Source organism: Papaver somniferum, chromosome 7, assembly GCF_003573695.1.
Source record: "Papaver somniferum cultivar HN1 chromosome 7, ASM357369v1, whole genome shotgun sequence".
NCBI lineage: Eukaryota > Viridiplantae > Streptophyta > Magnoliopsida > Ranunculales > Papaveraceae > Papaver > Papaver somniferum.
Window position 1 is genome coordinate 70,407,352 of NC_039364.1, and position 72,089 is coordinate 70,479,440.

General features: G+C 35.8%; 2 long non-coding RNA genes and 2 pseudogenes across 3 annotated transcripts in view; all 4 read right to left on the minus strand.

Annotated features, from left to right (window-relative positions):
* Window positions 1-6,663: 6,663 nt before the first annotated feature.
* On the minus strand, window positions 6,664-19,519 carry LOC113294740 (annotated as a pseudogene).
* Window positions 19,520-31,267: 11,748 nt separating this feature from the next.
* On the minus strand, window positions 31,268-38,682 carry LOC113297575. Of its 2 annotated transcripts, XR_003333543.1 has the most exons (11): window positions 38,631-38,682; window positions 38,254-38,537; window positions 37,049-38,019; window positions 36,175-36,249; window positions 35,769-35,824; window positions 34,460-35,658; window positions 33,616-34,254; window positions 33,013-33,501; window positions 32,826-32,878; window positions 32,666-32,720; window positions 31,268-32,315 (listed from the first exon to the last, which is right to left on the minus strand). It is a non-coding gene; the product is annotated as an uncharacterized LOC113297575 (long non-coding RNA). The 2 variants fall into 2 exon arrangements; XR_003333542.1 differs by lacking the exon at window positions 31,268-32,315 and having other exon boundaries at window positions 32,322-32,720; window positions 32,826-33,501.
* A 5,503-nt stretch (window positions 38,683-44,185) lies between these two features.
* LOC113297576 lies at window positions 44,186-48,432 on the minus strand (annotated as a pseudogene).
* A 23,055-nt stretch (window positions 48,433-71,487) lies between these two features.
* Window positions 71,488-72,089, minus strand: part of LOC113292728 — a 3,284-nt gene continuing 2,682 nt past the window's right edge. The window contains exons 9-11 of the long non-coding RNA XR_003331841.1: window positions 72,012-72,084; window positions 71,864-71,913; window positions 71,488-71,749 (exon numbers count right to left, since the gene is read on the minus strand). This is a non-coding gene — a long non-coding RNA (uncharacterized LOC113292728). The remainder of the gene's footprint in view (window positions 71,750-71,863; window positions 71,914-72,011; window positions 72,085-72,089) is intronic.

The window sequence follows — 72,089 nt, forward strand, 5'->3', positions numbered from 1 at the left end:
CCTAAAAAATATCAATGGCTCTAATTTACCGGGTATTTCGGTCCGGTACAGATCGGGAATAGGCCAGAACCAATACCTGTACCGGTCTGTTCCGGGTATCAACATTCAGAACCGGTACCTGTACTGGCTACTCCGGGTCTGGGTCGGTACAGGTCCGGGAATTATGGGTTTGGAGCGGGTCACCGGGTCTGGACCGGGTCTTGTGCAGCTCTACCTACACCACCGCCAAGCTCTCTGCGGCATCAAGTCTCCGTCACCTGGTAATTTTCTTTGAGCCTCTGGCTCTGTTGTAAATCACCAATAGATACACTTCTCCGTTCTTGGAAACGATGGCCGAGCTATAACGATGAGAGAACAGAGAATGGTGGTCATTACCTCAATAATTTGGTGAGTTAATATGGCGGCAATAAACATGGATTTCCAAACTCTCCCAATTTGCACTATGGAGAAAAATTAAAGACAAATAACCAACCATTAAGCACCGGATTATGATAGACACAAGGAATTAAATCAGATTTACCTGTTTGAAATGAATTAAGAGTGCCCTAGAAAACTTTAATTCCCAAATTTTTCTCCATCAGCTCAAATTTCTTCTCAAAATTCAAATCCAAATATTACCCAACTCCTGATTATTCTTAAACTCTAGAATAACTCTTTTAATTCCCACAATACATCACCATTATCAAGGTAACAGTTCCACATTATTCTGCTGATTTTCCTTCTGTCAAATTTCCCAATACATCTAAGAATAACTCTAATTATATATTTGTTTTGTTCTCAAATTCATTCAAGTTCAATACTAAACTAATTGTCCTAAACTCAACAACTCTTAACTGTTCCTTAGCTTCTAAAATCAAAGCTTGCAGTGAGGCTTTTAATGGCCGAAGAGAGTTTTTGGGAAGAAGATAATCATGCATGTACTGTGAGATCTAGTTTAGTTTACGATGCCAATCCTTAGCCGTTCATCCAATTCATTATTCCTGACTGTAAGATCGAAGTGATAAGATTGCAACACGTGTTTAATTATGAACTTTACAGTACACGTGTGTTGCACGTGCTCGCTTAACTAGGTGGTTACGGCAAGGTTAGCGGAGAGGGGGTTTTGCCTACCGTAGAATTGCACAACAACAACATACGTTTATATAAAACAAGTGTAGTAGACAACACCCTTAAAAAACATATAAGAAGTTCTAAAAATTCGATGGAAATAATGCGAAGATATAGGATAAATATATAATGGTCATGTATATTAGTCCCACATTTAAAAAATATTCATATATAACATTAATATGAACAGATGCAAATGTCTAATGGATTTTCAAAGCATCATCTTATCTAATCCAAAATCTGTCGGATCTCATAAACTCCCATCAACATCAAGTCTATTCATCTATGGTTTGGACACTTGTCAGCAAAAAAATGAGTGTGCCAGATTTAACCCTCGTGTTTTGTCCCATATGCTCACCCCTAATACTTACTTTCGAAGGAATGCAATTATATAAGCATGCCGTATCCTGAAGGGAAACAATTCAACAGACATCCAGGCCCATATGGTAAGGCAGGGACAAACCTAGTAAGGGGACAAGCCTAGTAAGGGGCCATCCCTAATTCTACCCTAACAAAAATTTCCTATTGATTTTTCTTTTAGTTTTTTTGTTGTAGCTCATACCATATTAAGTTTCCATCCCCTTAATGTATTTTTTTTAATAAGCAAACATTTTATTAAAAGCTACAAAAGTTATATATAATAATATCACATCGTTTTACAAGTGCTTCCATAATAGAACGTTTTAGGTTGTTGTGAAGGGAGTTAGTAGTACAAAAAAATTCCTTTTTCCATCTTTCCCATTTAGCCAGATTATCAACTTCCCTAAGAAGACTTCTATTTACATAAGTTACCCTGCTATTCACAATCCCAAGAGAACCTTCACATTTGTTAAAATATTTTTTTATTCTCTATTCACAACTTGAAGGTATATTGTTAAAATAATTAGCCACATTCATGTTGTCACTTGATAGACGCATTTATGTGTCTAATATAGCCCAATTGTATATTGTGTTAGTACCCATTTTTTGTACTTATTATGGCTTTTTATGTCCCTGTAGGTATTTCCGGAGAAATAAGCTTTTGCGGCGAAATTGGCTAAAAAAGTGGTTTTTGCGCTCGTGGGAGAAAATTACTATACGGAATCTCACTTTGGATAAGGGGTAACCTAATTACTAAGGGGTGACCCATTTCCAGGCAGCTGCTAAAGGGACACCAGAACTGGATAGGGGGAGGTCTTCTTCAAATTTCAAATACTGGTTTTTGGCGGGAAAGGCCATGCATATCGCTGTTGAATTTTGATCCGATTGTTGGAGCTGTTTTAGGGAGATTAAACACCGGAAATTGATTGGGATGGACGTGATATGGATATAGAATTCTAGTATGGATGATTTCATGGGCTTAATTGGTCTAGAATATCCGGGAGAAGCAATCGAAGTTAAAACAGAGAGACGTGTCCTGTTGTGCACTTTCAAAGATTTTTGAGAGATTTTTGAGAGATTTCTGGAGGACTTTGACGATGGATTAACATGTACACGGTATTATTCAAGTCTAGGGAAGAGTTTGGTAGCTATTTTATAGCTAACAGCACGTGAAAAAGCTCAACAGAAGGGATTATTCTCTCAACAGCGCAGAGAAGAAAAAGAAAAGAAAAAGTCGGAATTTATACGAGATATTTGGGGTCTGTGGGATATATAAGAGTGGTTTCAAGTCATAAAAAGGGTTAGAAAAGTTTAGAGAGAAATAGGAGAGAGTTCAGAGCCGAAACAAGGAAGATACCATTGATTGTTGCTGCTGCTGCTGCGAGGAGGAAGAACGTGAAGAACAGACTCTCCAAGGCCGTCGTTTATCAACAGTGACATCGACTGTCACCTGTGGGTCGTAGTTCTTCAACGACAACAGCACTTCAGCTTTGTCGTTGATTCTGGACGCCTTCTGTGGGTCGCAAAATTCTGTTTTACATCATTTGCTTGTCTTTCTCTTCATTGTAAAACACTTTTGAGCATCAATGAAATATTTTGAGAGGTTTTCCAACATGATGAGCAGCTAAATTCTTGGTGATTGAGGCAATGGAGGATTTATTCACTCATGTTTGATTGGTAAATTCTTTTTATAATTTCTTAATTATTTATTTTATTTAATTCACTTGGATCAATAAAAAGAGATAAAAATGGTTTTCTTAATTAGTTGTGAATCAGTTTGATGTTTTATGCTTAGAATTAATTCTTTGATAAATCATGCTTAAGGATTACAATTTAATATTTGGACACCTTATAGATTAAGAAGTGATTTAATGGAAAAAGAGCTAGATAATAATTATGAAGTATTTTTGTAACCAATCAACTTGAAGTAATAGTGAATCCGGAGCCTTAGTCCATTTTAAATCTTGACATCACTCTTTGAAAATTAATTTGCTTTATTTTTACTAAATCAAAAAAAAAAAGTTACCTTCACAAGTTCGAAAAGAACCCCTTTTACCACTACTACAATCACTATTTGAAAAACAACATCACTTTGCACCTGTAATCTGTGCAGATTTAGATCTTTCGCCCACTTCAAAGATCCTTTTACTGCGAGAGCTTCTCCGCATTCTGCGCTGGTGGTACATCCTGCAAAAACTTTAATATCAGAGATATCGTCGTTTAACCATAAAAATTTCCCGGTATTCAAATCCAAAGAAACATCCACATGTATGCTTCTGCAGGGGTCTCTCATAATCTCAGTTTTTTGATTAATTTCATCTGAATAACATATGTTCTTTTGAACCTGCTTCTTCCCGGAAAAATCTGTTTTCAAACCCAAGCTCCATTCATTTATAAAAAGCTTAATCATAGTTATACATTCTATCGGGTTAGGTTTAACTCCTCGAAAAACACTAGATTTCTGTAATTCCATATCTTCCAACATATTATAGCAAACATTTCTTTCCAGTCATTCAGAGAAGATAAAAACCATGATTTTACCCAATCAAAAAAATAAATAAAAAATATTAAAACCTGCCATTTGTAATCCTAAACCAAACCATACTGCTCTTGTGAAACTACAATCAACAAATAAATGTTTTAATTGTTTCTCGGATATCAGCAGAACATAACATGCAATATGGCTCTGAATGACCCAAGACATCATGCAATTCAGTTATAAGAATCAAAACATCAGCTGTCATTTTCCAAATAAAGAGAATTGTTCTGGGTAACAAGTTTAGATGCCAAATTTTCTTCCAGATTTTATCATTAGTGTTGGGGTTCTCCTGAGACAAGATCTTATAAGAAAAATTGGTAGTAAACTAACCATTCTTATACCAATCCACATCAGCACATCTTGGGAATTTCCACTCAGATAAATGGATTTAATCCTATTAGCTATTTCAGACAGAAATATAGAGTCAATTAAATTTGTATTCCAGCAACCATCAGTTCCAATAAGATCAGAGACATATGTTATATCTTCATGTTGCCAGTTGGTTAATCGACCCATACCAGGAATCCAATTATCTAAAGAGATATGAATGTTTCTACCATCTCAAACTCTTGCCATATGATATTATCCTTTATGACTTGGTGTCCTATTCTAATACTTTGCCAAATCCAAGATATGTTAGTTTCTATTTTTATAAAAGGGATGAGTTCTTTGAAAATATTTTCCTTTTAGAATTCTCACCCATAAATCATTTGGATTTTTCAACAGTCTCCAAGCTAATTTAGCCAAAAGGGATACATTCACCTTATGGGGGTCTTTAATCCCTATACGTTCAGAAACTTTTGAAGTTCTAATATTAATCCAAGCTCTAGTGTATAAAGCCTTTTTAAGATTATCTTTATCCCACCAAAAGTTTCTCTATAACTTATCAAATTCATCAAGCACATATTTTGGAAACTCAAAACACTACATCTGATAACTCTGATAAGCCGATAGAATAGAGTTGATAAGAATTGTTCTGCCTGCTTGAGACAATAAATTTGCTTTCCACCCATTTAGGATTTGTAAGATCCATCCAAGAGAGGCTCAAAATTCAGAGCTTTCTTTGTATTGAAAAAAGTGGAGTTCCTAAGTACTTTTCATCTTTAGAAATTCTTTGAACTTTTTAACATTCTAGCCAAAACAAATTCACGTTTATTGTGTATGTTTTTGCTGAAGTAAACACCTGATTTATAAAAATTTATTGTCTGTTCAGAAGAGGAAGTAAAGATACCTAGAATATTTATTAAGCATCTTACTTCAGCAATGCCAGCTTTACAAAAAATAAAGCAATCATCAACAAATATTAAATGGGAGATTGTAGGACAGTTTCGATTAATTTTTATCCCATATGAAAATATTTAGTATAATATGTATTGAGTACATCTATCATGCCTTCTTCTATTTGATGCAACCACATGAAAATATTTAGTACATCTATCATGCTTCTTGAAAAATTTATCTCTACTATTTTCTAACCAATAAATATTTTTTTTTATCTTATTCCAGGTTTCAAGCTCATCCTCCAAATCTTTCAGCACTCTTCTAGATATTAATTGACCCGGCATAGCATTCTCTCTATCAGTTTTCTTAAAAATTTCTTCTTTGTTCCTGAAAATATTCCTGAAATTTTTTTTATTCCAATAACTAAAGTCTTTAGCTAAATTTTTAAGAGTTTGAACTAAGTTATTCTCTGAATGTGCTCTATTTTCAGTCTAGACATTCTCAATAAAAATATTATACTCATGTTCTTTCCATCCTCTGAAATATTTATATGGTTTTTTGCCATCCACTTTAACTGGATCTACATCGATAAGGAGTGGATTATGATCAGAAGCAACTCTAGATAAATGATAGACAGTAGTATCAGGAAATGTCTCAAACCATTTAACATTGACTAGAATCCTATCAATACTAACCATCTGGCGTTAGCCCAGTTGTCCAGGAGTCTGACTCTCAAGTAGGAGGTCAGCAGTTCGAGCCTCCGCTCAAACATTGGAGATCTCGTGTAATTATACTAACTTTACTATGGGGATATGGGGCCGAATTTGCTCAGGGGGAGTAAGCCGGTGACTACGCTACCAGGGGTAGGACGGGCCTATGCGTAGTTTCAAAAAAGAAAAAAAGACTCCTATCAATACAATCTTTAATGTTTTCCTCTCCTTCTCTTTGGTTAGACCAGATAAATGGATCACCTTGAAACCCAAATCCATAAAACCAATTTGTTGGATTGCCTTGTGAACTACGTTGAAAATACTAGTGGGAGCTTCATTCCCTCCTTCCCCTTAAATGTATTTTCATCCCACCTTTATGAGATCATTTTTAGTCTACTTAACACACATATTAGTTCCCCAGCTGTCTGATCATCAAAAAAAAAAAAACACATTTCAGTTTATAAGCAGAAAATAGCTTCATCACAATTCAGTTGTCCCCATTTTTCTTCCGTAAAATATATTTTTTTTCCCGGGGTCATTTCTCGTTATTGATTTTGTTCGTTTCAATTTTTAGTTGTCTATCTTTCTAGTATTCAATTTGTGGATCAAAACTAGCCACTAACTACGGGATACATTGAAGAAAAAAAAAGTCGCTGCCCTCGGCCGCCTTACAACATAATGACAATCCAACCCTATCATAAGAAGAATTATAGGTCCGTCCCTGTGTTAAGGTTCTCTTGTTGATCCTCCGTGGACCGTGGAAAATTTGGCGAGATGAACCTGCTGAGGAAGAAGCTGATACTTAATTTGTAGGGTTTCAAAGATCTTCTTCAGCTCATATATGAGCTCGGTCCTACGTAATTGCCTCTCTAAATAATTTTGATAGTTCATTGTGTGTGTCACAAGGAGACACATATCCAACTTGTCCAGAGTAGAAATTTGTTTCACGTACAATCAGGACCGTCTTACAGTTTCGGGGTATTCTAGGCGAACTTGAATTTTGAGGTTTTTTTATGGGATATGAAAACAATGGAGGCAAAGTTTTAGTTTGGGAGATAAGTTTATACTATTAAAGCGGTAATTTTCATTTAGCTTGGCGGCCGAAGGCCGTCGATTTTTTTCCCATCTTTTAAAGGTTAGATTCCCTGCTGCAAACTTTCAATTTGGCCTTAATATTCAAAAATCCACAACCAATGGATAATTAGTGATACTTATAGCTGTAACAAAATAGTTTGTAACAACTATAATTGTCACAAGCGTATGTTACATTAATAAATGTGACAAAATCATTTAGTAACACTTACGACTGTTGCAATTGACTTATAAACAAAACTTTTTTTTTGGGACCCCAATAGTTTTGGACCCTAGGCGGCCGCCTAGCTCGCCTGCACCCTAAGACGGCCCTGCGTACAACGCGTGTTTAGGGGCCCTATGCTTTGGCTTTCCATCGATATATTTGCAATCACGAACAATTTAAACAAGTAAATCATCAAAAGTCGAAACTGTTGCCAAAATGATGCACACTGATTACATGTCCGATGTTTTGCAAAAGATATGCCATGATCCAAATTTTTATCACGATGTCAAAGTATAAAGATCGGCCGGATTCCGTTTAAAGATAAAAGGTCGAGGTTTAAGAAAATACGTACTCGCAAAAATATTTTTTGAAAATATTTGTTCCAGACTTCCAGTAAAAGACTACAACTTCTAAGACTTGAAGGGATAAAATTTAAACCAGAGATGGGTTTTACTGATTGCTTAATTTTTGATATCTTCTTTAAGAAGAGTGACAGTGTCCATGGGGGCGGAGGAGTCCTTGGCGAAATCAACATAGTCCAGCATATCCGGACTTCTATAGAAATTGCCGATTGCCTTGGTGCTCAAAACAGAGTTTGGATAGTAGACCTTTTCCTTGTCATTTTTTAGGAACACCGTTGTGAAAATATTCATCTCTTCGACTGTCATCTGCAAAGAAAGAGACCATTTTGTTGAATGGGTTAACGTTAACTCCTAGCTGTCAATCATCTTATCTGGTGGCTTCTATGCTACTAGAGGGATTGATGAAGAAAGAGAGTAATTCTCATTAAAGAAAACAGAAGATTAAAGACCTCTTTAAGTACATGCTGTGTTAAGCTTTACAGACTGTCAAAGACATCACACAGTTGTACTAACAGAAAATACTAAAGGCACCCAAGATATACAATACAGGCACTCAGAACAATTATAACAGAAATAACTATCTTTCATTTCACTAGCCCCCCTCAAGCTGGAGAGGATGTAGAATCTTCAGCTTGTCTCTGAGAAATGCAAACCTGGGTGCAGAGAGTCCCTTAGTGAATATATCAGCAGCTTGATGAAGGGATGAGATATAAGTAACCTGCAATTGCTTGGACTGAACTAATTCCCTAACAAAGTGAAAATCTATAGGTAGATGTTTCATCCTGCTATGAAAGACAGGATTGGAAGATAGAGCAATCTAACTTTTTTTATCACAATTAATAATGGGAGGTACTAGTAAAAAGACATGTAAATCTCTTAGAACTTGACAGAGCCAAAGTACCTTTGCTGCAGTAGTAGCTAGAGACCTGTATTCTGCTTCTGTGGAGCTTCTAGAGATAATTGGATATTTCTTAGATGACCAGGAAACTGGATTGGAGCCAAAAAAGATGCAATGTCCACTAGTTGACCTTCTATCATCAGGATTACCAGCCCAGTCTGCATCTGTGTATCCTTGGAGAGCAGTAAAACCCTTAGAGAAGAAAAGACCATAGCCAAGTGTTCCCTTAATATATCTCAAAACTCTTTTAGCAGCTGTAAGGTGAGTAGTTGTTGGTGCTTGCATGTGCTGACATATTTGATTTACAGCATAAGAAATTTCTGGTCTTGTCCAAGTGAGATACTGAAGTGAGCCAACAATAGATCTATGTTCAGTAGGATCAGTTAGTAAGTCACCATCTGAAGCTGATAACTTTTGTGTCAGAGCATGGAGTATTGCAAGGTTTGATTCCCATAAGATTTGTCTTATTAAGAATATCCACTGCATATTTGGTTTGACAAAGAAATAAACCTTTGGAGCTTCTGTGTACCTCAAGACCAAGGAAGTAATGAAGATCACCTAAATCCTTGACTGGAAAATGAGTACCAAAATAGGATTTTAATGAGGCACAATGTGAACTGTCATTTCCTGTGATGATAATATCATCAACATAAACCAGAACATAAGTAAGTTTAGAACCAATTTTATGCACAAATAGACTGGAATCAGCTGGTGAAGGAATAAAATCAAGACCCACTAAAACATCAACTATTTTCTCATACCAAGCCCTTGGTGCTTGTTTGAGACCATAAAGGGACTTATGAAGTTTGCAAACATAATCTGGATGTTCAGCATCTTGAAAACCAGGTGGTTGTGTCATATATACATCCTCCTTTAAGTCACCATGAAGAAAAGCATTGCTGATGTCTAACTGAGTAAGTTTCCAACCAAAATGTACTGCAATAGATAAGACTAATCTGATGGTAGCAGGTTTTACTACAGGGCTAAAAGTATCTGTATAGTCAAGACCTTCAAGTTGATGAAACCCCTTTGCTACTAGCCTAGCTTTGCGCCTCTCAAGAGTACCATCTGCATTATATTTGGTTTTAAAAACGCATTTGCAACCAACCAAATTTTGTGAAGGATCAGGTGGTACCAAAGACCAAGTACCTGCATCCTGAAGAGCTGTGTGTTCAACATGCATTGGATCTAACCACTCAGGAATTTTAGCAGCTTGAGAATAGCAAGTGGGTGTGGTAGATGCAGTAGTAGCCAAATAAGTTGTAGGAATTGGAAGTTTGGTGGAAAGTAAAGATTTTGGTTTGAATATGCCATGTTTGGATCTGGTGAGCATGTTATGAGTATTTTGATCATTAGAGTGAGCAGGCACAGTAGTAGTAGTGACAGGAGTAACAGGCACAGCTGAAGGAGTATTTGTAGTAGTGGTTGTAGTGGAAGAAATATAAGTATTGATATCAGTGGCAGCAGGAGTAGAAGGTGTATTAGGTATGAGAGTATCAAGTTTAGTTGTAGACATATCAAGCTCAGAAATGGAAAAAGGAAATGTAGATGTAGTAAGTGTAGAGTATGGAAAATAACTTTCAAAGAAATTAACATGTCTAGAGACAAATATTTTTCCTGTTACAAGATTGAAACACCTATACCCCTTTTGTTGTTTTCTATAAACAATAAAGATACACTGCTCACTTCTAGGAGCAAGTTTAGAAGTTGTATATGGTTTAAGCCATGGAAAACACAGACATCCAAAACTTTTAAGGAAAGAGTATTCTGGAGGTTTATGAAAAAGAGTTTCAAATGGAGATGAATATGAAAGTGATTTTCTGGGTAGTCTGTTTATGGTGTAATTAGCAGTGGATAGAGATTCAAACCAAAATGAGAGAGGAAGAGAAGATTGAAGCAAAAAGGTCCTAGTTATGTCAAGAAGGTGTCTATGCTTAGATTCAGCAACACCATTTTGTTCTGGTGTGTTAGGACAAGTAATTTCATGATTGATACCATGAGTAGAAAGAAATTTTTTAAGTTCATGATTGACAAATTCACCTCCCCCATCAGTTCTTATGCATTTTATCAAGCAAGATAGAAGATTTTCTACTGAAGATTTGAAATGCAGAAAAACAGATTTAAAATCAGATTTGTGTGTAAGAGGAAAAACCCAACAGAACTTAGAAAAGTCATCAATTATATTAACATAATATTTGTGACCAGACAAAGAAGTGATAGGTGCAGGACACACATAGTTGACAATGGACACACATAACAGGCTTAGAAACAACTATAAAGGTGCAACTGAAAAACTAGTAGAAATGGAAAATGGTATTTTGTGGCTTCTACCTAGTTGACAATGGACATACATAACAGGCTTAGAAACAACATTGTAAAGATTTATCGTTTTACAAACTCGATTGAATGACTCAAAAGATGTATGAGCAAGTCTTCTATGCCATATTACAGATGAAGCTTTGACACAGGACATTGATGTAGGTAAAGATGATGTTGATGGTTTGTAGTTGAAGATGGGATATAAACCATTTTCATTGGGCCCCTGAAAAAGAATCTTCCCTGTGTGAAGATCCTTAATACATAAATCAGAGTAAGTGAAATTTAAGGAACAATTATTATTTTTGGCAAATTTGTTAACAGAAATAAGATTTTGTGAAGCTTGTGGAACATGAAGTATGTGATTTAGATAGAAAGTATGATTAGAAACTGAAATTTGAGATTTCCCACAATGCTTAATGGATATACCTGCACCATTTGTTGTACCAATAATATCAGCACCAGAATAAGAAGTAGATGCTTCAAGATTGCCAACATCAGAAGTTAAGTGAATATTAGCACCAGAATCCATGTACCAGGGATTTTCACCAAAAATATTAGCTGCAGCAAGCATGACACGGATGTTTCTTGGAGGTTGACGACCTTGATAACCAAAATTTATGCGGTTCCAACATTCAGTAGCATCATGACCATATTTTCTACAAATTTGACATGTAGGTTTATCTCCAGAATAAAGATCAGAAGGAGGTGGTCTTGCAGACGGATAAGTTGGTTGTTGTTGAAGAAGGAGTTGGTAAAATACCAGAACCAGATCCATAACCTCTACCAGAAGAAACATTATTATGAGTACCACGACCACCACCTCCTCTAAAGAAATGTGTACCACGACCACCACCTCTTCCAGATAGTCTGTAAGTAGCAGAAAATGCTTGATTGCTATATTCAGCAGCAAATGCTCTATTGCTTGATTCAGTAATTAAGGACTTGTTTCTTTCAGATACAATCAATTCCTCACTAATCAAAAGATTATGAAGTTCAATACTAGACACAGGAGGATTTATAATTCTAATTGAAGTAGTGAAGGCATTGTATTCTGAATTCAAGGCAGATAAGGTAACAACAACAAGTTCATCATCTGTGACTTTAGATCCAGCGGCAGCAAGTTGATCTGAAATCGATTTAATCTCATTAAGTAGAGCAGAAATAGTTTTATCACCTTGTTTGAGAGACATGAGTTTTGTGCGTAACTGAATCGAATGTGTTGAAGACGATCTAGCAAAACGTTCTTCAATATTTTTCCATAGTTCATATGAAGTTGAAGATCCTGTGAAATAAGGAATAACAGCATCAGAAATTGTGGAATTTATCCACAGAAGAATTGTCGAGTCTTCATCAATCCAGTCTAAGTACAACTGATTTTCAATTCCATTAATTTCGTTTCTTGGAGATGTATATTGAGAAGGACATGGCATTGATCCATCAAGATACTTCATAATTCTGAATTTTCTAATCACAGGAAGCATAAGCGATTTCCATGTTAAGAAGTTATCATCTTTCAATTTGAGATGAACAATACTAGTTAATTGGTGAACAAGAACCCTATAAATTGAGTTAGAAGTTAGATTTTCCATTGTAGATGTAGAAGAGGAAGGAAATTCTTGAATCATAAAAGATTGAGGTTGATTTGTAAAAAGAAAACAGTCAAAGATTGAAAGAATGAGAAGAAAAAGAATCAAGAACTCAAGAAAAAATCTTTAGAAGAAGATCCATATGGCTCTGATACCATAGAGGGATTGATGAAGAAAGGGAGTAATTCTCATTAAAGAAAACAGAAGAGTAAAGTCCTCTTTAAGTACAAGCTGTGTTAAGCTTTACAAACTGTCAAAGACATCACATAGTTGTACTAACAGAAAATACTAAAGGCACCCAAGATATACAATACAGGCACTCAGAACAGTTATAACAGAAATAACTATCTTTCATTTCACTAGCTACAACACTTAATCCTTCTACAAATGATAAAATGAACAAATTTTGGTATAGACAATAGCACTTTAGCCTCTACAAATCTATATTCTTACCATGACACCATCAATTTTACAACGGTCACCTACATCAAAAGGATGCATTACAAAGACAAAGATGATGGCTTCAAAAATTGTCTTGCAGGTGTTCTGGAACATGAAACCCACAAGTAGTAGCTGAGATGTGATCACGAGTATGACTTTGGATGTCGCAAGTCCCATCACTAGAACAAAAACCACGACAATAAGCATTGAGACAACTGCACTAGCTAACTTGTGAAGCTGCTGCACTGCTGTTTTCGTATCGTTCAAAGAATGGGCTAGAGCCTTTCTTTCGGTGTAAGCTTGTACCTGCAAAACTTGAACCTAGTTTATTAAGTTCAACTATCTCCTACAAATTTCTAGACTCGAATAACAACTATTACCCAACATCTCATCGGCAGCTCACTCGAGTAAGCATATGGCTTGAATATGACCATTCAGTAAAATCACTTATAAAGTGACACCAATTATAATTTTACATGCAATCTCGATGAGTTAAGATGGAACTTTATCTTACCACCCAGTTTCTGAAAGCAGACTTTTTGACGAGTACAGTTTCACCAGCAGTACACTCAAAGAAAGGTAATATCGTATCAATATCTTCTCTTCTTAAGAATCTAAGTAGATCCTCTTCCAGAATATACCTGCAACAGTATGCACAAGGTTACCGAAGAGAAAGAAAGACTAGCGGTTATTGAACGCTATATAATGTGAATTAGGAACAAAAATTAGTAGTATAGTACGGACTTGGCATCAGGTTGGGCAACATGCTTGAACACCCTTTGTGCAGTAATTCTTGCTTCCGCCTCGCTCGTAATTTCCGAACTCCCACAGTTATAAAGCGCCCTCGAAATTGTGGACAAACCAGAATACATCACATAGTTCACCAGTCTGGGAATGCTCCAGGCTGAAGCAGTATTTTCCCTACTTAACTTTCTTAGCCTCTCGATGTCTATTTTCTTCGGGCCACCCGTCTTGGACACCTTCTCCTCATCTTTCTTTGCACCAAACGATCTAATTGCAAGAAATTACTACTGTGAGAATCGACATTTTTTTAATTATGAGTAGTATCACTAGTCTAAGCTTCTTCAATTGAAGAAAACCATAAAATACCTTGAAGGCTTGAAGATTTTTTGCTTGTCCGGCAACGTCTGATCAATCTCAGGACCGGATAAAGAATCCAATATGTAATGGTGGAAAACACTTTCTTTCATTCTATCAAAGAAAGTTGCCACATGAAATGATGAAGCTAACACTTTGACTAAAATAATTTTAGTCAACCATATTATAGCACCAACAAGAACCCCAATCAAAGCCCTGAAAACTTTCTTAAAGGTGTCATTGTACTTCTGAACATCAGGACTAACCAATAACGACCAAGATAGTAAAATAAAACCTAACCAAATGCAATTCTGGAAACTTTTTCTAAGACCATAAACAAAATAAAGTACTTTTTCTCTCGACATGTAATTTCTGTTAATATATATCCTTATTTAAGGATAATATATATTGTTTCCTAGTATATATGATCTTTGCTTTATCGTAACATTGGGTTCTATATATTCATGAGCTGTGTAACCAGAATTGTGAAGATTATCATAATAAGAATTATCTTCTTCTCGATCCTATATTTGTGAAGATGGTATCTATGAGTTAGGGTTCTTGAATCATGGGTAGTGATTCAGAATTATACCAAAATAATTTAAAACAAAAAGGGCAGATGGAAAACAAATCTGCTCCTATTATCGTTCAATCTGAAGCTGCAGCATTCAAGGCTGGGATTGTTCTTGATGAAACAAACTATGATTTGTGGTCACAAATCATGGAGATGCATATTGCTGAAAAAGAAAAAACCTCCTTTATTATGGGAAGGACAAGAAAACCTACCGAGGAAGATCCAAGATATGAGAAGTGGCACACAGATAATCAAAAGGTTAAGAGATGGTTGTTGATGTCTATGTCACCTGAAATCATGAAGAGATATATTCGGTTACCTACTGCTAGAGAGATTTGGGATGCATTATCTAAAGCCTTTTATGATGGAGATGATGAGATGCAGGTATTTACTCTAAATCGACGAGCGTTTTCGGCAAAACAAAATGGCAGAGCACTCTCAATTTATTATGGAGAAATAACTGAAATATTTGGAGAGCTGGATCATCGTGACAAGGTGGTTATGGAGAATTCTAATGATATTGAAGCCTATCGAAAATCAATTCAGCGCCTAAGGGTGCATATATTCCTTGCTGGATTAGATGAAAGTTTTGAGCAGATTCGTGGTGAAATCTTGAGAAAGGATCCTATTCCTGAATTGGAATCATGTTATGCACTCGTTCGTCGTGAATCTGTTCGACGTACAACGATGGCAAAAGAATCGGAAGAAGTTGAACCTGCTGTTATGGCAACTCGAAACCGGTACAATTAAAAAGGGTCTTTTCAGAGATACTCAAAGACTGAGGTGGACAAGTCATCACTTAAGTGTACACACTGTAATCAATCTGTACATACAATTGACATGTATTTCGAGTTGGTTGGATATCCAGATTGGTGGGATCAACATCTGGAGAGGAAGAAGGAGACAAAGAAAAATTCTGGTACTCTAATGGCTTCAACAAAAAAGGGAAAGGATTCCATGGTAATATCTGCATCAGTAGCAAGGACAGGTAACGATGGTAAGTTTTTAAATGTTTCTTCACTTGTTTCGAATAATTCATGAATAGTTGATTCTGGTGACACAGACCATATGACATGTAATTCTAAACAAATCTCTCCCCTTAAACCATCCTTACAAAAAACAGTCTCTACTGCAAATGGCTCACAAGCTCCAGTTATTGGTGAAGGGTCAATATCTCTCACTGAAACTTTAAACTTAGATTTTGTCTTAGTAGTTCCTACATTAGACTGTAATCTCCTATCAGTTTCCCAAATAACTAATACTTTACATTGTGTAGTGATATTTTGGCCTGACTGTTGTGTTTTTAAGGACATCACAACGAAGCAAACGATTGGTTATGGTGTTAAGCGTGGGAAGCTATATTATCTGGATTTGGTGTCAAGTAGTTCGGATAAGCTGCGTCAAACTCTTCTTGCTGATGGTTCTGAGGGGGAGAAACAAAAATCTCAAATTTTGTTATGGCATCGACGATTGGGACATGCGTCGTTTGGTTATTTACAAAAATTATTTCCTAGTTTGTTTGCAAAACTTGATATTTCTAGTTATCATTGTGAAGTATGTGAACTTGCAAAAAGCCATCGTGCTTCTTTTCCATTATCATTCAATAAGAGTCCAGTTCCTTTTATGATCATACACTCTGATGTTTGGGTGCCATCTAAGACTACTACCCTGGGTGGTTCAAGATGGTTTGTTACTTTTATTGATGATTGCACTAGAATGACGTGGGTGTGTCTCATGAAAAATAAAAGTGAAGTTACCGCCTTGTTTCAAAAGTTCCATAAGATGACTAACACTCAGTACAACAAACAGATTCAAGTACTTCAGAGTGATAATGGTGGTGAATATATGGATTCTGACCTTCAACATCATTTGGAGGGACACAAAATTATTCATCAAACTACTTGCTCTAATACGCCTCAGCAGAATGGAGTAGCAGAGAGAAAGAATCGTCACTTACTGGAAGTGGTCTGTGCTTCATTGATAGAAGCACATATGCCATTGATGTATTGGGGAGAGGCACTTACTTCTGCAACATATCTTATAAATCGAGTGCCATACAGTACCATTGTGTTCCAAACACCCCATCAAGCTCTTGCTGAAGCAGTTGTGGCTCCAACTGTTCCTAATCTTCCTCCTCATGTGTTTGGTTGTGTAGCTTATGTTCATCTGCACAAGAACCAACGTGATAAGTTGTCTCCTAGAGCTCTGAAGTGTGTATTTGTGGGATATGAAACAACTAAAAAGGGATACCATTGCTATCATCCTCCAACCAAAAGAATGTTTGCTACTTTGGATGTTGTATTTCATGAAGATACTATGTATTTTTCATGTGAGTCTGAACTTCAGGGAGAGTACCATAAGGAAATTCAGACTCTTAACTATGATGAAGATATATCGGAAATTGAAGTATATGTTATTGTCAACTCTGATGATATGGTAAGAGAATCTGTTGATGAAGGTTCTTTAAGAGAAGAAATAGAAAGTACAGTATTGGATCGTGATATAGAGATTCAAGATGAGGTTATGTAGAAGAGATTCCAGAGTCTACGTTACCTCAAGAAGATGAAACACCAAACCAATCGTCTGCTACGGATGTTCTTGAAGAATCAAGGAAACAACTTCCACAACGTGTAAATAGAGGTATTCCTAAACCAAGATATGAACCTGAAATCTCTAGTAAGGTTAAGTACCCTATGAGTCATTATGTCTTTCACCATCGTTTGTCTAAATCTAATAAGGCATTCGTGAATCAACTATCTACTGTTTTTATTCCTAACAATGTGCAGGAAGCATTAGCTGATCCAAAATGAAGAGAAGATATAGAAGAAGAAATGAGGTCCCTTTTTCAGAATGATACTTGGGATTATGTTGATTTTCCAGAAGGAAGAAAGATTGTGGGGTGTCGTTCGATTTTCACCATTAAATACAAGGCAAATAGTGAGATTGAACGTTATAAAGCAAGATTAGTTGCTAAAGGGTACAACCAAACTTATGGTATCGATTATACAGAAACTTTTGCTCCAGTAGCGAAAATCAACACAGTACGAGTCTTGTTATCGCTTGCTGCAAACTTGGATTGGCTTTTGCAGCAGTTTGATGTAAAGAATGCCTTCTTGCATGGTGAATTAACTGAAGAAGTTTACGTGGAGCTCCCACATGGTATTTCAGTTCCAGGATCTCATGGTAAGAAGGTATGTAAGCTAAACAAGTCATTGTATGGACTAAAACAATCTCCAAGGGTCTGGTTTGGCAGATTCACCAAATCTATGAGGAACTTTGGATATCGTCAGAGTAATTCTGATCATACTTTGTTCATAAAGAAAAAGAAGGATAAAATTACTGCTCTTATCATATATGTAGATGATATGGTGGTGACAGGAAATGATCCAGAGGAGAGAAAATCTTTGTAAAGATACTTATCAAAGGAATTTCAAATGAAAGATCTTAGTTCATTGAAATACTTCCTTGGGATTGACGTTTCTCGATCCGGTGAAGGAATTTTCTTATCACAAAGGAAATATGTTCTTGATCTGCTAAAAGAAGTGGGCATGTCAGCATATCAGCCAGTCCATACACCTTTAGAAGAAAAGGTAAATTTGTGTATTGAACTTGATCAAGTTCCTGTTGATAAAAGGAGATATCAAAGACTTGTGGGGAGATTTATGTATCTATCTCACACAAGGCCAGATCTTGCATATGCACTCAGTGTTGTTAGTCAATTCATGCAAAATCCAGGTAAACAACACATGGATGCAGTTTTACGTATTTTGAGGTATTTGAAGTCTACTCTGGGAAAAGGAATTTTATTCTCTAAAAATGAAGATTATAGAAAGGTTGTGGCATATACAGATTCTGATAGATGGAAAACGTTCTACTGCAGGCTATTTTACCTTTGTGGGAGATAACTTAGTTACTTGGAGAAGTAAGAAACAAAATATTATTACACGATCAAGTGCAGAGGCTGAATTCAGAGGTATGGCAGATGGCATTTGTGAAACTTTGTGGTTGAGGCTTCTCCTTAAGGATTTGGGGGTTCCTCTCAAGGATCCTATTACTTTGTATTGTGATAACAAAGCTGCGCGTGATATTGCTCATAATCCTGTTCAGCATGATCGTACTAAACATGTGGAGGTTGACAGGTTCTTCATCAAAGAGAAGCTGGACAAGAACATTATTGAGCTGCCACCGGTTCGATCTGAAGAACAACTTGCAGATATTCTCACACATGGAGTGTCAAGAAAAAAATACTTGAGTTTTCTAGACAAGTTGGGCATGTGTGATATCTATGCACCAACTTGAGGGGGAGTGTTAATATATATCCTTATTTAAGGATAATATATATTGTTTCCTAGTACATAGGATCTTTACTTTATCGTAATATTGGGCTATATATATTCATGAGCTGTGTAACCAGAATTGTGAAGATTATCATAATAATAATTATCTTCTTCTCGATCCTATATTTGTGAAGAATTTCTTTCGACAAAAAATACTACAATTCTTACAACCCAGCCAGAAAACATTCTACCAGAAATAACCACCATAACCAGTAAACACCATTTCCAAATTTCCAAACCCCCATTTGGTTTGATTTTTAAATGAGTCAACTGTAAGACAACACATGAAACCAGTTGTAATAACAAAAGTCAAAACCCATTCTATAATAGTTATGCATCCAACTCTCTTCTTCTTTTTTATGCACTTCTTTCTATCTTCTTCATGTTCTATATTCCAAGCTTCTTCTTCTTCCTCATCGTCTGATGCTGAAATCTTATGGATTATTGGTGATCTTGTTAGGAGAGGATAACTCGTTTCAGCAAACCTTGATTTGGTTCTTGTGAAGTTGAATTCTCCGAGAGAAGTTCCAGGTTTATACGACTGTGATGATTGAGAATGTTTGCGACAATTAAAGTCGGTTTCAATGGTAAATTTTGAAGCTTGTTGTTGCTCCTCCATTTGAAGAACAACATGTTCTCTAAAGGGGTTTTCCTCCTCTCTATTCTGCATGTTTGTCTTTTTTCATAAAGCGTAGAAGAACAAGATTGAAGTAGCCATCTGCGAGGCTGAAGACTTCCCCACGGTGTGAACAGGTGATTGACGCTAACCAAGGACAAATGAATTCTTTCAAAGAAAAAAAAAATTCTTATAAATATTAGGCACGCACGACATCAAGAACTGCAAACTTCGTGGTTCAGCATATCTATTGTATTTTTGATTTGTTTATCCTTGAACTATTACGAATTTAATGATTAACAAATGCCAAGTGAATAGTGATATTGAAAAAACGGAAACATAACATTGTAGATTCGATTGATAAAAGAAAGACAGGCGCTGTGTTCAATGTGTTATAAATACTGGAGATCTCCTGTATATCAGCCAACATGGAACATGCATAAATCCAAACATTATACTTGATCGAGCACCCCCCAAAAATTGCATTCCTCCATGATGTCAGTAATTTTTCGATGTTAATCATCTTGTAATGTCAAAAGCACATGACAGCGCGCTGCACCACCTCTTGGCATCAGCATTTTCGGATATTAAAAAAATAAAAAAATAAAAAAGTAAAAAAAGTTTGCTAATAAAATGGTTTAGTTGGAGTCCCTCAATTTTTGATTATTACTACTCCCTGCTCCCATTTGGTAGCCAAGAGTCAATAAGACCAAGCCTACCGTGTATCAGTGTGGTTTCTGATAACATGATAATGCTAATGGTGAAAATCAGAAATCTCATTAAGAGAGGGTAAACTTCATTAACAGTAGCACTTAATCACTATTTATACAGATTATCCTATCAACTTCAGTAAGGAGAAAGTCAAGGGTTCAATCCCCACCGTAAAGATTTGTAATAGATTAGTTGTCTGGCAGTGGGGTCAGTTCAACTGGCTGAGTTCGGGTAGGGATCTGGGTCCGGCTTTCGCGTATTAAAAAAGAAAAAGAAAAACATTAACTACCAGCACACTAACACGTACAAAGCACACAAGTGCATAACTAATTAACAGAAAACGTTTATGTGAAGTTTCACATGTGAGAAATCCGAATACAGAACAAAGCACAAAACATACCTTGCACCAATGTATTGCTTAAGCAACACTGCATTACTTGACCTACGTCACAAGCTCATGGTGAGAAAAGAAAGAACCTTAAACTTGTCACACAAACTAGGTATCTCCGGGGCCTTACGGCCCCAGCTCAACCTCTCCTTTCAGTTTCGAATGTACATACTTTATTTCTTCGTAACTACAACTTAGTTAATTATACAATGGATAATTTGTATCATTTTAGGATACTCGTACTTCTATAATATCGTGAAACACCTAATAACATCAATACTAATAAAATCAAAATATATTTAGGCACACAGTTCCAGCAAAAACATATTTCGAAAACAAATATCACACTTGATTTAGTTTCAAAATAAATTATGGTTAATGAAGAGCGAAATAGAGAAATCAAAAGAATAAATTGATCTATGTCGGCAACCATAAATTAGTTTAGTTTAATTAATATGTAATGGTGATGAAAAAGCAAAAAATAAGGTGACATATTTCTCTAGTAAACATATTTCAACATAACAGAAGTGTTCAAATTGGGTTAACGCCATGAAATATCAAATCGTTTGCGCTTTAGTTCGAAACTACAGTATGGTAGTCCTTTTTAACAAAACAGATGTGATTTACTTATCATGTCTTTGTGAGCCTAATTTGGCCAAGTTAATGCGAGACTACACAAAGGAACATTTAGTATAGTCCAGGGACTATGACAACGTAACAATAACGTATCAATATATATAAACTCTGAGTTTAGTGAAAAACAATTGGTATATCATCCTGCTCAACTTGGAATTTAAACAATATTCCAATTTATGACCAACTATCATTGTTTAGAAGAGGAAAAAATTGGTTAGACCCTCAATGATCTTCGCATATTATAAGACTATCAATGATACGATGTATTTATGAAATACATATGCCTATAGGAAAAAATAATGTAAGATTGTCCCATTAAACACCTAAAATACATCTACATTAAAGGAATAAAAGTAGTTTATGCAATACATGCCAATAGGAAAAAATTACGGAATATTAATCTGCTTATCACCCAAAAATTGGTATTCATTCTTCAGGGAAGAGATTAGTATAGCCTTTCAAACATAAAGAATTATGTCAGTCTTTTAAAGGAAGGGAGCATACCACAACATAATTAAAAGTGCATATGTAGGCCTTCGTTCGGAACTGGTTTTGAACAATAAATCATATTCCTTCAACAAATTGAGACGGTTGTTAAAGGGCTTGACGAAAACGATATGACAACAAATAACCAACAAAAAAACTTTTTGAGTGATATAATTTTATATAATGCCTTGTTTGGTAAAATTTATGATTACAGATCATAAATAGATAAATGATTTTGGTATAATCATTTTAAAAATAAATTTTTCCAAACACTTTTTTTAAAGTATATAATTGATTATCTTAGAATGGTAATCTCGAAAAGGAGAAGAAAGAACAATGATCTAGGATTTTTTTTAGTCATATTTTGTTTTTTTGCCACTATCTTGATAGTTTAGAGAAAATAAGAAAAAAAAATCAATTTGAGTTTGCTAAAAAAAATAATTGATTATAATAAATATTCAAAACAGCTTTTTTCTGTTTATGGAAATAATAAATTTTTCAATTATGATTAAAATAAGCAATTATTATAATGGCTACCAAACGCATATAAAATCCATTATAATCTGCATAATAGATTATGGGCTGATAATCCATTAAAATAATGGTTACCAAACATCCCCTAAGTTTGCAGAAACTCATTAACAAAACTGCAGACGAAAGTTTAACTCTTATAAAAGAGTAAGTCAACAATCTCAAATAAAAAAAGAATTAAAATCTTTAAATATGTACATATTCATACCTAGTGTAATATGAAAAAACAACAATATATGCTAATAAAACATGACATGAAAACAACCATAAAATTTAAAGTAAAACGTAGCAGGACATTATCTTTTAATCCTATTTGACTTCTGCTAGTCATTTATCCCGAAACCAAATCTCTATGTCTTTGAATTGTACTTGAATTCCCATATTCTTTCTTCAGTTTTTTACACTATAATACCTTCTTTGCATATTTTAGTTCTTTCTCGATCCCAAATTCTATCGATGTTTACACTATATTTCTGATGTAGATGTTCTTTGAACGTCAACATCTTATATGCTTGTATTTATTTTTTATTTTGTGTTCATCTTTGTAACAATATTTCCTAAGTTTTTATATTTTCTCATCAGATCCATGATTTGAGAAATATTATCATGCTCTCTATTCTGTTACTTATTTTTCGAGGAATGAAATCACTTCTTCGTCTATTTATTTTAGTATTTTCTTCTTCAAAACAATATATGTGAAACAAAAATTGTCTATTTTTTTAACGCTGCAAAAATGTTTTTATATTTCTTTTGCATCCGTCCCCTCATTAGACTCAGAGTCTTCTCTCAAATTTTTATCTAGTAAATAAGCTTCAAGTTTTTTACTCTCACGCGATAATAGATGATTTGTAGAATTTTTTTCCTCCATTGTTATTTTGGTCAGTGTTATCCAATTCTAAAAATTGGCTAATCGTGATGCATGCCATTTTAGTATTTTGAGCAATTTTTGATGTTGTCCAAACTTTGTCAGCTCATGTTTTTGTCTTCTCATTTCGATTTACATATCTATGACCCTATTATAATGATCTTTAATCTAATCTCTTATTAGATTCATAAAACTCAATCAGATAATACTGCGAAAACGTGGCCTCGTACCTATACCGTTATCTATGTACATATTGTTCCAACTCATATTTGTCATTGGAATCCACCGATTTTATATTTAGGAAATAAGGGTGTGGTGTGTAGGTTTTCTTTTGATGTGTCTTACCTAACATTGATTGTTTAATAATGATTTGTTCTTCATCTATTGAACTATTTTGATCCAAAGTTTGATCTTTCTTGCAGCGGAGAAAACGATTTTCTCTTTCTACATCCATCAATTGTTGTAATACGAAAAATCTGTCATTTTCCGAGCTGATGTATCAATAAATATTGTTATTCTATTGGTTGATATAGCCTATTTTTTATGCTGGCCTGTGATTTATTTGCTTGATTATATACCAAAATTCTAACTGATTTTGGAATCGTTTCATTTTAGTAATTGTGTAGATTGTTTGACACATTTTTGTAATTTTCTAAGGTATTTTGGAAGTAGTGTGTCTGGTTGGTCTTTAACCTTAATATTTTAGCAACCAACTCATCAAACCCGTTAGTATATTTGTATTATGTATGTGCATTATTGTGAACTAACCCTGTAACATGATTTTAGTCATCGAGATTTAACAAATTTTATAAAGCCACATGGTGAACAGTTATTCATTGAAACCCAGATATTGTGTTTATTTTGGAATAAAAAAACTATTGATTAATCTAGTTGTGTTGGTTGTGAATTAGCTCCTTACGTTTAGCCTGTAATTCTTGTGACTCGGTATTTTAAGTGCCAAAACTTAAAATAATAATAAAAAATAGTATTACAAATATGAGATAGGTACTGACACTGCAACCATCTATTCTCTATTCCATTGTTGATTCTCCACATGTACATGTTTGAATTTAAGTTAATGCACCTATCCTCTATTGCAACGATAGATATCCAAGCATCTTGGCAAACTACACCCGTTTATTGTAAACATTGCTTTTCCACCTCAGTAAGTCCGATTTGTTGTTGGAAGTACCGACCATGTAGGAAGTACTGACCATGATACTTGTCATTCAGAGATGTATATGTTGCTACGTCCCAAACTTGACTATCCTACCTTATATTAATAAGTGATAAGTGTTGGATGGTGATCACACCCGAACCCATGTAACATAGTTGTTAAGAAAAAAAACTCTAGCATACTATGGTCAAAGGTTTCATCGAACTCTTGACACTGTGGCAAACAATATATAATGGTGCAAAATTGTCAAGGAATTAATTGGCACAACAATCTGTAAAAAGCACCACCCCAAAAACGAAAAAGGTTACTTGATTTTCCATAAGCATCGTCAATATAATACTGCACTTCGGGTTTCCAGGGAAGAACACCAATAATTTTTTAACTAACTAAGACAAACAAAAGATTCATCTGAACATCTGATCAGTATCACACTCCAGCCGGTTTCAGAATTCACCTATGATATAGAACGGTTAATGTTATCCATGTAAAATTATTAATATTTTATAATTATTAAAACAACGGTCTGTATATATACGGATTTGTTTAACCAAGGTTTAATTATTTACTTGAACTAAACAAAAGAATAATTAATCGCAGTATTTTTAATAAATTTTTTTGAAGAAATTTTTTTGTAAGAATTTGAAAGTAATAATTGTAAATTTTGAAAAAGGAATCAGAAATTTATCCCGAAGAGAAAAACAGTTCTATTTGAATAAGAATTTAATCACCAAAACAATAATAAGGTAAACAATACAAAAGCTATTAAGGAATGGTCAAGCAGTTGACGATTCCTTCTGATACATAAAAAATCTTGGCGAATGATACCATAATGTGGCAATATAAACTTGAGTTATAACACAACTTGTCAAGAATACAAATGACAAAAATTTCAAAATAACTTAGATCATTAAAATTTTCTCTGAAAAATGAATGGAAATGTCTTCGACCCTTCCATGAATTTTCCAATCTTCTCTCTTTGAACATTCAGCTATTCTTGCATAGTTGTGCTTTTTCTTGAGTCGGATTTTTTCTATACGGGTTATGTATTTCCATTTTGGTCGTTGTATTTTTATTTTAACTTATTCAGATTGTCATGCAATGATACCATGTATTTGTAAATTTCCTGTTTGGACCCACATCCTGGGGAAAAAACGATGCATGATTGTTGTTCACAGCCATTTTCTATGACCCGTTGTCCTGAAAATGCAATCGTCTTCCTTTTGATTTTCTTGAGGATTCAATCATGGTTTTCTTACTTATCTTCAATGAACTCTTCATTCTTCAGATAAGCCTCAAGCATTTTACTATCATGTAATAGTAAAATTCCAATGTTGCAATAGCATTTATCGTCATACTAAACCTAATCAAGATCATGCAACATGAAAAACTAGAATAACATAATATCATTCTCATTTTTTTCTTTATTGTATTTGTTTCAAAAAAATTTGTCCTCTATGTTATTTTCATCAGTTCCAAGTTATGACTCTTCCTTCTGTTGAGAGTCATACTTTTTCAATAAACTCTCAAATATATCCTTAAAAATCATTAAACTTATCTATCTAAGTAGGAAACAATACGATTGATATCTTTATTTGTTTTTTCTTCATATCTTTTAAGTCATTAAGATTATGATTTAAGTAGGAAACAATATGATTAATATTTTATTTTTTATCTTCGTATCTTTTAGAAAACAATTATGGTATATTTGTACAGGTAATTAAATAATCCCTTCTTTCAAAAAGATTGTCCTCTATTCCATTTACGTCAGTTTCAAAATTATGTCTAGCTTCTATTTATAGTCATATATTTCCAATGAACTCTCTAATATACCTTTAAATATTTTATGTTCATGCATTTATTTTTAAAGGAACCCAATCTAAAACATTAAAGAAATTTGTATAATTAAGGAAACAAATATATCCTTCATTCCTTTTAAGAGAGTATATATTTGGATCAAAAAATTAAATTTCTAATAATGTTGATACTCCATAAATTCGATATCTTTTAATTTTTCTTTTAATTGCTAGCATTTTTATTAAAATAAAACAGGTAAGTAACTAAGGTTAGGTAAGTAAAATACTATGGTCTCCTTAATATTTTGACAAAGTCAAAACTGACAGTCTTTTTGAAACGCATGGAATGCAATCTTCCATTAACAAAATTACCAAAAATATTAATTTCTTGTCACTTTCATCCACACCCGTCAAACAATAACATCGGGAAAATCAAGAAAAATAACAAATCTTTTCTTTTCTACTTGCAACCCACTTATTTAATGATCTCGTCAGAAATCATGTAAAGACAACTTGATCTTGATTTTTTCGTTCGCTGCTTATCTTTCCAAAGCATTCACAAACAGATTTCCAAGAGAATATATGCGTGTTGTATTGTCACTACATGATTGAGAAAGTTTTCTGGTCTTCCAAATCCAGTTTTCTGGTCTTCCAAATCCAGTTTATATACCGATAGTTTGGCACCCCCTAACTGGGTTAGTATTTTCTTGGCCTCCTTTAACTTTTCTAGTCTTTTTTTGGCCTTATTTAATTCGACTCTCTTTGTTTTCCTATTAAGTCCGTATTCCTAATTTTCTATATTTCTCTTCCCTTTTTCATTATCCGTTGCAAACTTAGAATGTTAGTCAGTTTTCCATGTTGTATATTATGGTATTTAAACCTAAACCACCTGGTTCAATATATAAAGTTTTAAAGAGATGATAATAAAACGTATGATTTCCCAAATTTTCTTTATGTTTCCCACGTCAAGAAATTTGTTATTTATTAGTAGGCTCAAGTAGAAATGCAAAACTAAACCCTAGTATTACGTTTCTCTTTCATTACCATTGTCTCCTAAATTTTAATACATTATCCGAAGTATCACCTTATTTTCTTAGAACTTCATATATGTTAAGTATTACTTACTTACTCATGGACAGACTACTTAAATTTATACATTACGTCTTGTTTGTTTTTTACCCGACTAATTAAATTTACAAACCCTGACCTAAATTTATATTGATCGGGTTAGCCTTCTTTCAAAGGTTTATACTTTGATGTTTATATACTATTGTTTTTACTTAACCTTAAATCATAGTGTTATTTACATATAAAATGTCAAACTGTAAACCAAACCTTAACTTTCGTTTTTTGAGTTCTTTATAAAAAGCATTAATTCTTAATATGATTTCATATAAATTTAGTTTATAGAAACTTAATTTATTATATACCATTTATCTAAATTTAGCATTAAATACATGAGTTTTACATGTAATTAGTCACACTTAATATTTAACGCACTGTATAAAATTTACAGGACCGCCTAAGAACAAAAAGGTGAGCATTTAAGGTGAACCACGTTTCTGAAATTCAATCATGAACGTGTCTGCAACCACTTTACCAAGCACATTCCCTTTGTTGAGTTTTTTCATCAATTTATCCCTATCCAACTCGAAGACATAGGCTATGAAAGCAAGACGATCAGAAATATATTTATGTGGTAAAAGCTCATTTTTAATTTTTTTCCAACTCAGAGTCGCAACCATTTACAGGACGATATCTGGGTGATGATTTGAACATGTAACTGAAATTAAATCTTGATAGATCTTGAACATATACCTATGACCACAAATGACAGTAGACAAAAAATTACAGGCCCCACCTCTATCGTTATGATTCAACCTTGAAGCTACTAAACCCTTTGTGTGCTTGTAAGTCCAAGCATTATGGTTAGGCGTTTCGCTTGGCCATAACCTAAATATATCCAAGCGAAATGATAGACATAGCACCTCAATATGGGAAATTGACATCGGTTAGCTTATTGAGAGGGAAACTCAGTTTTTTTTCCAAACTGTAAATATGGAAACGGAGTTTCCATGTACTGTTTTTCATTTCGAATATTTCGGATATATAGGGAAATCTGGGAAACCCCTAAAATTTAGGTATGTCAAATAAAAGAACTGGATATGGAACCATATGGAAACTGAGTTTTCGTAAAGTAAAGTTCTACTCAGAAACTAACTTTCGTGGCTCATCGCTTAGCTTAAGGGTGGAACAGATCTGATTCACTCATTAGAGGAATAAAATCGCCATAATATGGACTTCTCTACAATTAAGTTATAACGAAGCGAAAACATCAACCATAGTGCTTGGCCTAACAACTTGCTCGTGGGTTATCCTGAACTTTTGAGATAATATAGGATTTGTTCATTTGATACCAAGCATCCACCAAGTACCCTTAAAAGGGTCTTTTTTTTTATTCTCGGGGTAGTAAAACACTCGACAAACTTACATGTCCTTACGGCCCCGGCTCAACCGCTCTTTTACTCATACTTTATTCTTTTTAACAATACATTAAAAAAAAAACTGTAACCTAGTTAAATGTATCCAAATACTTTTCAAAAGTACAACTTAGTCAATTATACAATTCCTAAATAAGCTTCGGAAACCTAAAATAGAAGATCCTAATCTTACAGAAACAAAAACCTATAATCGAATCAATATTAACCAACGTCAGAAATCAAGATTAGAATGAAATGAACAAACCTGTAGCTTGAATTTCAAATTATCTTAGAGAAATAGAAGAAACGAATTGAGGAATTTTGATTCTCTCAGTGCTCCTGTAATTCAATCTATCTTCTATAACAGAAACGAAAAAAAAAATCTCAGAACTGAAGACACTATAAAAGGAAGAAGGCTAGATTAGGAAATTTAAAAAAAAAAAAGGAAACTGAATTTTGAAAAATTTGGGTGACGAAGAAAGTTATTCTCTGATTTTGAGTGCACGCGTGACATTTTCCATGCGTGAGTTTGACAGTGAAGAAAACTATAAAAACAGGTCTGGTGGTAGTTCTCACTAAGTTAATCGGACTCCAGCCGCTGAATCTTAACAGCGGACAGTGGATTTCAGAATGCTATCAGAAGGATGAGTTGCATCTAAATTTAGGTTCGTTCCTAGTTGGTCCAATTGATTTTCAAAATCCAATTTCCCATTGTATAAGATAAAACACATGTTTTTCTATGGGTTTTGTTTTTATAAATTGACTTTTGGAACTCCATCCATGTCAGTCACTTTTTTAAGTATGGGTGGAGGTGTAATGAGAAGAAAAATTTGACGACATCAAACCGTCTTTGGCATTCCAGAAATACTGGTGCTCGTGCAGGTTCAGTTACTGAACAATGCCTATATGATCTTTCACACAACGAATAAAATTTTTAGAAAACATTAGCAATTTAAATTTAAGCCCCACAATGTTCAATCAAACTCCCCAATACCTTCTTAATACCTTGAAACTTTATCTTCATTTCACATGGAAAAATCTTACTTTTGTTGAAAATTCATGGAGATGATAGCAGAAAAATCTTATTTTTGCATCGAAATCTTGTGATTTTCGTAACTAAATGAATGAAACCAACAACCTGTAAATAACCTTGCATTATGTATCCAGGGATATATAATATAACATTAATATACTATGCCATCTGTAGGAGTCGAACCCATAATACATGGCTGTCTGATAATCATGTGCTCTACCTGTTGAGATAAGACAGCAGTTTGATTTCATACTTAGTGGTACATACCACTATGCCATCATGAATATATTTCATGCCGCGACTGTTATATTTTGTATCAAAAGAGGAGTTCAGGTGCGCAGCTTGTGCAAATGCACAATAGTTTCGGCTATTTTGGTTAAAGGTGTAAACATCTGTGGTAGTTTTTTCCTGAGAGCTATCAAAGCAAGCACTATTCCAAACCCGCAAAATGACATTAGCAGGAAATACCGGGAAAATGTAATGTTACTCACCTGGAGCATGCAAGCTAGCCCAGAAGCTCACCTCGGTTAATCAACCTACATACCACCAACACTAACTGCATTAGTCAATTCGTAACCTAATCAATCCACAACTAAAATTTAAACTTTGTAGTATTACTCGGGAGATTTTTCATATTTAGTAACCTAAATATAGATTACTCAAAATCGATATTTTTTATTTTATATAAGAGATTATAAGTTCAATTGACAATTCATTATAACCAAAATTAGTAACAATCGTCTTAAAAATTGCAGGCGCATTGCGAACTCAGTTCAATGCTCCTGGAGTAAGGCTTGAGGTCAAAGTACAGGGTATATCAAAATTATCTTCTTGCAAGAGGTTAATGATTGTGAATCAGTCAAACCTTTTACAAACTTCTAAAAGCTCCAATGCAACTTGATACTACTATTATCTCTTCTTTTTTTCTGTTGCTGCAACTGGTGATCTTGGTTAATTTTCATACTTACATTAACCCCTTGGCAAACAGTCAAACTGTTACCATGCAAAGGGTAATAAACTTGGCAACCACACCTAAGAAATAAAAGACCTGGAAAACAAAGCCAATGAAAATGTCTTGCAGCTCAGAAACGGTAACAGTCTTGCAAACTACAGATGTCTTCCAAAGGGTAAGAAATAAAAGACCTGGAAAACAAAGCCAATCGCAGCTCAGAAACGGTAAGAATATCAACCTCTATCATTCCATGGAGGTACGAACACATATAACATATTGCTGCAAGAGGAATTTTTTTGTAGACCAAATAACATATAATTCTAAACGAACTTCCCATCAAAAATTATAAAGCCATCACATAGTCCATTTCTTTTGTTATGAACTTTTGGAGTTCCAAAAGATGCTAATTTAGATTGATAATCTGCATTAAGCAAGATATTTGTGGACTTAGTACCTTGAGAATCATTGTTTGATTAGTTCAACAATCCAAACAGGGGAAGCAATTTTCTTCAATTTCCACAATCTTTTCGTACTCGTTTTCTAGCAAAGGCTGTCAGTTAGACGAAATTTCTGATATGCAAATTTACATCCTTGATTTTCAGCCAACCTAAACTATTTATGCAAAAAAGTTATCATAAACATTAAAAAGTGGAATTCAAATACACTGGAAGCACGTATCAACTTCGTTACTATTTTGTGTCAAAACTAAAAAAAAAAAAAAACTTCATTACTATTTGCTATGAATGGACTGTATTGGTTTTGAAATGGAATACCTCTTGCAGCAACGCCTACCTGAACTTTTGGGCTCCTAGCAGCCATGGTAACAAAGTTGCTAAGCTTAATTTCTCATTTAAAATAACCAAGAAATTCAGGCATCATATAATGGTTTGAAGGCTTAGAAAAATCATGGCTTTGTAGGCATATTCTTAGATGTTTCTAACAGTGACACAGATATATATATAGTTAGAAAAACAATCAAATCATGAAAAAGTAAATTGATCAATTTGCAAAATATATCAATTATGAGCAGATTCTGCGGATGGTGTAAACAAAGAAAATGAGCCTCACAGCACACTTTTCACACTAAAAGAAGAAATGTAGAAGATTTGGCTGAAGTATCCCGAAGTGCTTCCTTCCAAGCATTGAGGAATACTAATTCTGCCTTTAAAGGTTCCCAAGTTATAACTAATTGGTTAAGTTGATACCAATATACCTGTAGCATGTCAATAATTTGACTCCCTGCACATCTTGGCATGAACGCAACCATATATGCTTTTCCAGAATTTGAAGCTATGAAGATGCTATGAACTTGTAGAAGACAGTGATTATTGGATCCACCAAATAGTAATGCCATCTGTAGGAGTCGAACCCACAACTACATGGTTGAGAACCATGTGCTCTTCCATTTGAACTAAGACAGCAGATACCTTTCCCCATTTAAGTGGGATTTAATATGATGAGTAATATAAAGCAGTTTGAGCATGTGGTCGTAAACATTAACTATCTTTAGATCCTATTTCACACTTGCTGATGGCCATTTGTGCACCTAATAGAGACTAAATGAATAGTCATTTTTCAGGGACAACTATACATACCCATGTGTAAGCAACAACTAAGCTAAGAATTCCGGCACTTCACTCTGATGGTTTCATTGAATACATCCAATTAAGGAAAACATTTCGTTCACAAATTTAGTTTTTGTTTTACTTAATTACTTATTAAACAGCCAAATGCAGATCGAAAGAGTGAAAGTGATAGCAGTGCAGTGAGTTTTCTGCTCTCCCTTCTTGAATTTAGCCTGTGATTTAGATTCAAACATAAAAAAGAAATTAAAACGAACCAATTTAAGACCATAATTATTATTTTTAAAGAATCCTCCAAACTAAGCAGCCTTACCTTCCCAAAAAGACTCATTAACTCAGCTAGGGATTAGAAGCAGTAGCAAAGATTATATTTTTTTGGAAATAACACACCCTGATTCGGTGATACCTTAATATAAAATTGCATGGATCCAACAACAACCAATAGTCAAAAGAATGAAACCTTGCCAACTGTTGAATTCTTATCACCAAAAAGGATGTATACAAATATGGATAATTGCTCTAGTAGAGAAAGATTTAAATTGGGAGCACTAAAGTCAGCACTTACATGATTAACTTGACAAAAGAACTATTCAACCTAACGATCTTCAGAACCAACAAATCTGAAACACCCATTACCAGTATAAGAAACACAAAAACTTAAAGTATATCGAAACATGAAAATCAACCCTGAGAGTAAAAAATCTTCCATCTGCAAGCAAACGTACCTCTTTAGTAGATCCAACTGAGAGTATAAGACTGTACATGTAGTTCCTGACACCTAGAATAACAAAAATAAATAAAATAAATCAATAAGAAACAATGACAGAAGAAATTACCAATTCAGAAAATCACGACAAGCATGGCCATTATAGAAAGTCTGTCTCACCCACAATATCAGAAGAGAGAACTTACTCGAGCATCTCTGCTAAACTCATAGCTTCATCAATTCCAGGAATGGTATTTTCAAACTCACATAAAAGCTATTTGTTCCTCCACATATATCAAATCATCATTTTCTACATTAGGATCAACTTCCTAAAATGGACACATCAGCCTTATCACCCTAATTTAGTTTCACAAAATATACTTATAATAATGCCCTAAAAATTGTCACTTCAAGCTTAACAACCCTGGCACATATATACAATGCCTCAAAACACTGAAGATTGGGTTCTTCAAGTGTCTTGTAGAAGAAAGAGACCGAAATTGGATACCTTTGCATCTCTGTTGAGTTAAAATCTTGGTATGACTGTGCTATGTATAGGAAAATCTTGGGTACAAAAATGCCGGTGACGTGAATACATGAACTGACGTGTTCATATTCAAGCAGAATAAATTTGTCAATTCGTGCACATATCTGAGTTGCATAACACCCACTTGAGCAAAGTTTGACGTTGTGACCTGCATACAGACCACACAGTTTTATGAAATAGTAAGATCCCCCCATACATGTATAGAATCTAGAGAGACAACACAAATTATCATTAGGAAAGAGAGGGGAAAAAGTATATTTACTTCATTCCGCAAGAATGATAAGGTTCTTTTTTACTGTTCAAAGAAAAAATCTCACTAGAACAGGGTCTCCACTATAGAAGCTTGTTCTGTTCGTTGTCCCATTGCTCTCTCTCCATATCTGTTGTCTACATTCTGAAAGGCATTTCTTTGTATTGTACATTGGAACTAATGGGTTCTTCTTTACCTGTCATTTGTTGAAACTTTGAGGTTTGGATTTTACCTGCAAGACATCTGAATTACATTAGCCCCGTGAAAATCAGAATCAGTAAAAATCACCCTCCACCAGTTAGCAGCGTATCTTCCATTTCTTTTATGCAATTCAGGTAAGGGAGGGAGTATTGTTTTATTATTTCATCTCACGATAAAACCAATTTAGATTAATAATAAAAAATAGAAATATCAAAATACGGATACCCTACATTCTATAAAAGTTTGCATTGCAAAACTGATTACTACAGTAAGCATATAGAAGAAGCTATTCGTAAGAATATAGTAAGACTTGCAATAGGATCATAAACATATCTACAGTAATAACAAAACACAACCCTAAATGATCATACAAAATAAGCTACAAATATCACTACAATATCTTCACAGCCTCGGTTGTTGGGCATCAAGATCTATTGATTAAATTCTTCCCTGAAACACAAAACTGCGTTGTATGAGTATTGCAGAACTTCATATATGAGAGTAAAAATGATTAAAGAAAGGTAGTATATAAACAGCTGAAAAAGCAACCCAAAATTAGATAAATCAATAGTTTAAAAAAGAATCTTAACCCAAAATATTATAGATGCGTTAGTTAATATCAATTGGAAATCAGTATGAACCCAGGCACAAATACCTCTAGCTCATAAATGTCCACACATTGTGCTTGAGTTTCTCCACACTCTCAGTTGTATCCAAATAATTTAAATTAACCACGCCATCAACTTGCTAGTGTGCACTGCAATAATCCACCACCGGTGGGCTTCGAGACATATCGACTGACTTAAGTTTAGATTAACCAATAAATTTTAATAACTGCTCGATATAAACCCGAGTGAATCTAAAGCAACCATTCAAACATTGAGTGAAAGTCTAGCCTAATCTAAACTGTGAATAAAGAGGGTAGCCTGTCTACCCTGACTCACAAACACATGAACAACAACCCAAGTGAGTGAATCAATCACATAAACAATTCATATGTATAAAATGATGCAACATTAGACAAAAAACACACATTGCCGCAACAACGTACGATGCAGAAATCAGAATGAGTCCCAATCTACGAATTGATATTGATTTTGTGAAAGAAGTGATCAGAAATATGTAAATTACTACGAGTTTGTGACTCTAATGAGATCTATATATATAGAGAGATCCTACGTACCTGCTCTAGCCATTGTGTCGTTGCTGAAAACAATAGCGGGTAGGGTGAGTAACGGCGAATACAGCTGATCTCTCAAAGTGGTCCAAGCTCATCCAAATATCCTCAAAATAATAAGCAGAAACCAATCAAAGTTAATTTACAGTTTTATGGAAAAATAAAATTGCAGAAGAAGTTGAATGAGCTTACCATAGAAGTTATATTGAACAACAAAGAACAATAAAATTTTACCTGTGGTGTCATGCAAAACATTAACTTTCTATGAATTTTCACAACTGAGTGAGCAACACAAAAACCCTTACTACTTCCAATCTGTCAGTCCATGAAAATCTCAACGAAAACAATCAAATTGGTTCATGTTGTTTAGGTTTGTATGCATATCATATTTGGCCAGGAAAGAGACGAAAAAAGAACGAAGAAGAATAATTATTAGATGGGAAATCCGAAGGAATGATAAAAGTTATTAGAAGTACAGAAAATCGCTTTTACCATAACCTTACCCTTTCTACCAGATGTTAATAAGCTTGCTCCGTCATCCACCTGTCGTCTTCTAGAAGTAGTAGGAGCTGATGGTTTTTCATTCTGAAGTGCATGCAACTGATCTATAACACCCCACTTAACGCTATTGTTCCCGTTCGTTACCCCGTTACTCGTCATTGAGTAGGAAAACTAATCTGTAATAAATAACAATGGAAAATGGGAAACAAATGAAGAAACCCAGCAATGCCGAGAAAAAAATGCAGAAAGGGTTGTGTTGGATGTGAACTGGGTTATGCTCTACTACCTTGATAGCAATTATTGCTTGCTCGTTCTGCGGATAATAATTTATGCTCCATCATCCTACATTAGGAAACATGTAATATTTTTTTTATTGGAATTCATATCATAGTAATGAAATTCTTAGTTCAGAACCTTGTAATAGCTTATATACTGATTAACTATTTTAGTTTACACAAACTGTGGTTTTGGTCAGTAGGTTCTTTAGTGTTATATGTAATTTTCTACTCCCTAAAATCTCAAAGATATGTTTTTGTGAAGCACATTAAGCTTCTAAGAGAACTACAATAATGGGGAAGCTAGAAAATCCATCAAGAGTAATGGCTTCATCAACAATAAGTCCATTGCATATGATTAAATAGGTAACATTGCCGAGCAAAAATAAATAAATAGGTAACATTTTTTAAACTCACCATCACTTGGTTCAAACTATGCCTTTTCAAGCTATCGACCACAGCAGCATCCACATCATTTTATGCCATGTATACCTAATAAATCAATGAATGATTATTCTTTAGATTACAACTTCATCAAATGTAAAGCAAGACAGGGGGTACACAGTAGCAATAGCAAACATATGAGCATTTTATACGAACCTCAAGCTTACAGTATCTATTATAATCTGATTGAAAGAATCAAGGCAGTCAATTATAATCAACTGACACATCTGCTCTTCCAAATAATTCAACTTACCGTACAAACTGTCTATTAGTTAGACTTCCAATTAACTCAGCTTACCGTACAAACTGTCTATTAGTTAGACTTCCAATTAACTCAGCTTACCTTACAAACCGTACAAACTGTCTATTAGTTAGACTGAAAGTCTTATATAATATTCGGAACATCCAAAAAAGTTGCTTCATTAAATTACGTATGCCTCTGGAACATAAGCATAACAAATTAAGATAACTATAATTTTCAAAAGAGTCAAAACTACATGTAATTAATTTCTATTATCAAATCCGCGTGTAATTGAAACCTCAATTATCAAACCACGTTTGATTGTACGAATACCCATTTTTCTGAAAATCCTATATCTCCGGTGAAAAGAAAACAAACAAAATAAACAGTATTGCTGGAGCATTGAATCTTAATCTAAAAACATGGAGGAAATTTTCTCAAAATCGGTACCTACCTCGTTTTGCATCTAAAGAAGCCAATCCTGGACATCATCTAGAGCCTAGACAAACATGAATAAGCCACATTCTACATACTTATTGTGTTGTCAAACCTGTCTAAAGTTCTCTAACTATCTCCAACATAGTAAGTATTGAAGTTTTGGTTTACCTCTTTAGTTGTTGTAAGCTCTATGTCCAAGGCGTCCAAGACTGCAATACCAGACCACCATCAAACCCTTGTCTGCAGTTTCACCATAGCTTCAACACCACCTCAGCTTCACACATCACTAATCCACTATCTTCAGCTCAATAGTTGCTTCTTGCACCACCAGGACTGCCAACACCAGAACCAGCTTTAACTCACCATCTGCAGCTGTACTGTAACCTGCAATTTCACCTCCATCTACATTCAAAAACTCCACCAGAAACAAACCCGCATGCGATCATTTCAACCTCCAGCGTAAACAACCATCAGTTGGGCTGCATCTTTCCTAGCCTGCAATAGTCACCAGCGACACACTCTTCCTCTGTCAAATCCATTAACATAGCACCATCCATGATCTGCAATGTCAGCTCAATCATCGAATTCTTCGCAGCACACTTTCTCAAGCTACTGCATCATTTCATAGCACCAACATCTGACCTGCTCATTTCAACTCCAGTCATTCCCTTCTTATCTGTATACACACTCCCATCAGCTCATTCATACCTGCTCTACAAAGCAGCTCCTGCTATTCCATTGCTTGAGCTTCAGTCACCACAGTGACTGCAACTCTTCGTCCCTGTAGCTCATTCACTATCCAACCAAACACACTCAGCAACAACACCATATTCCGCTTGCAACTGCAATTCCATTTCAGATCCACCCATTTTATCAGCTTCAATGAACCCAAATCTCAAATCCCAGTTTCTTTCGACTTTCTGTTCTTCTACTTCCATCATCTTGAGCTTCAACAGCGACTGTAGTTCATGAATTCACCAAATTCTCTATCTCCTCTCAGTGCTAAAACTCAGTCCAAGACAAACCCAAATTCACCATCTCAACCACTCATTATTTCAACCATCTCAGACTGACTTCTAGCAAAATCATTTCAATCAGTTAAGGAGAATAGGTAGACGAAGAGGCAGCTCTAATCAAACCTACAAAACCCAAAATTCAAAACTTGAGGTAATCAACACCAAATCAATAGAAGCCAAATAACTAATACAATTGGTTAATCAAAAACACCAATCAAACCCAAACTTAACCGAAAAAACAAATACATGAGGTCAGTATAAAAGCAAAAGCAACAATTTTAGGGTTAACAGAGATTGAATTTCTTGTTATAAAAGTTTCAGCTTCTCTATAGATTAATACACAGAGAATAAGGTTACCTAAAACATCAGCACTATCATCCCAGTAGCTTTGCTTCAATGGAATTCCTCGGAGAATATTAACCCATCAATACTGCAACAGGCTCGGAATTCAAACAGAAAAATCGAGAAAAGGGTTTGCATAAGGTTTCAGAAGATAAAATTCAGACACGGAAGAATTGTGAATGATGAGGAAGGGTTATTTCTTCAACAATTTCTTCAAAGATTCCCTTATTCTGAGTAAGATAGAAGATGAAAAAAGTGTTCCAGTAGATACGAATCATAAGATGAAGAAGAAGATAAACCTGCCATTAATTCATCGATTTCAGGAAAAAAACCAAACTTATACAATTAAAACGAAAGAATTCATAATTATTCTGATAAAAAAACTTCAATACCTAATTGCTTCGGCTGCTTCAATCTGTCTACAACAACATTAACAGGGGTTAGTCGTGGGAGAGTTTGAGAGATTTTAATGTATTTAGGTTTTCTCCAAATCTCCGTTAGTTGCTGGGGGAGTTTGGAGGAGTCTCCTAAACTCTCTAGAAAATACCTGTTAGTCGCTGGGGAGTTTAAAAAAAGCTCTTGAACTCCCTGTTAGTCATAAAACCCTACAATACTAGGGAGTTGGTTGATTTGGGGAGTTCGAAGGAGTTTTTAGTGTATTTTGGTCTCACAACAAATCTCTCAAAAGAGTAGAGATTTGGGAAGGAGTTTGGTGCGTAGAAAACCATAGGAGAAAGAAGAGGAAACGTTTTTTTCCAGGTATGTTTTTTTTCTTCTTTGATCTCCATGATTGTTTATAATAGTTTGATTTGTGTACTATTTTGATTGTTTTTCATATCTTTGATCTCCATGATTGTTTATTTTGATTGTGTGTATAGTTTTTTTTTGTGGGTACTCTCTCTCTGTCAAAATCCTAATTTGTGGTTCAAAAGATTTTGGTAAGAAATTGCATGATTTGATTATAATGATATCTTTAAATTCAACCGTTGGAATATGATGAAATTTGAGTATGTCGTAGTTTACCTTGTTATAGAAGTACAGTAAAATTGTCACGCGGATCAGGTCACTTTTGCTACTGCAAAGCTTGCACAATATATGACTATGGTCTGCTGAGTTTAAATCCCGAATAGGGGACTGATTCCTATTTATCTCATTCTCCGCTTATCGGACAAAGCTGAAATTTTAGTATGATGTTTGTATATATGAAGGTTACCTACTGTAGAAATTTCATGAAGTTCTGATCACTTTAGGTACACCAAAGTGTGAGAAATCCGGAACTGAATTCTGTATGCACGTATTGAAAGTAGTCGGGTTCTGAGTAATGTATCTTTTTAATGAACCGTTGGAATGCTATGATTTTTGAGTGTGTTGTGGAATATTGAGTTGTAAGTGTACCGTAAAAATTTCAAAAGGATCAGGTAAGTATTAGTACTGCAAAGATTGGACGATCTGAAACTGTGTTTTGGTGAAACAGAATTCCTTTATAGCTATCTTCATAATTTGTTATGTCATCATGCATTAATTTGGGATGATGCTAACAAGATGATTACTGGATCCGACGAGATGTGGAACAATTACTTTGAGGTATGTGTGTGTTACTTACTGAAAACTAAATTTGATATTTTTTTCTTCTATTTTGTGCAGAGTTCTAATTCATGCTTTATCCTTTATTTATTTTTTGTATGTTAACAGAGCCATCCAAACCAAACTAACTTAAGGGAAGATAATGGTAAATACTATGGTGACTTTCTTATTGTTTTTGGGAATAAATGTGCTTCTGGAAAAGTTACAGTTGATCTTACCCATGAGGGTACAAGTGCTAGAACCTGTGATAAGGAAGATGAACAAGATGATTACTTCGATGTTGATTATACTCAACGAGAGCAATATGATAATGCTTTTAACGTATCATACGTGGGATATGGCTTAAAGGAAAGTGATGAACAAGATAAAGATGAAACTCAAGATATGAACACAAAGAAAACTCCTGTCAGAAAAACGGCACCAAAGAAAAGACCAAGGTGTGACATTGGTGACTCTTCTACATCAACTAATCCTACTGGGCAGTCTGATTATCTAGAGAAATTGATTGCCAACAGTTCATCGATTGCTTCTTTTATTGATTCAATGCATGCTCTTATTGCGAAAGAGAAAGAAGACCGCAAAATTGAAAAAGAAATGCGCAGAATTGATAAGGATAAGAAAGATAACCAAGTATGGGATCTTGTTTATGGCATAAATGAAATTTCTTTGGAAGATAAGCTGAAAGTAATTGAAATGCTGGACAACAATCACAAGAAGAACTTATTCATACGTTTTACTCCTGAAGAGAGAAACTTGTGGATTGGTTCAAAGTTAAAAGCATAAACCTGTCATCTTTGCAAGTTTCTGTTAGGTTTAATGGGCTTTTAGAGTTACAACATTTGATCGTTTTTCTTCATAACTATTAGTATTTAATTTTTCTTTTCTCCTAGTTGAGAACTTATTGTTATGGATTGATTGCTACTAATTTTTATGGGTTGACATCTTTATGGTTATTATGTGAAGTCTCGTTTCTTGATCTTTAAGTCTCAACCTCCATTTCCGTATCAGGTGCAAGCAGAGATAATGACAGCTTGTGCAGGCCTGCACAACTTCTTACGAAAAGAATGACGTTCAGATGTGTTTCCGGTCGAGGAAGAGGAAGATAGCCATCCATCAACGCTTGTAAATGACGATGAAATTTTGACACAACAAACTCAAGAACAACAACGTCAAGAAGCTAATGCATGGAGAAAGAGTATAGCGGATGATATGTGGGAAAATGTTCGTGAACAAAGGGAGTTAGAATTGTATGGAGACCGTTAAATTGAAGGGAAAAAAAATTATCTCGTTGAACAAAATAACATACTATTGATACAGAGATATGATCATTTTCATTTATTTTTTTCTTTTGATTAAAGATCAATGTTATTTGCAAATAAGGGTTTATTGTTTCTTAAAAGAGAATGAGTTAGGAGTGAACTCTCTCAAACTCCCCCAAACTCTCCCAAACTCCCTCTAATAAACTTTCTCAAACTCCCTACACTCCCCCAAACTCCCTGAACTCAAAAACACAAAACTCTCTCAAACTCCCTACACTCTCTCAAACTCTCTCAAAATCCCTAAGATTTAAAATACACTCAACTCCCCCGAAATCACTCGAGGACTAACCCCCTGTAAGAATCTGCACATATAATTTTCAACGAACCCACAATTGAATTCAAGGAGCTATATCAGAGATCAAGAACACAGAGAGAGATATGATATGAGAGAAAAAGTTGAAGAGGTTTTTTTTTTATGCAAAGTCGAATAGAGTTTAAAGTTCTCTTTCGAGTGAGAACCGAGGGAAAATATTTTTCGACTATTTGCGTATCATTGACAGCGTTCCAAGTCATAGCTCGATCCCGAGGTTCCCGGCCACCGGATCAGGGTACCGTCAAATCCTCTCCATCTAATGATTCTCAAATCTCAGAGTCAAATACCACCTTCTTTTTTTATCACAGAGATAAACGAATCTTGGAGCATGGAATTGCAAACCCTTCGGTGAAAGTATCACCAACCTGTTGTACTCAAGTGAACTGTTTGCGTGTGCACATGCGTTTGTCACCTGGTTTATAAGTTTGTTATCTTTCCTGTTACATGGAGTGTAGTGAAATTCTTGTTTGTAATTCCTAAAGAGTGAAATAATATTTCTCAAATCTTACAGAAACGGAAGTATACATGTGCTGAAGACTTCCGCTTGTAAGTAAGATTGACATCTTCCACAACGGGAGTGGAGCCACTAGTGAAACAATGATGTCAGGCACATTGAAACTTCTAAATATAAAAAATGTTGACTTGGTCCCAATTTTGGCAAACATCATTGTCAGAATATATATTACTTCAAAGGAAAGTCGAAAATGCTAGTCTTCCCCCTACCCCTTCCCCATTAGGTGTCAAACAGATAGCGGTTTGACGCCATACAAAAAGGCCCCATGGGGGAAGGGGGTGGGGTGCAGCATCTTCGAAGGAAAGTAGTCGTTTTGAAGTTTGAACTCTTATATGGTTCAGCAATGGAAAGTAGTCTTCTCAATTACACGCACGATGTCACCAACTTATCCAAGTAGTTAAAGATCGATCAAGAGAGAAAGAGAAGAGCATAAACGCAGAAGCATAAAACGTCTACATTGATAATAATTCTGTATATTAATTCTCATGGCGTAACAGCCTATTTATATTGTTCACAAACTTGAAGATCACTCAAAGTACTAACCTAATAAAATCAAACTCTGAATAAAGACACTTTCCTAACATAACACAAACTCTAAAGGGAAACCGTGTGCTATGTGTCACACGGTTTGTATGCCTTAACACCCTCCCTCAATCTCATGGGTATTGGAAAAACCGCATGAGATTGGCCATGAAAGTTGTTGTTGAAGTGCGGTGCCAATAAACGCCCGAGAAGTATAAGAAGAAGTGCGTCTGTGCGTGAGTTGTAAGGCTGAGACAATGTTGGGCCGAGAAGAGAGGACTGGAAGCAGCTGGACGAGCTGGGCTTGACAGGGAGGAAAATTGCTGGGCTAAAGATGGACTGGACCGAGTAGGAGGACGTGAAAAATTGGAAGCAGCTGGACGAGAGAAGCTGGAAGCAGCTGAACGAGTTGGGCTTGGTGGTCTTGGTGGGTAATGGGCTTAGACTGATGGTGATGAAGAGAGATAAGTGGGCTTAGGAAACAAAGATGAGAAGAAGCTCGATGACGAGATGGGAAGAACAGGGACGAGTTTATGGAAAGTGGAACAAAGAGATAAGGATGACGTCCAAATTAAAGATCGATCATGTGGTAAGTTGATTATGACAGCGATGGAGGACTGTGATGGAGTTGTCGAATGAGAACAGAGAACGGAAAGCTAAGCAATGATGAGAGACGAACAAGACCGCATAGAGAATGAGTTTACTGGTAGGAGGGACGTGGCGAAGCCATTATTGATCATTGAGCCTGGCAGGGATAATGATGTTGCTGCTTTTAATTGACGGAGAATAATTCGAGAACATAACAGAGAAGTTAAGAAGAAGAGATGGGACGATGGAACTTGGAAACTAAAGAGAACGCGAGAGGCATATGTTTGCTGTGAACTGATGGAGACCAGAAGAATAATATTTGCACGATGGGACAAGCTGTTGAGGAGATGAGAAAAGAGAACCAAAAGTCAAGGAGGAGTTCGAGTAGAGTTGAGTGCATGGAGATATAGAAGATAAAGATCGATGAAGATTGGTTGTGGATTTAATGGGCTGGTGGGCTTACAATGTTGTTGTCGTCTAATGAAGAGAATGAAGGTTTGTTGCTGATCAAAATATGGTGATGGACTTGAGCTCGAGTTGGACAACAAAGGGACAATGGAGCTGACTGTTGTTCACGATGAGAAGAACACGAGCAGGCAGGAATGGGAGGAGATGGAACCTTATCGAGATGGAGGATTCTGGTGATTATTTTTTTTTTCTTTTTTTTTGAAGAACGAGAAGGAAGTGTCACTGTTGAAAAGAAAACGAGGTTGAGAAAAAATGGAGGAAAGAATAGAGGATGTAGAGATAGCGGAAGACATGAGGATCAACCGCTCTGATACCAAGTTAAAGATCGATCAAGAGAGAGAGAGAAGAGCATAAGCGCAGAAGCATAAAACGTCTACATTGATAATAATTCTGTATATTAATTCTCATGGCTTAACAGCCTATTTATATTGTTCACAAACTTGAAGATCACTCAAAGTACTAACCTAATAAAATCAAACTCTGAATAAAGAACTTTCCTAACATAACACAAACTCTAAAGGGAAACCGTGTGCTATGTGTCACACGGTTTGTATGCCTTAACACAAGTGATTGAAAAAATTTATTGAAGAATAATATGAAAATATAAAATGGTTGGATATTTGGATGAAAGTACAAGCGTTGAAGATTTGATTTTTAGCTATCTTTCTTTCTTATGATTAAGAGATTACAAATTTTCTCTTTTGCGAAGTATTTCTCTTATATTAAGTAAACGTAAAACCAAGAAGGAAAAAAAGCGGGAAAAAATACAAATCATCAATATCTCTCAAGCAGCATCTATAAAGAATAAAATTATATTTATGTTGAGAAGAACGTAGGAATCAATGAATTATGGGGATTATTTTCCTCACCATCCTAATAATAAAATCTTAAACATGTTCATCGGAGTTCTTATCTGTGTGGAACTTTACTTCTCTTCACAATTTAAGCTCTATCTTACTCTTACTTGTACTTCCGTCTATTTCTTTCTTCATCTACTTCTGAATTCAAAAAGTATCTTTTTCTTACCTCTTTAACAAGAGAAGACTCTTTTCTTCTCTTTACCGTGGTGAATACTTTCGAGTTTCCTCACTTTTATCATCTTAAACTCTTGGAGGAAGAAGAATACCAGAGTTTCTTCTGCAGATCAAGACCTTCTCATTCTCAACTGCATACTCAGTGTCTTCCTGTTTGCAGCTCCATTTCATTGCCTTCGCAATGGTTGAAATGGCATCCAAGAAATAGCTAGATTCTCGAATAATAACATATCCACCTGGACGTACAATTCGATCCATCTCCAGGAGAACATATTTCATATCGCACCTGCACATATTTTTTATACCATAAGTTCATATTTCTCGGTAAGTGAGAGTTTAGAGTTGAGTGCGAGACCTCATATCTTTTGTTACAGAAACTTATTATTATATGACCAAACGAAATTACAAAGCACAAGACTGATTGGTCGTCTGAACATGGCTTAATTAAATGCTTGGGAATCCTCCTCTCGTAACAGCTGGTTTCAAGAGTGTGTTTTTACTGTATGGGATTATTACTTGCTACATGTAACATAATGTGACGATAACACTGAAATGAAAATTTTCTCGACGTAATGTCATGGATGGAGGCCTTTCCATAATATATGTACAGGCCAATAACTCCTGAAATAGTATCCAAAGTTTTGGACGTCACCTGAAAAAGGGGAAAAAAAGAAAGACAGATAAAAAAATAAAAGATGATACCTCTGACTTTCGGCAGTGAATAGGCTATCGAGATGAAGGAGATCGTATGTTCGAGGATAAGTTGAAAACGCCTCACACCTACAGACATGAAACAAAGAAAGGTTATTCTCATTCAGACAAAGAAATATTCGGAATTCAGAATTTCATGCAATAGAGAAACATAAACTGATAAGTTGTATCTATTACCAGTCATGGTAGGTTCCGATCAAACCCCTGTCGAAGACCACAGCTAGAGTATTTTCAGAGTAAGAAGACACAACATTCATGACCCACAGAGGATCCTCTACTAATTCTGCGGCAAAACCTCCATATACTGTATTCATGTCCATGACATTTCTTATCTTATCAGTACCAAGAGCAGGAAGTAACTTTTTGTAGTGCTTCACCCTAACCTTCCATTTACTCTCATCGTGCTTGAATGCACTGGCACTTCCTCCGTGAACACCTGACAGCCGTTCAGGTGGAGCATTGAGTCTCTCAGGCCACTTTGGAAGAGAATCTAACCCTGACTTTGTATATTTAGCTTCTGGAGCTACAACACAAGGACGAAGAGGAGTGTACCAAGCTGCATCTGGTTCGGTTCCATCATCACACTTGGGGGGGTAGACATCTGGGCTAGCAAGCTTATCATAACATTTGGGATTAGTAGATTTCTGCCACACAGCAATGTCTCCCTTTTGTTTATATAGCTTGAAACACATAGAAGTAAGATAATCCTGTAACTTGTCATAATCTGATTTCTGCTCTTCCACGGTCGTGTTCCATCCCCTCCATCGGTTTTGGTAGTTCACTGGTGGGCCAGATAAGACCCAGAAACCGCCAGGTCGTAGCATACGATGTATTTCTAGAAGGTAAAGTCCACCTGAAAATGGGAAGCTATTTAGCAATTTGACATGCAGGGGAAAAGGCGAATTCTAGAATTGAGGAATTAGAAGAGTTAAACGGTAGTCATAGAAACAGAGATAGGTGGCGGAGACAAAAGGTAATTACCAAATTCTGTCCATGGGATGAGGCATCGTGAGCAGTGAGCCATATCAAACGAATTTGATGGGAAAGGAAGCCGCTGGGTAGAAATGATACCCAAGATTGCTGGAATACCACGTTCCAATGCAAACTGAACTTGAGCCTCGTGATTATCTCTTGGGGCAAGAGAAACAGTTAAAAGTCCTCGGTCTAACAAATCACCACCCCAACTTGCAACCTATGACAGTGAACAAACCAATATAATGTTAAATCGAAAGATCTACCTTAAAGAAGATGAGACTTTGGGTAATAAAATACGTGGCTAAGAAATTTTATTTACTGGAGAACCGGTAATTTGGGCTGATAGTGATAGTGTCTTATGTTAGTATTTTCAAATCCAAAACATTGTTGAACTAATTAAACTTATGGTAAGTGAATTATCTATTCTGCAAAGAAATCAGACCATTCAAGGACTCACCCCACAACCAGTATCAAGAGCAGTTCGGACGGTTCCATCTTTCATCCCAGGGATCAAATCTGTCATCAAATCAACATATGCACTAACACCCCTGGGGAACATGGTACCTCCTCCAGGGAAAAAGAACTTCTCTCCTTGTTTCCTTAGCCAGTTCTGATTAGATTTCTGCTTGTTAATCCAATTGTAAGGTACATTTCTGCAGACAAACAAAATGAGAAATCAATCACCAACTGAACGACTGGCACTACCAAAACCAAAATAATACAATATTCATGAAACTAATATAAATCAACTGAAATATTACCTATACCAACATTCATTTTTACTCTTTGGCCACTTAATCGGTGGTTTGTAACCATCTGGCGGGGGCACTAAGCATTCTTTCCTTTCGAAGATTGGTGGGCAATGACGTTCGAAAAACGAAAGGCGATGGAGACTATATTTCCGCCACCTCTGTAGTAACAAACATAGATTAGAAAACTAAATATACTACGATTGTCATTGAGCTCGGATCAGCAAAAACTTAGCTCATTGCAACAAGTTTTTACTCATTTTATCGACAAAAGAGAAAAAAGTAGTGTTTTGGTAATACCCTTGGATCAGTGCAAGGTGTATAATCTTGATAGTCGCTTCCACACTCAGGGAAGGAAACAGGCTTAATTTGAAGAGGAGAAGATATGACATCTTTGGGAGAAGTTTTAGCTGGTCTTTCGACTTCCTCGATCACCAATTTATCTTTGTTGTTACAAAAAATCCCGCCAAGATAAAATGAAAACCCACACAGCACAAGAAACATAAGTGTCATGGGTACCATTCTAGAAGTTTTGTCTGGGTGAATGAGTGGTTTCCCATCTCTATCTTTGTTCTTCATTGTTAGTTATCCCAATTAAAACCTGCAGATTGAAACAACCCAATTGATTAAAAGATTTAGATCAGATCTAATGTTGACTACATGATTTCGATCCACAAACAATTATAAAATCTTTAGATCATTACTGGTCCATGGATAAAAGCAAATATAATATTAATATCTTTAGACAGAAGAAAAGTTGAAATTCAATCACTCTACACAAGTTTTAGTAAAAACCCACCACCACTGATCTTTTATCTAATAATCTACATCACTCTCTCCTTCTACATGTGATATCTCTATAACACTACATTCCACCTACCTAAGCAAATGAAGTAAATAAACAACATCAACTAAATTAGGAAATTGGTTATAGAAGAAACCCAGAGATCTACTTCTCAAAAACAGAAAATCTAATCGTAGACGAATAGCCGAAAACACCACATTTTTTTCATTACTATCAATCTAAAAACACCATTTTTCATTAGTATCAATCTAAAAACACCATAAAATCGACCTGAAAAAAACCAATTCACAAAGACCAGGAAACACCCTGATTAACAAATGTAGTAATGCAATGAATAAGAAAACAAAGATCTGTCAAACAAATTCTGATACTAGAATTTGGTTACCTCTGTTTCACAAAAGGTCACTCCTTTTTCCAAATATGCTTTCACTCTTTCCTAATTCGTATACATATCAGAGTAAGTGTACATATGAAAGCAGAAAACGAGAGAGAAAAATTATAAGAAGTTGTTGTTTCCGACAATCACGAAATTAAATAAAGCTGAGATTTTTATGAGTTCTCCTCCCAAAATCCTTAAATAAATACACAGTGACGCTCTCTCTCTCTCTCTATCCCTTGTTTCCAGTACCTAGCTGTAAATTTATATAAGAACTTACTTTTTCTTACCCTCTCTGTGTAAATTCCGATCCTTTAAATCAGTAAAAATCATTTATCTGAATGAATTCGACCTCTGTAAAGAAAAATCCAAATGATTTATTAGCAAAAACTCAGAAGAAGAAAATAGAACACAATATGTCTTACCCAGAATAACCTTAGATGTACTTTCCAATGACCAAATATATCCTTTTTGTTTCTATTAGTAGTCTTCTTATTTACTGTTATTAAGATTCAGTGAAGTAGTCTGTCGGTGGAAATTGATGTTCACCTGACAACAGTATCAGGATAACGATACACTTTAAGGTGTATGATGTGTAAATCAACGGGTTAGATGATGAGGATGTTGGTGTTTACTAGGGAGTAGTCTAACATTAGCGGAAATTTCTCCGTAAATCAGCGCCGCGTGCTAAAAGTACAAAACGACCCTTATAACTGTTGATTAACGAAATTGGATAATATTTGGTCTTTGGGAATCCTATAGACTAGGATGAATTTTTCGGAAATCCGTTTGAATTGAAATTGGATAATCTTTGGTCTTTGGGAGTTCTACAAACCAGGATGAATTTTTCTTCACGGTTGAAATCAGTTTGAATTCTGGGTGATTGTTAATTTTAGAATCTAGTGTCTAAATTCAACGGTGGATTTCTCCACAAAAATAGAAATTAGAAAACCGTCTTGTCAAAGGGAAAGGAAACAAATTTTGGTTTTCAGAAGTAGATATTTTTGCCGTGATATTTGGATTTCATGATTGTTACAAAAGTAGGTAGGTAGGACAATGAACTTATGTTATGCAAACTGCATTCTCACTGATGTATATGATCTCCTCCCAGACCAATTTTCTTGCTTTCCATATTTGTATTCTATAGCAACACAGCTCATATATTGGTCAGCGGTTATTGACCAAAAAGTTAAGTTCAATCTATTGATGCTTCAAAACTTTTTTTTCGAGTGACCAGATGGGTTCCAAACTGGCTTCTATCAGCAGAACTGGCAGATAGTTGGCAGTGATGTCATCCAGATGGTGCAGGAATTCTTCAGAAATGGTAAACTCCTAAAAGAACTAAATCATACCTTTCAAACTCTCATACCAAAACATAACTGTGTTCAAACCCCTTCTGACTTCAGGCCTATAAGTTTATGCAATATCTCTTATAAAATCATCTCAAAAATCCTCACAAATAGATTAAAGCCAATTCTTCATAAAATCATTTCTCCTTGGCAAGCCGCATATGTCCCTGTAAGAAATATTATGGACAATACTATCATTGCCCATGAGATTATACAATACATGAAGAATACTAGAGCCTACCATGGAGTTGTTGCTGTGAAGTTGGACATGTCAAAGGCTTTTGACAGAATGGAATGAAGTTTCATCATAAAAGTAATGCGGAGGCTTGGATTCTGTGATAAATGGTGTCAACTAATCAACCAGTGCATATCAACCATCACAGTATCAATTCTTTTTAATGGCTCCCCATAGAAACAATGACTCCAACAAGAGGGCTGGGACAAGGTGATAGTCTATCTCCATATCTTTTCATAATGTGCATGGAAGGTCTGAGCAGAATGATACATACTGAAGTGGAAAGGAAGGAAATTTGTCCCATTTATTCTGCTAAAGGTGGTCCTCCAGTTTCTCATTTATTCTTTGCAGATGACTGCGTTCTTTTCCCCACAGCCAAAAGACAATCCATAGAAAAATTAAAAAATGTCATTCATAAATTTTGTGAAGCCTCAGGTCAGATGGTTAACCTCAGCAAGTCAAGTCTGCATTTCAGTGAGAGACTGAATGAAGGAATCAAGGATGACATTAGTGAAATGCTGGGAATGAAGACAATGCCTTTGGATGAGAAATATTTAGGGATTGATCTGTTCATTGGTAGGAGGAAAACTAAATGCTTCAGTAATATTCAAGACAAGATGGAAAAAAGGATACATCAGTGGCAGGCTGGAATGGTGAATCAAGCAGGTAGAAGCATTCAAATTCAATCAATCACTAACTCCAAGGCTCAATTTCAAATGGGATGCTTCATCCTTCCTCAACAAACTATAAATCAGCTAGAAGCAGTTCAAAGAAAATATTGGTAGAACAAAAGTAATGGTAAGGTTATTACTTCATTTCCTGGAGTGCTGTCTCAATTCCAAAAAGATGGGGAGGCTTGGGATTTAAGAATTTGAAAGTCTTCAATGAAGCTATTATCACAAAACTGGCTTGGAGATTAATTCAGGAGAAAGATAAAAAGTGGGCCATTATTCTTGAGTCAAAATACTTCAAGAAAGACAATATTCTTCAAGATGATATTTCAGAAAAGGGAACTGCTATATGGAAAAGTATCTGCAAAGGCATTGAATGGATCAAGAAGTTTCATATTTGGATGATTGAAGATGGGCAAACAGTTTATGCTTTTAGAGACAACTGGATTCAAGGGTACACAGCTCAGCAAATTCAAGAAAACTTCAATCAGGATGATGATATTCCTTACCATGTGAAGGTTGCTGACTTCTTTGATATGAATACCAGAACCTGGAATGTTGGCTTGCTTCAAAGATACTTTACTCAAGATCATATGGACAAAATCCTAAACATAAAACCCTCAATCCAACATGAAGACTGTATCCAGTGGACTCTTATAAGTAATGGCAGGTTTATTGTTAATTCTACATATAAAGCTATCCTATATCATTACAACCAAAGTCTCAACAGCAAAGAAGGAGAAGCCAAATTTTGGCTGGGTTTATGGCATCTTAAAATTCCTTACAAGTGTCAGCTTTTTCTTTGGAAAATTTCCCAAGACATTCTCCCTGTTAACCAAAGATTGAACAGATTTAATCAAAGTCAAGATAACAGATGCTTAAGATGCCATGAAGCTGATGAAACCACTACACATATGCTAATCCAGTGCAACTTTGCAAGAAGAGTTTGGCAAGCCATTTATACAGACATTGCTCAAGAAATCAACAACATCCAAGATATTCATCTCTGGTTAAAGTCATGGGATAACAGGAATTCAAGAATAAACTTTTGCAAACAAGAGAATGTTAATCTCATTGTGATCACAATATGGTTTATATAGAAGTCTAGATGTGAAATGGTGTTTGAAGGCAAGAGATGCTCTATCAGCAGCATTAAAGCCAGGATAAACTCCTTCTGCATTGACAATAAAATCCAAACCAACAATATTATGAATCAGATGCAGGTTTTAACAAACACCAGCAGGGTTGTGGATCATAGGAGATTAAACCCAAATAGCTGGATTCCTCCTAATATAGGAAAACTAAAAATTAATATTGATGCTTCTGTTTTACCTGGAAATCATATTGCTGGAATTGCACTAATCATTAGAGATTTTACAGGTCAACTGGTGGAGGCATGAACATTGGTAGAGAGGGTTAGAGATGTAACTCAGGCTGAGGTTGTGGCTGCTCTTAAAGCTCTTCAATGGATTGCTCAATTCCAAATTCATAATGTCATTGTGGAAGGTGATAAAAAAACAGTCATGGATAACAGCAATGGTCTGAGTTATATCTCTCCATGGGAAGACAGTAATCTCATTAAGGAATGTAGGCATCTGATGCATTGTTTAGGTAATGTTGTAGTGTGTTTTAAAAGTAGAAAGTGTAATAAAGTGGTAGATCTTCTTGTCAGGTATGCTAGGACTAATAATTGTAGTAGGAAATGGAATGTGCATCTTCCAGATTGTGTTAAAGTCAAGCTTGAAGATGAGAAACTCTTGTGTAACTGTTAATCTGGTTTTTAAGCTTTCAATGAAAATCTTTTAGTTTTTCTTTCAAAAAAAAAAGAAGGTTGTATTAAAAATAAAAGAAACCTAGCCAAAGCCAGGATTACAAAAGAAATAATATTGAAGCTACCAGATTACTGGTAACACAAGACCGCACACTTACAAGGAATGGGAAGTATTCCTCTTTACTATTGATGCTCAGAAACTATTGATGCTTGTAAAAAGTATTATTGCACATAAAATTTTAGTTGAAGAAGTTAGCAACTTCCCTAGGTTGTTTTTGTTTGACCAGATGTTCGAGTAAAAAGCTCCTGAAACACCCTCTTTACTTAATACTAGTAGAGATATGTAGCACAACCACTAAATGGGTGAGCCATATGCAATGTATAAAATAATAATAAAAAAAATCAATCGACTTTTGGGTGAGATCTTACTCCAAGCCTCTTTGCTGGATTACTGCTCCCGATATATGTTACTAGTGAAACTACCTGTGCGATGTTTTTTTTTTAATCGTAAAAGCAAATTCATTACCCAAAGAAAACAGATTACATAGTGTTGTCCTTCTGCAGCGCACAGAGGATACAGCTTGGTGGTGCATGAGACCACACTTGGTTACAATTATAATTCTTGGCATATTTGGCTAGACCATCAGCCACTTCATTACCAGACCTAGGAAAGTAAACACACTTAATACTACTAATAGATTATAAAAGCCTACTAATATCCAAAAGAAGGTTATGCTCTTGCCAATTAGACTTAGTAAAATTTGAAGTCACAGCTTCAATGACAAACTTACAATCTCCTTCAATGATAATATTTCTCCAGCCCCTACTTTTGATCCAATCCACAGCTTCTAAGAGTGCTAAACCTTCACCTTGTTCAGCATCTCTAGCTTTCGTCACTTTCACGAAGGCCTCCAAAAAACTCCCTGCACAATCTCTAATAATTAGACCAATTCCACAAATATTTGTTTCTTTGTTAAAAGCAGCATCAAAATTAAGTTTCCACCAGTTTTTCTGTGGTTTTTCCCATTTTTTCATGTTTTTACTAGATAAGGACCTGCAAGAAGTATTAGTTTCAGAGCTAGATAAATTGTATTTTATGCAAAAATTTCTAATGCACATAATGATGTTGTTAGGGTGTGCTTCTTTTCTTTCGAAAACTGTTGTGTATCTCTGTTTCCAGATTTGCCACATGATCACTGTGGCTAAAAGGATGCTTTTTTCTTGCTTGAAGGATATGATGCTTTGTTCTTGACTCCATGATTTGATACAACTCTGTAGAGATGTGAACTGTTGCTAAAAGTGTATAGCTTATGGAAGTATAGTGAACCAAATAACCTTGGCAAGATCACAGTGAAGAAGGATATGAGCATCTATTTTTGTAGCTTGCTTGCAGAAAGGACAAGAGTAGTCGTCTATCTGAATGTGTCTTCTTATTCTTGCTCTGGTCTGGAGAATATCATTCAGACATCTCCAAAGGAAAATATTGAGCTTGTACGGGAGTTCAAGGTGCCAAATCTTCAACCAGAATTTTTGTTCTTCCTTGCTGATGACATTTCCTTCTTGAATGAGAGCTTTATACGTGGACTGCACACTGAATGTTCCATTTTTCGTTAAGCTCCAGATGATCGTATCTCTAGCATTTTCAGAAAGTTGGATTTCTTGAATTTTCTGTCTTTAAGCTTGATTGAAAATTTGATTTATCAAAATCTGAACTGTATCCTCGTTTCCCTGATGTTGAGCTTCCTTTGAAAGTTGGTTGTGCTGGATATTTCCTACCCAATTGTGCCTCCATATTTTTATCTCTGACCCATCTCTTACACTCCACACATAGAACTTCTTTACAGTTTGTAGACCTCTATATATACTTTTCCAAATCCAAGAGCCTTGAGTACTTAATTCATCACAAAGTGGATCTTTGTTGTGGAAGTATTTTTCCTTTAATATTCTTGCACAGAGAGAGTTCTTGTCAATTAACATTCTCCATGCTAGTTTGGCTAGTAGGGCTTCATTGAACTTTGTAGTGTTTTTGAATCCCATTCTTCCTAGTCTTTTTGGCTTGCAAACAAAGCTCCATGCAATTGGGTTGAAACCTTTCTTTTTGTCTTTTCTCCACCAATAGTTTCTTTGTACTCTGTCAATGGATTTAGTGACATTCTTTGGCATTTTGAAACAGCCCATCTGGTAGTTTACCATTGTGTTAAGAACAGCTTGCACTTGAGTTGATCTTCCCGCTTGATCTATTATTTTTCCTTGCCATGTACTCAGTCTTTTTTGTACCTTTTCTTCTATAGGTTTAAAGCTCTCTTTCTTATCCTTTCCTAAGAACAGTGGGAGCCCAAGGTATTTCTCATTCAATCCCACAGTCTTCATTTGCAATAAATCTCTTAAATGTGAACATCTTTGTGGCTGCATGTGCTTGTTGAAGAAAACGCTTGATTTGTTGAAATGTATCACTTAGCCTGAGGCAGCACTGAATTTGCTGATGATGTCTAAGAGATTTCGAATTTCCTGGTCTTTGCCTTTGCAGAAGAGAAGGCAATCATCGGCGAAAAACAAATGATTGATGCTTGTGTTGTTTTTGCTTGGTTTAATCCCCTGAATCTTTTTTAAGCTTTCTGCCTTACAGAGCATTCTTGGGAAGCCTTCCATACAAAGTATAAAAAGGTACGGTGAGATTGGATTTCCCTGCCTTAAGCCTCTTGAGGGAATAAAAGGCTTACAAGAAGACCCATTGAGAAGTACTGAAACTGAAGTGGTTCATATGCATTGTTGTATAATATGGCACCATTTGTTGCTGAATCCAAGATGTTTCAATATTTCCAGCAGAAAGTTCCATTCTATTCTGTCGAATGATTTCAACATGTCAAGCTTGATTCCAATTTTACCATATTTACCCCTTTTTTTTTTTTCATATGGTCAACTATTTCATGTGATATTATGGTGTCGTCTGAGATATTTCTATTAGGGACATAAGCTGCTTGAAATGGAGAGATAATTTTTTGGAGAATTGATTTGAGTCTGTTGGATAGGATTTTTGATATTATTTTATAGTTTATGTTGCACAGGATAATGGGTATTTAATCTAAGGGGGTTTGCGGACATTCCGTTTTTGGAATTAGGGATTGAAAAGTATAATTGAGTTCTTTGAGGAGATAGCCATTTCTGAGGAAATTTTGTATCATGAGGGTGATTTCATTACCTACAACATTCCAACACTGTTGATAGAACCCCGCTTGAAATCCATCCGGACCCGGTGCAGCCCATGCTTTGATCTGGTTCACTGTGTTTTTGATTTCCTCCATATCTGGAATTCTTGTTAAGCTGATATTGTCCTGTGTTGTAATGCAAGGGGTGATAAGTGAAAGAATTTATTCATTTCTTTGTGGATTTGAAGATGTAGTGATGGATATGAAATGGCTATTGAGAAGCTGCTCAATGTCTTTTCTTTCAGAATACCATATTCCCATATCATCCTTTAGTGAATCTATGTGATTTCTTCTTCTCCTATAATTTGTCCTTGAATGAAAATACTTTGTGTTCCTGCTCTCCTTTTTTAACAGATTTTCTCTTGAATTTTGGTATTTCATGTTAGAGTCAATTTTATGCCAAAATTGAAGTTCTTTGTGAAGGCTTTTCCATTACAGTTCCATTTGCTAACTGTTGATTCTTTTGAGAGTCTTGTATTTTCTTCTCAACTTCCTTGATATGCTGATTGACGTTGCCAAAGACTTCAAAGTTCCACCTCTGGATCTCTTTTTTGGTGAGATTTAATCTGGAGACCATTTGGTATGCCGCCGAGCCTTGTTGTGGTTGTTTCCATGCCTTTGCAACTATCTCTTTACATGAATCTTGTTGTAGCCAATTCTCTTATACTCTGAAGGGTTTTTTAATGTGTTTCTCTGCTGGATTTGTTTAGAGGAGAATAGGTGCATGGTCCGACCCAAATGTTGTGAGGCTATGCGCTGTTGTTGAGTGAAAAATTTCATGCCAATTAGAGTTTGCAAGGGCTCTATCCAATTTGGCTTGAACAAATTTCTCATTTTGTCTGTGATTGCTCCAGGTATATGGGTAACCCGTCGATTTGACATCTAGCAGGTCAGTTTGGATAAGCCACTCTTTGATTCTGTTGTTGATGTTTGACTACGATGAGGCTGCATTTGAGCTCTTCTCTTCCATGTAGATAGTGATGTTCAGATCTCCTATGATCATCCACGGGATATGTATATTCTGGCTTCGAGCTGTAATTGTTTCCCACAGAGCTTTTTTTTCATGGTATATTGTACTTCCATACAAACAGGTTAGTAACCATTGCACATTTTTGGGGCCAATTGAAACCATTAAATCAACTTGGTTTCTTTGTTCATTAGTTATGCTCATTCCCATTCCATCCTTACAGGGAAGAGTTATGCCTCCAGAAAGTCCCAGAGAGGATTGAGACCAGTAATTAGGAAATCCAAAGTGTCTAATGAACGAATTGGTTTTACTGTCACTGGTTTTTGTTTCTGATATAAACACTATATCTGGGTCATTCCTATGAATGCACTGTTTTAATGATCTCTAGTGTCTTTTTGGCTAATGCCTTGGAAATTCCATGCTAAAATTTTCATACTTTCAAACGCTATGTTTAGATGAAAGCAAGAATGCAAATGAAGATAAAAGAAATTCAATTGTTTCAAATAACTGCGTAAATAAAAGAAATGAACTTGGCAAGTGAAAGGAGAATAAAAGCTAGAAATTACCTGGTCTTGTTGCCCTGCTTCAAGATTGTACAAAGTGTTAGCATCACAGTGTTGATCCCAATCCCCAGCTTGGTTATGGTCATGGATTTGAAGCTCAGCTGCATTATGGTAAATGTTGTTTTCACCTTGACTGTCAGCATCCATGTAAATGAGATTATCAAAATTGATATTTCTTCTACAGTTTCTCGAACTCTTTTTCCCTTTCTTTGACTTGAGCCCTCGCCTGCCTCCGGGTTACTTCCTATTTCTTCAGAGAATACTGTTGTGACATGATAACCATCAGAAGGTCTCTGAAAAACGACCTTATTTGCAGCAGCAGCCTTCTTTTTGAACACTTTCTTATTAATATTGATTGGATATCCATCCCCATACTTTGGGTTCATAGCCATGACATCTTGTAGCGACAAATTGGTTTGGCCAAACTTGAAAAGAGCTTTGTTAGCTAAAATCTCTAACATAATTAGCTTTGCTTTCACATTCATCATCATCATGGTCTAAGATGAAGCAAGCTGGGGAAAGATTACCTGGTTGCTTCTGATAATAGAAAGGAATCCACTGAGTATAACCATCGCCATTCTCAGTAAGAAGTCCCCTTATGAGAGGATTTTTCACATTAATCTTGATGTTGGCACTGACTGCATTTGAGTCAACTGGATTGTCGTCTTTAGGGTCTAGAGCTTTAACTTCTCTCAAAATCTTGGCGAACTTGAACATAGCTTCTTCATCGAAGAGCTCTGAAGGTAGGTCTTTGAAATCTACCCAGAATTCTTGAGTACTGAAATCCATTTTCTGAATCTGGATGAAAGAGTTGTAAGGCTTTACCATGAAGAGAAAGCCATTCACAGACCATGGAGCATTCTCAAGTACCCAATTAACTTGCTCCCAATCTGCAAACCTAACAATAAAGTGACTTGGTGTTGGGTTTCTTATCTGATTTTTTTTTTACTTTCTTCATCCAAAGGTTTTTGAGATAGAATTCTAAGGTGTCGGTTTTCATGGGTTCTGAAGCTAAAAGTTTACCCACAATGCTGGTAGCCCACTTGGAGGTTTCTTTGTCTAAATTGACACTAGCATAAACAAAGGTTTGGCGAATATCTTCAAACTCAGAGTTGTTGAGGTTGGTAGACATCAGTTGCTCTTCTAGATATTTCATGTCCCCCAAATTAGGATCCATAATAATGGGCACAGAGGGAAGATTTAGGATTAAACTGATTAATGCAATGATTGTGATAATGATGAACAAAAATTTCCATTTTCTCCAATTTATAGAACTAATGCATGGAAATGGATTGAAACGTGTTGGTAATGTCATATAACTTTATTGCCACTTATCTTCCAACAAAAGAAGGAAACAGAGACCTGAGCATCAGCAGAGGAGCGAGAAACTGAAAATATGATAGTTTTTTCCTCCATCGACTTTACCAGAAACGAAACCTTGATGACCACAACCTTTGGGGGGGGGAACAACCTTTGCAATGACTACTTTGTTCCAAACAAGGCAACAAAGACCAGGTACAACCTTAACACCTGTAAGCCATAAACACGAAACAAGGAGGGTAAAAGAGAAAACAGGTAAATTATGAGAGAATCAAAGACATGCAAATTTCGATCAAGGGAAAAGTTGGTTAGGACAAGAGTAAACAAAAACCGAGATTCAGACAAAAATAATAGAAATCGATGAAAATTAAACACAAGAAGACAGAGAAATGCATTAACTAACTGATTTGGTAGTTACAAAATTCATTGATTCATTAATGGCGAAGAATGGATTTGGGTTGAATAGCATTGACTAATTTGGACTTTTCGCCATTGACCCAAAGCTCTCAGTTCCCCAATACCTGTGCGATGTATATGCTTGAATTTTACTCTTTTAACAACACAAAATTTGATAACAATGATATTTTTTTCATAAAATAAAATTGAATATTCTTATTTGTACTCATTACGTAGCTATTTCAAAGAGCTTTCCAAATATGTTAATTTTACAAAAATCCGGTGTATATAAGTTTATGAAAAAGATTGAATTGTATCTAAAATAAAATTGAATATTCTCATTGACGGTTTTTTTTTTGAAGCATTGAATTGTATCTAAAATTAAGCGGAAATTACATGAGGGTGTGTTTTACCCAAAAAGTCATCTATTACAACTTGGTTAATCCAAGATGGAACTATGTGATCCCATACCAAAGTTGAAAGGTTTCTCATATGGTTGTAGTCCGCAGCAAGGTTCGCTAGCCTGTCTGCAGCATAATTACCTTCCCTGTAATTGAGCATGATAATGCAGTGAGGAATTTAGCTCATAATTAGCTTGGTTTCCAAGATCATACCCGATATGTACCAAGGAGATTCGGCATCTGAAGTAATGAATCGAAGTAGGTTTTCCGAGTCGGTTTCAAATTGAACTTTTGGGAAGCTTCGTTCTTTTGTTGTCCTAGTTGCTATGAGTATGGCCCAAGATTCGGCTGTCAAGGCAGTGGTGATTCCCAACGGTTGTGCTATCGTTATTAAGATGTTGGCAGATGAATCTCTGCATATGGAACCTGCTCCAACTATTCCAGGATGTCTTCTTGCTGCACCATCTGTGTTGATCTTGATCCAACCCAAATTAGTTTTTTCCACTCTATCATGAGCTGGCATTCCAGGTAACACGGGAGGGAGGTTTGCTTGTGCCCAAGAGCATTCTCATTGAAAATCGAGAGCCATATGTGCTATATTTCCCGGATTCTGTTGTATTTGACGATAAACGTATTCATTTGTAGCTATCCATAAGGACCAGAAGAGGAAATAAAATGCAGTGTTAGTAGAACCATGTACCTTTAACTGTAGGATTTGTGAGATTGTCGCTTGAGGGTTTGGAAGGTTTCTGACACTTGATTGATTAGGAAGTCCCGCTATGAGAGTGCTCCATGCGGCTATGGCCACTTGACAATGAAGGAGAATGTGATTAGCATTTTTTGGATGGAATTGCATAGTGGGTATATGTTGGTTTCAGTGAGGTGGATATGGTGTAGAATGTAGAGGGTTGGGAGGCCCTCGTTGATTGTTTTCTACAAGAAAAACTGTATTTTTGGAGGACATGGAAGTGTCCGGAGAAATTTTGATGTTGGTAGTGGGTGGGAATGATCGGATGTGCTTACTAAGCAATTGTATCCAGATGTTGTAGTGTACTTTCCAGATTTGGTGAAAGGCCATATGATCTTATCAGAGTGGTTGTTTTGCGGGAGGTGGATATTGACGACTCTTTGGGTTATGTGGGAGGGAAGGAGGCTTATCTTATCGTGGTTCCAAGTGTGATTGAAAGGATCAATGAGGTCAGCGACCGTCTTGACGGGGTAACAGCTCGCCGGATCCAAGGTATTAGTGAATTGCGGAATCCAATTAGCTTGGATGGGGGTTGTTGGTAGGTCCGCAAACAAGCCTACAATGATAACTGCAAGTGCACAGTGTCGATATGTAACACAGGGCAAGCACAAGTCGATCCTCAAGGACAAGGTGGGTGTAGGGCTGAAGTTATGGTCTTACCACTACTGATTTCTGATAGACGCATTTATGTGTCTATTTTGTTCTCAATGTTATGTATTGTTAGACTCGATTAAATACTTACTGTGTTATTTTATGTTTTTGTAGATGTTTTTGGAAAAATAAGCTCTTGCGGCGAAATTGGCTCGAAAAGTGGTGTTTTACACCCTAGGATAGAGTACTAAAGACACCCCAGAAATGCACCGGAGGAACCCAGAAAAATTACTAAAGGCACCCCAAGGGAATGTGTTATTCGAACTCCAGCAACGGATAAGGGGGCGACCACTGGATAAGGGGTGTCCTTCTTCACAAATTCAAAAAAATATTTTGGCGGGAAAATATTTGCTCTTCACTGGCAGATTTTATCGATTGCATTTGGACGTGATTTTGTGCGATTCAATCGCTGAAACTTTGTGGAAAGATGTGATATATCATAATAAAGATGGTATGGGTGTTTGGTTCGACCATAATTGGCTTGAATTGGCTAGGCAATCCACGAGCTGGAAAAAGGGGAATACGTGCAGGGAAGAGTTGTTCACGGGATTCAGCGTGTTTGTATGTGTTTGGATGGAGTTGGGATGCTGTGGAAACTTGTTTAGAGTGTGCTCCACATCAACAGAAGCGCAGAAGAGGAATTAAAGGAAAGAAAATCCCGTATTTCTTCGAAAAAAGGAAAGAAAATATCCCGAGTAAAAGAAGATTATTTGGGATTAATGTAGGAGATTCAACGCGTGTTTTTGGTTTAAATAGGTTCCTTGGGAGTCCTAGAGGGGTGTCGAGAGTTGGAGATCGAGAGGATAGATCAGGAGCAAGAAATCACGAGTTGATCAAAATCTGTTTCTGCTGCTGCTGATGATGAAGAACACCAAGAACACGAAGAACAGACTGGCGTAGACTGGCGTTAATCAACAGTGTCTAAGACGCACACCGGAGGGTCGCAGTGCAGTCTCAACATCAGCAACACCTGTCTCTTATCGTTCTTTTTGTGACGCCTTCTATTGGTCATACATTCACTGTTTTACTCATTTTTATCATTTTAATCAACTTTTGAGCCACAAACATGTATTTTGAGCAAGTGATTAATATGAGAAGCTAAATCACAACACTGGGACGACGGATGGAGCCCTATTTCACACATGTGGTAATTTTAATAATTCTTTTTATGACTCTTGCACTTGTTTTTAATTGATTTATGGTTGAAATTAATTAGTTATCATTTTATTTGATGGGTCATGCTTGCTTAGATGTTTGATGTTCTATGCTTACGATTTATAACTAATATTTTGAGAATCTATATTGGCAAAGAATAAGAGTCCATATTTTTAATATTTGAGCTATAATTGCATGGAATTATTATTTGAATCACATGAATGGAATTTGGTGAAATTCTTCGTCCCAGTACCTCTCACCATTGTTAATATTTTTTTTTTGTATATAATTTTATTAAACCTTTAAATTTAATCTTCACAAATCTTTGAGTTCGAATCCTATTTACTACAAAAACGACTCTCAAAAAAACTATAATCATTTTGGCGGCGCCGACGCAGATTTGTGCTTAGGTAGAATTTTTAGGTTTTTATTATTTTTTTATTATTCCATTTGTTCTTTTTACGTCTCTTTGGTTGTGTCTTTGTATTACAGGTTTGAAGTTGGATACTAAAGACCTTGGAATCAAAGCTTAAAGCTAAAAGAGAAGGAAAAAAGACAAAGCAAAAAAAATAAAGAAAAAAAAGAGAGAAAAAAAAAAGAGAGAGATTTATTTATTTTTTATTTTTTTAAGAGACTTTCCATTTTATTTTGTTTTTTGTAATTATTATTATTATTTTTTGTATTTCTTTTCATTGGACTGGACTTTGGACAATTTATTTTAATTTTAAACCCCACGGAAGGGTTATGTAAAAAAAAAAAAAATTAAATATAAACTGTTTGCAGGGAAGGACGAAGATTACAATATCGTCTCGGCCCCTCGGGTTCGCACACTGACACCGGAGTCAGTAGCCCGAGTCGACTACAGCGGTTCTTTGCCCGTCTGGTACGGGAGGTAAACTTCTAAACACCCGCGAATCTCCTGTCAGCGGGTTTACTGTCTGCCTTAAGGTGATTATATGTTGAGGACTGAACCGGCTGCTTTAATTTCCTAGTAAAGGGCAAGAACTGGCCATATAAGATAAGGGTTCGGATTTCATCACCGTTCCCTTCTTGCCCGCCTTAGGAAAACGAAACCTAACGCGAACCCAAGCTTAAAATTTGATTAGAACGAGACCGATAGGGTAACGAGCTTGGTAGGAAAATCTTTCCAAAAATATTGTTTACTCTTTTAAGCATACTTCAAAGTTCTTGATGGTTTCTGTAAGTTGAATGAGTGACTGTGCCGCCTTGTAATACCGGTGAGGCTTTGGGTATCAAAGCTCCACTGAGCTTCCCTCGCCTCGATTCAACTTACATTAGCTCGGATTGATTCCAGAGGGGTGTACTCAAATTGTAACGAATTCCTTTTCGAAGGAATAGAAGATGGTCTAGAAAACAATCTAAGTGGAGCCATCATGCTTTTTGTTTGCTAGAAATAATTAGGTTTGATTTGGTCGAGTCATCCTTGTTTGTGATTGTATAGAATTCCCTTGTAATTAAGAATGTCGAACTGGTATGACAGAAGCCAATACAATGAGTATCGATCTGAATTTGAATATGGACATCATCATTTTTATGACCATGGTGGGAATAGTAGTTGGGAACGCCAACCTTTTCAAGGTTATGGTTCATACCATGGTGAGCCCAATTACTATCCACACGCGAATTGGTATTACGAGCAAGAAAATCAGGAACACTGTAGTACTGGTTACTCGTTTTTGGAAACTAGTCCTGATTATGATATTTATGAACCTGTTCATCTCTAGAAGAGACCCAACAACGGATTGAAAGGACGTATAAACGTTTAGCTGCAATGAATAATTCAAAAGAAGAGTGTACACGATATTCTGAGATGATAAACGAGAGTGGTGAACGTATAAGTGTTATGCTCAGTGAAATTCAGGCACGTTTAGAGGCAGAAAATGAACAGTTGGCTAATGCTGCTCGAAATAATCTAAATTTCCAAAATAGGGTTTCTAATTCTACCCTTGATATCAATAGTGAATATTTGCCTAATTTAGAGGATGAGGCTAGAATAAAAGACACTACTTATTTAGATAAGGTTCAATCATCTTTGTACTATTATGATGATGAGGATAGTAGTAATGAAGAATCTGAAATATGTAGGCATAGTGATCAGGAATCTATTAATCCAATTGAGCTTTATAATGCTTATATTATTTCTAGTTCAAATCCAAATAATTTTTATGATTATTCACCTATTCAAAAGGACGAGGATTTGATTAGGGATACCACCGTTTTAGATGATATAGTTTTTCCTTTTGATTACGAAGCCGATAGTGGTTTAGAGGAACGGGTTTATTCCGAAAATGCTGTTTTAGAGTCTAGCGACTTAGAAACAATAATATTAGATGAAGAAGATATACCCGTTGAGATGAGTAAAGATGCACTACCTGATAATAAATTAGAAGAATCAATTGACCATTTTCAAGAATCTAATGATCCAGAAATTAGGGAGATTGTAACTAGTCTATCTAGAGACACTGAAAACTCTAAGTTTGGGGGTGATTATCACCTTCCTAGTGCCTTACCTTTAACTCTCAGAAAGTACCTTCACTTAGGACTTGATATCTCTGCCTCAAAAATTTTACAAAATTACATTCATACTCGTTTTCCCGAACCTAATGATGTCCAGGAAGAAGTTCAGTCGTTAGAAACCCATCCTCTTGTTGATGTGGTTTACCCAGGCTATGATCCCCAGATTGACTTTGTTTTCCCACCAAATAGTTTTCTTCCAACTGTGGGAACGTTTATATTCCGAATGTGTCGAATATTAAGTTGTGAGACTAAACCTAAATGCTTTAGGAAATTAGAATCGACACGTTTGCTTAAGAATGACCACTACTCTCATTATGGTCAACTTTGTGAGTGAAATCTATTTGACTTAGAGAATCCCCAATTATTCAGGTTGTTGTTATGTGCTTCTAAGTTCTTAGTTGAGTTTTTCCAGACTCTAATACCTGAACCGGATCTTAGCTTTGAGGAAATCCAACCGATGAAAACCTTTTATTTAGACCCTTTTATAGAGCCTGAACCTGAACCACAACTAGATGTAGTTGTCTTAAGCAAGGGTATGTTCGGTATCTTCTTGGTCTGTTGCAGTTTCCTCTTCTTGTGGGTAACACTTTTTGATCCAGATGACCCACAGTTATTCCGGCTACTACTATATGATTCTACGTGGTGACTAATCCTTGCTTAGTCTGGCTGAAGACTTTAAACTTAGCACTTCTTGGGAGGTAACCCAATATTCATGCGACACAGTAGTATCTTTCCTTATCTCTTTTGTTTCATTGGTAACAGTTTCTCCTTGTTCATGCTTTTAATTTCATCTTTAGAACATTGAGGACAATGTTAGATTTAAGTTTAGGGGTATGGGAGAAAGTTCTTAGTTGCAATAAATAAGCTCCAGAGACTAGAAAATTATGCTATTAAGGTTGGCACTAACTAATCTAAGTGGATGGAAGCATTTTGGTTGTAGGATTTGAGGAACCAATCTGATTAGATGGAAACATCTAAAGAGTCTATTCATAAAAGCACAAAGCTCAGGTGTTAGAAAAAGAAAACATGGTAGTTTCGCCATATCCTCGTGATGGAAACATCGAAAGAATCCTGATCACTTCTTTTTTTTTTCTTTTTACCATTACTAGGGTGAAATAGAGTGACTGAGATGAAAAAAAAAAATTGAGACCAGACCAACCGGAATAAATACAATAAAGTCGACCACTGGTACCCTTGTATATGCCAGCTGAGTTGACCTAGAGTTAGGATTATCGACCACTGGTTCCCTTGTATTTGCCAGTGTGTTGATATTAGTCCAGACCAGTATCTCAGTCCATTAGGATAGGTTCACCTTAGTCAACATCATCCACATTTTTCTCTACATCCATCTTCTTAATCTATCCATGTGATTGGTTGACTCCGGTTTATGATGTCCAGAAACTATCTGAGTAGAGCTCTGTCACTTTATATGAATTTTAGTATGCTTGAGTGCAAACTCGTGTACAACAATTGGAATTTCGCATCAGGGTACTTCCTCCTGTAGTCAATAAGTATGCCAACCAAGGAGATTCTTTAGTGCCTTCCAAGGTTCTGCATAGATAGCTAGGGTCTGGAGTAATGGTTTTGTGGGCACATCTCTGGTAAACCCTCCCGAGATTAACTCGGTTTTATTTATTTTTTATTAGTTTTGCTCGAGGACTAGCAAATAATAAGTTTGGGGGTATTTGATAGACGCATTTATGTGTCTATTTTGTTCTCAATGTTCTGTATTGTTAGACTCGATTAAATACTTATTGTGTTATTTTATGTTTTTGTAGATGTTTTTGGAAAAATAAGCTCTTGCGGCGAAATTGGCTCGAAAAGTGGTGTTTTACACCCTAGGATAGAGTACTAAAGACACCCCAGAAATGCACCGGAGGAACCCAGAAAAATTACTAAAGGCACCCCATGGGACATGTGTTATTCGAACTCCAGCAACGGATAAGGGGGTGACCACTGGATAAGGGGTGTCCTTCTTCACAAATTCAAAAAAATATTTTGGCGGGAAAATATTTGCTCTTCACTGGCAGATTTTCTCGATTACATTTGGACGTGATTTTGTGCGATTCAATCGCTGAAAATTTGTGGAAAGATGTGATATATCATAATAAAGATGGTATGGGTGTTTGGTTTGACCATAATTGGCTTGAATTGGCTAGGCAATCCACGAGCTGGAAAAAGGGGAATACGTGCAGGGAAGAGTTGTTCACGGGATTCAGCGTGTTTGTACGTGTTTGGATGGAGTTGGGATGCTGTGGAAACTTGTTTAGAGTGTGTTCCACATCAACAGAAGGGCGGAAGAGGAATTAAAGGAAAGAAAATCCCGTATTTCTTTGAAAAAAGTAAAGAAAATATCCCTAGTAAAAGAAGATTATTTGGGATTAATGTAGGAGATTCAACGCGTGTTTTTGGTTTAAATAGGTTCCCTGGGAGTCCTAGAGGGGTGTCGAGAGTTGGAGGTCGAGAGGATAGCTCAGGAGCAAGAAATCACGAGTTGATCAATCTCTGTTTCTGCTGCTGATTATGATGAAGAACACCAAGAACACGAAGAACAGACTGGCGTAGACTGGCGTTAATCAACAGTGTCTAAGACGCACACCGGAGGGTCGCAGTGCAGTCTCAACATCAGCAGCACCTGTCTCTTATCATTCTTTTTGTGACGCATTCTGTTGGTTATACATTCACTGTTTTACTCATTTTTATCATTTTAATCAACTTTTGAGCAAGTGATTAATATGAGAAGCTAAATCCCAACACTGGGACGACGGATGGAGCCCTATTTCACGCATGTGGCAATTTTAATATTTTTTTATGACTTTTGCACTTGTTTTTAATTGATTTATGGTTCGAATTAATTAGTTATCATTTTATTTGATGGGTCATGCTTGCTTAAATGTTTGATGTTCCATGCTTACGATTTATAACTAATATTTTGAGAATCTATATTGGCAAAGAATAAGAGTCCATATTTTTAATATTTGAGCTATAATTGCATGGAATTATTATTTGAATCACATGAATGGAATTTGGTGAAATTCTTAGTCCCAGTACCTCTCACCATTGTTAATATTTTTTTTTGTATATAATTTTATTAAACCTTTAAATTTAATCTTCACAAGTCCGAGAGTTTGAACCTCATCACTACAACATCATCAAAAAATATAATCAATTTCAGAAAAAAAAAAAAAGAGTAACCAAAAAGGGGGTTGTTTTTGTCGATATGACTAAGAGGTTTGTAGAGATTACAACAATGAAATAAAGATGCAAATAACAAAAGATGTAAGCAAAGATGACTCTAAACAGGAAGATAACTAGGGTGTTAGGGCAATAGAATCCACCGCTTAACCTATATTAAGTCAATTCAGTCTCAATACTACTCTTGTCCCTTGTATGGACACCGGTGAACTTCTAGGCTCTGCCGACTATCCAGATGGCAGTGAAGATTCTAGTCCGCTGCACATGAAATTGTAGTTTCAGGAGGATGGTTTAGTGTCAACTAAGATAATTACTAATCCTAGTATTAGCTGTCTTCTCACAATACAACCAACCACAGATCAATCACTTAGATGATTTAAACAATCCTGATATGGATATTCTAATCGCAACTAAGGTGTCCCTACGAAGTACTAACTATCTGATTAAATCACAACTAGTCAAAGGATCGAACAACAATCAGTTAAACACGAGTTGCATCACAATCAACATAGTGTTATTCTAACTGCAATGGATACATGGCATACACTGTGAGAGCAAAATTCTGAAGTGCTCAGATTATATTTACCCAAAACATTATAGCACAACAAGAACAATATCAAAACTTGAATTAAACTCAGTAAGATTTACGGTTTCATCTAAACACTAACTCTGAAATCAGAATATCATGAAGATAATGAAATCAACTAATGCTTGGTGCACCGGCTAATCCGGGCATGATTTTTACATCACAATCTCCTCCCTGTTTATACACAAAAATCTCTCAATCACTTGAATTCGAAAATTAGAGAATGCCCACTCTCCATAACGCGTTTTCTGACAAATCCCTCCTTCAATGCATCTCTCCAAGCCTAGTTTTATAAATTTTGAAGTTATAATCTTATCTCTCTCAATCCTAGCTTCTATGGTTATTGTTCTTGATAAGAAAAGAAGACAAGACGGAGAGAGATAGAGATTAGGAGTTTGATTGATGGCTAGTTGAGAGGGTGGTTGTGATCAGAGGTGGTAGGGGATGAAATTGATTGATGGAGGTGAAATGGAAGCTCTGCAGGGTTTGGAGAGAAGAAAAAAACAAAGTGAAGGTCGGTTTCTGCTCGTACAAGGGTAGGAGACAGGAGGCTAGGGTGTTAGGCAGGAGTATCAAAATCTGATTATTATGTGGAGACGTCGTTGGATGCTTAGTAGTTATATCAAATCTGACAGCTCAGGATGGAAACGGGTTTGGGTATTAGATCTTGGGTTTTATCTATTGGAAGATATTCTTCTAGGCACATATCTTCTTCAAAGCTAATATCTCAAGTCTACTCCTAGTTTTGGGTCTTGCAAACAACATTCTTCACTCGCGGATGAGGTGAAAACAACATTCTTCACTGCCTTCTAGCGGGAGCTTTGTTATTTCTTTTCCGTTGTCACTAGTTCTCTACTATTTTGGCTTCTCCATTCATCCAAGCTTTATTTGATAACTAAGAACACAAAGTTAATTAGTAAAAGTATTCATTCTTGAAAACAATGAAAATACAGAATTTAGGATAATATATGATTTTAAAGTACAAAAGATGAGTTAGATGCCAAGAAAAAGTTGTAGAAATACGCAATATTTGGAACTCATCAGTTGTTAATATATTCCAATTGTGTGGAAAGAATGTTGTTTCATTGTAGGAATAAGAGACGTTAATTTCCTCCACTGAGGGATGGTTGATGAAGGCAGGTTATCTGGAGTTTTCGTAAGTATAGGTTGTTGTTTCAAATATTTTTCATTGTAGAGGGTAGCTAAGACCGAATCTGGTTTCTCATGGATGTTCCAAACCCGCTTCATAAGTAGCACCTTTTTATGATCACTGCTTCTGCGTATACCCATCCCTCCTTGTGTCATGGTTCTATTCAGCTTATCTCATCCCAAAAGATGAAACTTCTTGACGGAAGAGTCATGCCCCCAGAAAAAATTCCTGGTGATCTGATCAATTTTCTTGTGCACTTGGGTAGGAAAATATTGTGCTTGCATTATGTGGCTGCAAGTAGGGGTTAGTGAAGATATTATGAGAGCGAATCTTCCTGCAGGTGTTAGGCATTTCGTCACCCAACCTTTCGCCTTGCGTGCAAGCCGGTTTAGCAGAGGATCAAATCGATGGCGAGAAACTCTACCTTGTTTGAATTGGACTCCTAGATAGACATGGGGTGTTGAGGTTGTGGGCACATCAAAAGCTTGATAAAGGGAACTTACCTGAGATGGGTCAAGCTTTGGGTGGTGAATAATAATGGATTTGGATTTATTAATGTGTTGCCCTGCTGAGGTACTATACCATTGAAGAAGGTGTTGGAGATGATTCGTACCTTCTGTCGAGGCCTTGTATATTATGATTAGATCGTCTGCATACATAAGATGGAGGATTGACGGGGATTTTTGAGAAATGCAAAGTCCCTCCACTGCTTTTTGTGCCTCAAGATTCCCTAAGTTTATTGAAAGTATTTCCGTACAAATGATAAACACATATGAATATAGTGGGTCCCCTTGTCTTATTCCTCTTTTTGGAGTGATATATCCATGCGGTGTGTCGTTAATGTTGATTGAATAGGTGACTGTTGATATGCATAACATGATGTATTCTATAAATCTTGGTGCGAAACCTAATTTGGTGAAGGCTTTTCTAACGAACCCCCAATCCAGGTTATCATAGGCTTTCTGGATATCAAATTTAAGTGCTATTTTGGGATCTCTTGTGTTGGTTGATGTTCTGATGTGGTGAAAAATCTCGCCAACAATAGTTATGTTATCATGGATAGATCTTTCGTGTACAAAAGCGCTTTGATAAGGGTTTATTAGGAATGGAAGTAAGGGACGTATGCGGTTAACAAGAATTTTTGAGATGATTTTATAGGTGAAATTATAAAGTCCTATGGGCCTAAATTGTGATGGTTTAGATGGATGATCCACCTTGGGGATTAACGTTAGGTTTGTGTGGTTCATGAGTGGATAAATATTTATGGATTTGAAGAAACTACGTACCGTTGCTATCAACTGTAAATGGGTTGTTTCCCATAAGACTTTGAAAAACTTACTAGTGTATCCATCTGGACCTGGGGAACACTCAGAACCAATACAGAATAAGGTTCTTTTAATCTCCTCGGGACTTGCCTATTCTATCAGTGAAGCACATTGGCGGGGCATTAACCTTGGGGTTATTTCATTAAACAAGCTTTCATCTATCACTATATTTGGTGCCATATATTGATTGGTAAAATGATCGATCATTAGTCTCATAATGGTATCCTTGTCTGCAACCTAATTATTTTGTTGATCTTGAAGTTGTTGAATGTGTTGCAGCTTCGATGAATTGTTTCCTTAGTATGGAAGAAAGTGGTGTTGTGGTTGCCAGATTATAGCCATTGAATCCTTGATCTTTGTTTCCAGTAGGTTACATGGCAGTCAAGTAAAGTCATGTGTTGATCTCTAAGTTGTTTTTCCTGGAGCAACCAATATTTCAAGTCATCGCCAGTAAGGGTGGCGCATTGATGTTGTGCCATTTTGATTTGGGCTGTCGATTTCTTGATCATGGTGGGGAGGTGGCCAAAAGTTTCATTGTTTCAATCAGTAAGGGTTTCGTTAGTCGAGATAAGCTTGAGATGCAGGTTTACTCACTAGTATAAATCATCAGTTTCGCGACCGACAAAACAAGTCATTTAACTCTTATCTATGACTTGCTTTGTCGGTCAAAGAAAGGGTCGTTGTTTGAGCGTATTTTCAACTATGACGTTTCTCTGGGGGTCGTTGAAAATCTTATATCAACGACCGATGTTAACGGTCAGCATGTGATGACTGACCCCTATCAATCGTAGATATAAATCTTAATATAAAAAAGAAAAATTGATTCAGATTTGGTTGTCTGGCCTGACTGAATCTGACTAAATCTCAAATCAAACCCAAATGAAACTCAAACCAGAATTCAAATGAGAATCATATGAAACTCAAATTAGAATTCAAATGAGAATCAAGTAAAACTCAAATGTCAAATCAAATTAAACTTGCACACAAAATATTATTCAATTTAATATTCATTGATTCATTGGCTTCCAATTACACAAAAAGGATTAAAATCTTGAGTTCTGACCAATGTAAATCTTACAAGAAAAGCCACTAAACAAGTGTTAGAAACCAACATTATTACCTGAATATCTCCGTCCCAATACTCATAATCTCCAACAGTTGCCGAAATTGAGGAGCTTCATTCGCAGTTCCAGTGAAGACAAATGGATCTTCATAAGCATTCTTGTTGGGGTCTGATCTTATTGGAGATTCGAAATCCAAGTACCAATGCTTCCTTGAAGATCACTATTGCTTCTGATGTATATTCCGCAAACCCAAGTTTAAAACCTGAAAGACGAAATATAACCTTGAACTTAGTACGATTGTAATGAGACTTAGAGAAACTAATAACAACTAAAAGGATAACAAGGAATGATGCTCAGATAGGTTCTTTTGATTTACCTGAGTCCGCGCAGAGCTTGTACATTATTTATTTTTCTCAATCCCCATCTCTTATCAATGAAATACCAAGAAAAGCAAGTTACATTCAGAAACAAAACTATGTAATATCCAAACTAGGAAATGGAACATGGTTGCTGGCGAAACAAACCTCAAACTTCTTTGTTGAGCTTTGATACAAATGACACTTTCATATAATCGAATCCGCCTTCAACAAGTAACCCCTGGA